Raw genomic sequence first — 72,089 nt, 5'->3', positions numbered from 1 at the left:
AAGTATCTGTGATAATTCAGTGCAATAAATGTGATAAAATTGAATAATTCCTGTGATATGAATGCGAAATGAATATGATGCAACCTTGAGATAGGTTTGACAGCCTTGTTATATAGCTCTGACATCGTTATCAATGGCGAAATGGCCATAAAACCTGGGAATACATATCAGCACCAACGTGATATTGTTGTGACCCACAAATAGACCGTGGATTTGTTCAAATTTAACATTTGAAGCTTAAGTCTGTGCGATCATTTCCAAAGTCGAGTTCCGCCAAATGTACTAGTACAGCTTTTCGTTCAAACCTAAAACATCACAAACGAGTCGTGACACATAAGTAAAGGTAATTTAGTCACGAGTGAGTGAGTATTTTACGCCGCTTTCAGCAATATCCTACCAATATCCCACCAATATCACGACGGGTGACAACCGAAATGTTATCATGTGGGGAATCGAACCTGGGCCTTCGTCGGGACTAGCGAACGCTATAACCACTAGATACTCCCACCGCCCAACCACTCTACATAGTCAAAAGTTCTGTGAAAACTGACTCTGACCAGCACAAGAAGTGTGAGCGGGTCTGGTTTTATGCCACTTTGAACATTATTTCACGGAAAGATGGAAGTAATATAGGTGTTAGACGTGTGTCTCTCGAGAAAGGTTACGGCGTTAGCAGCCCAAAAACAGAATACAGGAAGAGTGCACAGCTGGTAAAACGAACATTGCATTAAACATGATTGTATAAAATGCATAGAATTGTTATGACATATTCACATGACATTCTGATCGTGGTCTAGTTTAACATTATTTAAGTTTCGATACACCTCAATAGTTCAAGCAAAGGTTATTGCATTGGTAACATATATATGGCTGATTTGATTTTTCAGTTGGCCGTTTTGGTTTGGTTCGGGGTTGGTTTTTTGCTCCATCGAGATTCCGAGTTTTATGAATCATCAGCAACAAATTCTGTCAATAAGTTTCTGGAGTTGAGAATCGATGACCTGGTTGATTGCATGGCATCGTATCTAGTAGGCGGGGATCTTCTTTCACAATATGTCACTGGATTGTATGGTCCAGACTAATTTATTTACTGTCCACCTTTATATAGAGGTACGTAATACTGCTAAGTGCGGAGTTAAAGGTCACATGCAACGTAAAACACAACTTTGCAGATTCTGATACCTTTCGGTATGGACATACCGAAACAAATCATCAAAAATGCAAATTCAACTTATAAAGTTGAAAAATAACGCGATGAAAAAAAAGGCGCGAAATCGGAGTTCCAACGATTCACTAATTTTCCCCAGACTTTTCTGGGGAAAACGGGTTTCAACAGCTGGGCTGCGCTCATAGCACGTGTGCAAGTACATAGGTTCGCGCAGCTTGGAAGCGGGTTGTCGGGTGAATACTCGGTGAAGGCTTTGGTGTGAGCTCTTTTTCTAATGTTTTGTTGATATCTCACAGGCGCGAGCTTTTTATATGTTATGACAGTAAATTAACTGTTTATATAATTTCATTTGTCTATTTCACCACACGTTCTTCTTACCGAGACACTTTCTCAGTTCGATACTTAAAAGCAATGTCATTATTTAGCGTTGACAGAATTTCTAACTGTGATATAGATATGTCGTTGTCACAGACAAAACTCAATGTCTTGTTTTATTGACACCTGTGTGTCTGCCTGCCTGTCTGCTAATGACAATATTCAATACACAGCTGCTATCACTGACCAAATGCAATTTGAACTTAACACCAATCAGGCTATACACCATAAACAAAATGCATTGATTTATGGCCCGAGTTCGGTCTCTGTCACATTATGTAATGACACAGACCGGCAGGTGTGATACTTGAACACATGACATGTTATGATGTCTGTTGATTGCAAAATGTTATACACAAAAAATGAGCATGTATTTACAAAACCCAACATCTCTCTATATATATACACACAATTAGCCGTGAAGGCATCTGCAAATGAACCAGCCGTTACACTTGAGTGCACACCCACCCGCTCTGACTGGGTTCGGTATCCCGGCTGCTTCGTTTCTTGGGAAGTAAACCGAAGTACACAATTTTGCACTTTCGATTTGCGATTGTACGCTTATAATTTTGTTTATATATTTTTTCGTAACCAGCAATGTATATTATATGTCATGAATAAGTGATAATTGTCTTTTAATTATGTTTGATTTTTTGGTTGCATGTGACCTTTAAGCAACAAACAAATAATCAACAAATAAAAAACTTAATTTTGTTTTGTTTTGACTTGTTTCTGGTGTGATCGAACAGTGCCCAGATACTTCTCCAATGTAAATGCTCCACGATCGATATACAGAGCTGCAGACTCGATAGCGATGTGCAACTGGTGGCAAGTGATGCAGATCTAGGTTTGTCATTCTCAGTAGTATCTAGAAGATAGTGACAAGTTTCGGACTAAATGCACACGCACCTGTCTGTGAATCATTCATTTCAAAGTTAATGTATACTTCTATGTACTCCCAAACATGTACAAGTTTTCTGAAATGCTCCCATCCTGTAACCTTCTAATGTCAGACATCTGTGCCGCTCTCAGTCGATACTATTGAATAATGCTAAAGAATTCGTAAGCGTCATGTCTTAAAAACTATAGAGTTATCTCAAAGCAGATATCAAGTGGTTGATGTGCGTTATAATTCAGAAAAATCGATAATAGGTGAGCGGTTGTTTACGGAGAGTCTGGTCTTGGGTAGAGATATATGGGATAGTGTATTTCTGACACTCGTGAAATTTACTCATCTTGAAATATTTAAACAGGTGGCTATGTTTTGGCAATATCTCATACTCCTAGTCCTGTATGTATGGTTTCACACGGCTCACACTGTATTTCCGTGATTTCAATGTCAAACTGACAAACTGAGGCAGCCATGACAGTTTACAGTGCCATCTATGTCTGACGAATGCCCACGAATAGAATCTAAATATAGTAACAGAAGCTGCTCACATGATTGGATGGTATTTTTAACTCTGAACCGTCTGTTCATATAGATATTAAATGTCGAGCTACTGATTTGTAGAAGTTTGCAGTGAGATACACGCTATTTCGGAGATATCCGAAATATTTCTGGTAAGTACCGTCTTTACACACTTGTCTATCAGCGACTGAATTTCGAAGCGAATTTAGGGTCTTCTCCATTTAGTTCTCAGATAGACGCTGTGTTTCTACACGCTAGGATGCTATGAGCATAATTGTATCTAGTCTGATGTCATGTTATCTAAGTAACGTTACGGCATAGCAAGACATATATAGCATAACATGCCTGGTCAGCTACTCTTGACCTCGTTAAGTCGGATTCCTCGCTTTCCGGGCAATCATGCTTGGAACGTCTATTATATACAGCATTACCGTGCAACCCAAATTAACGTTTGTGGAGTGGGGTGGGGTGGGATTTAGCCTTGTGGCTAATGCGTTCGCTCGTCACGCCGAAGAACTTGGTTCGATTCCCACATGGGTACATTGTGTGAAGCCCATTTTCTGGTGTCCCCTGCTGCGATCTTGCTGGAATAGTGCTAAAAGCGGCGTAAAACCCAACTCACTCACTTACGTATATGTTTGTACACTTTGAATGTTTCAACTGTCTTGAAGGCATATAATGATTAGGGGCGGGGGTGGCACAGCGGTTTAAGCGTTCATGTGGTGTGTTAAGGCAAGTGTTTGATTCCCCACGTGTGCCATGAGCGTAGCCCATTTCCGTTGTCCCCCAAAATAATGGTGCTTACAAATTGCTAAAAGCGGCTTAAAACTATATTCGTTCATTTATTGGATGTTACTTGTTTTCTCCATGCCTGGATTTTTGTTTGTTCTGACAGTAAAATGAAGAATATCAAACTAGTGGTTGTCGGTGACGGTGGAGTTGGGAAGAGTTGTCTCCTCATTGCATACACCACAGGCTCCTTCCCGTCCGGGTACATCCCGACTGTATTTGACAACTACAGCTGCGACGTCACCGTCGACGGTGAAACTGTCAACTTAGGTCTCTGGGACACAGGCGGGCAGGTAAAACATCATGATCAGTTTCTTTCTTTTATATCTTGGCTCATAATAGGCGTACAATGCTACATTATTGATCCAAACCATAGGCGCCCGACTCTGATATATTTATGATCCAAACTAAATCTGTAAACTGATGCAAACATCAATGCTAGAATTATATCAACAAATTAATAAAACCAATGGTTGGCGGTTGGTGAAATCCTTGGTGTGTGTAGCATACTGGTTAATGCGTTCGCTCGTCACGCCGGAGAACGGGTTCGATTCCCCATATGTATGCAAAGTGTGAAGCCCATTTCCGGTGTCCACCGCCGGGACATTGCTGGAATGTTGCTAAAAGTGGGGTAAGATTAAACCTCACTCAAATAACGGAGTGTTGTTACTTTGATGAAGAGACGGAACGATACTTGACGGTCAAATGTGCTCTGTTTCTTAAATAATCTATACAAAATTTCCATTTGTATTTATATCTCCAGGAAGACTATGACCGGCTCCGCCCCTTGTCCTACCCCCAGACAGATGTGTTCCTCGTGTGTTTTGATATCAAGAACAGAACCTCCTTCGAGAACATCCGTGACAAGTGGTACCCGGAAGTACAGCACTACTGCCCTAACACGCCCAAGATACTCGTGGGCTGCAAGACGGGTGAGCAGGAGTCATCGTAGATCAGCATTGGGAGTTTTGTCATTATAAGTTGACAATTGTGAAACCAGGGTCGTAGCTACCATTACCAAAATAGCCCGGCTTACACCTGATTGTTGCTGAATAGGTTGGGCAAGCCCTCACTACTATCTCAGTATGAAGCTTTGCAACCTATCGGGCTTACACGAAAAAAACTGGCTTGCTACGCGCCTGGAAACTATTCAAAATGTATATGATCGCAGTATTACTTCTTTGAGAGGCATTTTAGAACTTGTAAAGATGAAGGATGTTTCTCATTTGCGGAGATCGATGCCCACGATTTTGATCATTGGATTGTCTGGTCCAGACTCGATTATTTACAGACCGCCTTCATGTAGATACAATCTTGCAAAGTGCGGCGTTAAACTACAAACAAACAAACAAACAGATCAATGTGGGATGAAAACCCAATAGCGGCAGGTCTTACATGTTTACAATTTCCGCGAGCACCTATAAGGTATAAGGTGCTGAGGAGCCTAGACATATAATCGGGGTGAAATTGGATTCGAACCCACAGGATGTAATTCTTCACGGCGAACCGAGGCGCCTTTAGAGACCAAAACAAAGTATTATCAATGTCTTGTAGTATCTATCTAATTCATATAAGCCATTTTCAGATTTGCGTCGAGGTGACGGGGACAAAACCGTGGTATCATTCAACGAAGGAGCAGCACTGGCTGGTACCCACATGACATATATGGAAACAAGTTCTCTTGCCTTGAGGGGGCTGAAGGAGTGTGTGGAGGGGGCCGTAAGTATATACATTATTTTATTTATGTTATACGAATAATAAATAATAAATTACAAACTAAAACCACAAATTCTATATGAATTTCCTCGTCACCTCGTATTAGTTTGGAAAGATTTATTGGAAAGAATATACATACAGTGAGTGATTCAAGAAGCAGTTAATAAACAACTTCAGATATGCGAGAAACAGATTCCAGGGTACGTAGAAGGAAACTAGTGTGACAAATACATGTATATGAATAGATCGCTGAAAAACAGCGATGACACCAGCTGTTCCGGTGTTTATCAGTCGAACAGTTAACAAGTGTTCAGAAGATGTAGACACTATGACAGTAGACCTGCTGCCATGTCTAGTGAGTGAGTGAGTGCGTTTGGTTTCACTCCGCCTTAAGCAATATCACGGCGGGGGACACCAGAAATGGGCTTCACACATTGTGCCCATGTGAGGAATTAAACACGGGTCTTCGGCGTGACGAGCGAACACCTTAACCGCTAGGCTACCACAACGATGTCTCACCTTTCAGCACGTCAGGAAAGCCGCCACCACGTTAACACTCATCGTTCGGTTGCAGTTCTTGGTTACTATGAAATATGTCAATCTTTCAGATCAAATTAGGTCTAAATAAGCCTTCGTTAGTGAAGACGCTTAACATCTTTGGAAGATTCAAGAAACCTATGCCTCTTCCTCCGGTGATGCCTCCGGCTGGTAAGTACGATCTTGTTCACAAACAAACACATGAGTGGCTGGAGTGAGTCAATAAATTTTACGCCGCTTTTACCAGTAGCGGGGACGCCAGAAATGGGCTTCACGCGTTTTACCCATTTGGGAATCGAACCTGGGTGTTCGGCGTGACGACCGATGATTAACAACTAGGCTACCCCCACCGCCCTAAATGGCTTGAAGAATGTCTAGTGATAACAATGCAATGTTTGTGTGTGAAAGAATTAGACGTGGAATGGAGTCTTCTATAATCTCTGTTAATTACCTCCCTTTGCCAGAATGGAATTCATGACCCTTTTTGACAACAATGTTAGACTTTGTTATTATAATTATTTGCATCATTATCTCGTTCAAAACATGAACTGACCGCCTCTGTGGACGAAGTGGTTAGAGCGTCCGCCCGGAGAGCGGAAGGTCGCGGGTTCGATCCCCGACCGCGTCATACCAAAGACGTTAAAATATGGTACTTGTTGGTCCCTGCCTGGCGCTCGGCATTAATGGGTACAACAAGGACTGGTCGGCTCGGAGTCAGTATAATGTGTCTGAGTGGGGTATTCATGCTTCACTGCGGCATGGTATCTCAGTGGGCTAGCACTATAAAACCAGCTTAAGTCTGGGCTAGTACAAGCAGCCGCACATACACATACACACGCATGCACGTCGTCATATGAGCGAAATATTCTCAAGCACGACGTAAAACCCAATTTCGGCTCACCTCACCCAAAACATGAACTATCAGGTCACTGTGGTGTAATGCCAATGTAACCAATGCTCCGGGTATTTTTATATACAGTCACGATGATATATAGAGTTTAACACATAGGAGAACGCAATCAGGGCCATTCTGAGATTCATACCATCATAACCCTGGTACTGAGGCAGCACTACAGAGATTATTGCGCCGCAGATCATCTGCATCCTGTTTTTACAGATGAAATGCATGGATTCGGTCTACCGTTTGAGCACTGATTATTGGGTAATTCTGTCATTTAAAGGCCTGGCTCCGTGGACGGAGATAGAGACGTCCAAGTTTGCTGACCACTGGTACCATCTCCTGGAGGACCCCAAGTTCTCGGACGTCACTTTCCTCCTGGGTGACAGACACCATCTGGACGCCCACAAGATCATGTTGTCCTCAGCCTCAAAGTACTTCGCCCAAATATTAGGGTTGCCATTCACTAGAAAGGTGAGTGAGTTTAATTTTAACCCGCACTCAGCAGTATTCCAGCGATATGGCGGCGGTCTGTAAATAATCGAGTCTGAACAAGACAATCCAGTGATCAACAGCATGAGCATCGACCTACAGAATTGGGATACAATGACATGTGTCAACCAGGTCAGCAAGCCTGACCACCCGATCCCGTTCGTCGCCTCTTACGAGGATACTGAAGATCAATTCTAACCCGGATCTTCACGGGTATCACTAGAAAGTTGAGGAGTTGATGTAATATTGACCTTATATGTTGACATAAGCTGTGTTGCCCTGACCAAATAATTCACCTCTCCATTATTTGGCGTACACAGTGTATTTTGTGTATTCTACAGCATTTTCTTTGTTCGTTCGTTGTTTAACGCCGCACTCAGCAACAGTACAGCTATATGACGACGGTCTGTAAATATCCAGTCTGAATCAGACGATCCAGTGATCAAGAGTAATTGGGATACGATGACATGTGTCAACCAAGTCAGCGAGTCTGATCACCCGATCCCGTTATAGTCGCCTCTTACGACAAGCATGGGTTACTGAAGACCACTTCTAACCCGGATCTTCATGCATGTATGACCCGTGAAGATCCGGGGTAGAATAGGTCTTCAGCAACCCATTCTTGTCATAAAAGGCGACTATGCTTGTCGTAAAAGGCGACTAACGGGATCGGGTGGTCAGGCTCGCTGACTTGGTTGACACATGTCATCGGTTCCCAATTGCGCAGATCGATGCTCATGCTGTTGATCACTGGATTGTCTGGTGCAGACTCGATTATTTACAGACCGCCGCCATATAGCTGGAATATTGCTGAGTGCGGCGTAAAACTAAATTCACTCACTCACTCATGCATGTATTCTATGGTAACAACCAAACCATTAGTAATCTGCAAACTGCTTCACATACAGTCTAGACTCATTGTCGCGTTTGGGAGTACTCCAGCAATAGCATGGCAGGTGACACAGAAAAACATGCTTCCTACATTATTCCCATCTTGATAATTGGGCCCGTTTTTAGCAGACACGAGTGTCCAGAATGAGATATGTTCTTTATTTTTACGCCACTTTAAGCAATATTTCAGCAATATCACGGCGGGGGACACCAGAAATGGGCTTCACACATTGTGCCCATGTGGGGAATCGAACCCAGGTCTTCGGCGTGATGAGTGAAGGCTTAAACCACACGGATACCCCACCGACCCACGACCTCGGCTGTGTGCTTATGTAATATTAAAACAGTTGGCTTTCTCTTGTTCAGGTCAATCAGCTGACAAAGGTCAAGGAGTCAGAGACCATGACCCGGGAAGACCTTAACTCAGGCAAGGTGGAGGGCATAACCTTTGTGTCGGACACAGATTGCAAGACCAAGCCTGGTCACGTGACCATTCAGCTCAGCGTTGACATCACGGCCGCCACATTTACACATGTTCTGGAGTTCGTGTATACTGGTATGCCTAGTTTTTCGCAGCCGTTTTCTGTGTGAATTGGAACCAGTGAGCGAGTGAGCCTTATGGTATCGCCCATCATATTAGTGAAGAACAGGGTTTATTAGTCAAGTTGATCGTGTGTCAGCTTCCCAAACATTAGGTCCGTTTCGAGTCTCTTTAAGAAACCCAGCGGTCATGGACATTAAACTCCTGAAACAAACAAACAATTTTACGCAAACAATAACTACTCTATATTTTTTGGAAAGCGACAGGCGGTCCTTGTTACAGAAACTGCCCCAAACTGCGTGTCACTCGTTTTCCTGAAATCCATGTCGGGAAATATCAGGTGTACATTTACAAGAATTTTTAGGACATATTGGTTTACAGGAACCCCTCGACTGCCGGATGACGTCAGTGAACAACGCCTGGAAGATCTCATCAGGGTGGCCGAAATCTTTAAACTTCCCCAGCTGGTGACGATTTGCCGCAACGTGTTGAACGATGAGGAGATCCTCAACCCCAGCATCGGCACCTTCCTCAACGACGAGACAGCGGCCAAGATGAAGGACTTATACTTTAACCAGCCAGAGACAGCTGACGTGATTTTTGACGTTGGAGGTGAGGATGTTTGGTATTGCCTTAAAGCAGCTTCAGGGAATATATTGAAATATATAATACGTTTTGATTCCATAATTAGGTGAAAATACCGGCGTTCCAAATTCTTTCTACATATGAGTATCAGGAAGCTTATCACTTGAAGCAAAACCTACACACCAGAATATAAAAAAACGTATAACTAGTCTCCAGCAATCCATATTTGTCCATGAGGTCGGATGGTCGCTTCTGACCCAGATCTTCATGGGTCTAAGTAAATGTAATTTTAGCGTTGGTTGTCTTTCCCATAATGGAAACTGAGTGTCTTGAATTCATCTGTTTTAGGCAGCGAGGTGTACGCTCACAAGGTCGTCCTCATGTCTCGGTGTGACGTCATGGCCGCCATGTTTGGAGGCGCTTTCAAAGAAGCTTTTCAGCCTGGAATGTGCAAGGTTTGTCCAATCATGATGGTGTTTCGTTTATTGTGGATCTGCTTATATATACTCACTCTGGTCTAGTAAGTTTGTGCCATTTATGCTATGAAGTATGCACTGTTCAGTTTGACTACGAAATCAAGTGTAACTGTTTTCTTCCAGCTCAAGATTCAAAACACAACCTGTGAGTGTTTCCTGGCGTTACTGGAGTATCTCTACACGGACCATGCACCCATTGAAGGCGGCGATGCGGTCGGGATATTGGTCCTGGCGGATGAATACTGTCAGCCTCGCCTATTAAACCTGTGTGAGTTGTACATCACCAAGGAAGTTGACCAGAGCTGTACCAAGAACATCGAGAAGGCCGATATTGACGTCATCGGGCTCCTTCTCACAGCTCAGGTAGGGATGTAAATTAAACATCTAATGACAATAGTCATATACAACATTCATCTGTGTATAGGGGAGGTGTTGTATACGCTCTCTTAGGCACGCAAGAAACCTGTGACTAGGTTCGAATCCCGTATATGTTTCTAGGTTTGTCTGCTCCATACCGTGCCTACGACCCATGACATTCCTTCCACATGAAACTGGCATCTGTTGTGATAACTCAAATACTGTTAAACGCGGCGTTCAAGTAAACGCACCCACTCATTCACTTGTACATTAAATTTGACGTTTTTCAATGGTAATCCTAATAATCGAGGATAAAGCTGTGATGTTTAAATCTATGCCTCCGTTTAATGCAATATCTTGTTTTACTAACCGATAATGAAATATAGGCATGATATCACACCCTCCAAATCACCTTCTTTCTATTAGTGGTGAATATTTGCATTTCATTCTTGGTTGTCCTGTCATACATTTCTGGCTCTTGTTATTGTAGCTCCACAACGCCTCCCAGCTGTCTAAATGGTGCCTACACTTCATCTCAACCAACTACATAGCGTTCTCAAAAAGACCAGAGTTCGTGATGTTGAAAGGCGACAACAAGGTCCACGTGGAGGAGAATCGATGGCCGCCATCGGCCTACCTCGAGGAAGTGGAGGAGTATGAGAAGAAGGTGACCGATGAAGGAGGAACATGTTCAGTCATGTGAATCAGTTTCATGTCGGAATCTTGCGTAAACAAAAGCTGACGCTATTCATGTACCTAACAAGCAAGACAATTAGGTTTCCGTATTGTTTGTGTGCTTCTCAACTCCAACCACAACTAGAAATATATACCACAAGCATGGGATGGTGAAGGCCAATTCTAACAAGGAGATAGGAAACACTGAAATACGAACAACCTAAGCAAGGGTAGCGTTGGCAGTACTGGGGTTTGGAACTGGTAGACCAGATGCTTTATGCCGAAGTACCCCCGTGAGTCCTGGGCTGGGTGGTATACGTGTACCATTGTAGGTTTAAGGGCACAACATACGTGTTTCTTCCTGACGCTAGGCGAGTACACTCGGAGAGAGAGTATATACTGTGACTTGGCTTCATTGCATCTGTGCTAATGTGCCCACTCAGTGTTCTTCAATGTGATATGAAAGCTATGTACAAAAGTGATATATTTATCTGATGTACTTTAATGTGGGCCTTCCTGACGCATTTGTTGTCATGCCAGTTGTGTTGTGTGTGACAGGCGAAAGAGCATTTACTCCCTCTGTTTATAGCTGGTCATTTATTCATTTTGATGTTTGGGACATGGTTGTGTGTCGTATGAATGTGTGTGTGTGTGTGTGTGTGTGTGTGTGTGTGTGTGTGTGTGTGTGTGTGTGTGTGTGTGTGTCTGTGTCTGTGTCTGTGTGTCTGTCTGTCTGTCTGTCTGTCTGTCTGTCTGTGTGCCTGAGTGATTGTCATGTGTGCTTGTGTGAGTGTATGGGATTTATACTTGTGCGTGTGCATGTGCCTGTGGTCTGTTGTGGGCCAGTGTGGTGTATCTGTGTGAATGTGTTACCCATTACACTTTAGTTCTGTGTGAGCTTGTGTGCATGAAGGTGTGTGTGAGTGTTTGTGATGTGAGTCAGCATAAAGTTATGTGATGTCAGTATATGAGTGAGTGTATCTGTGATGTGAGAGTGTATGTGATGTGAACATCTGTGTGTCATGTGTGTGTGAACTGTGTGTCAGTGTCTGTGATGTGAACATGTGTGAGTGTGCCTGTGACTATGTGTCTGTGATGTGAGCATGTTATGAGTGTCTGTTATGTGTCAGTAACTATGTGATGTGAACATGTGTGAGTGCCTGTGATGTGAGTCAGTATGAGGCTATGTGATGTGAACATGTGTGAGTGTCTGTGATGTGAGTCAGTATAGGGTATGTAATGTGAACATGTGTGAGTGCCTGTGATGTGAGTCAGTATGAGGCTATGTGATGTGAACATGTGTGAGTGTCTGTGATGTGAGTCAGTATGTGATGTGACATGTGTGAGTGTCTGTGATGTGAGTCAGTATAAGGTCATGTGATGTGAAAATATGTGTGAGTGTCTGTGATGTGAGTCAAGTGTGTATGTGATGTGTTTGTGATGTGAACATGTGAGTGCCTGTGATGTAAGTCAGTATAGGGTATGTAATGTGAGTGTCTGTGATGTGAGCATGTGTGAGTGTCTGTGATGTGAACATATGTGAGTGTCTGTGATTCCAGCCAGCATAAGGGTATGTGACCTGAGCCGTCTCAGTTCCCTTTCAGTGTTACTTTTGTGACTTTGGTTCTGGGAACAGAAAATGCCGAGGAGGCTGTGTTTCCTTAGCATTACTGCCTATCGTTTATGATATACAAGACATATATACATGTACATGCTTGCAATAAATCCGATAAACACATTAAATGTTTGTTATTGATAATATGCCGTAATAGTAGTTAAAACGTAAACAAGAACGGTGTAGTTAAGGATCATAGATGACATAATAGGGCAACGTGAACCTGTTATAAAGGAATAATGAACGAAAGTGTTAAACCAGTATTCAATGTGTCCTAGACGACGTAGTGATGACGTGCACGTAAGATATAAGTTCCATTTATCTGGGGTCGGCTACGAATCGACTTGAAGTACCACACTGTTACCATATGGTTCGATTAAAATGGGTTTGAGTGACCGGGCCCTGTGATTGGCTTTGTCATCGCAGCCTCAGTGTTCATCACGATTCACTTGAATCATGATACATTGCCTCGATGCATTCTATATCATGTAATACGCCTTAAAAACAATCAGGTCCGCAGTGAATCATTCAGAAAGTCACATTGTACACATGTGGTGGAGGCCCGTGAAGATCCGGGTTAGAATTGATCTTCAGTAACCCATGCTTGTCGTAAGAGGCGACTAACTGGATCGGGTGGTCAGGCTCGCTGACTTGGTTGACACGTGTCATCGTATCCCAATTGCGCAGATCGATGCTCATGCTGTAGATCACTGGATTGTCTGGTCCAGACTCGATTTTTCACAGACCGCCGCCATATAGCTGGAATATTGCTGAGTGCGGCGTTAAACGACAACAAACCAACCAATCCCCACCACAAAATATTATCTGACCCCCGTTCACTGTACCTGCCCGGCTGTATACAGGCTCGCCGTCGACGATGATTACGGAAGTGAAGCTGTCAAACGTCGTAGCAATGTACTTTTCCGGGAAAGAGGAACCTTTCGATACGGTTACAAGACAAGTCTTCCCAACGCCTTCGTCACCGAAATCATGCCGCTGTGAAAACAAACATTGGTTAATACTAAATATAGCCTGTCAGGGAAGAGAAAATAAAACTTAAAAATTGGATTTGTCCAACACATACCAACTTTGTTCAAACGCAACTTCTGGCTTGTTGAAAACCGTTGCCACCCCAAAACTTAATTACAAATACACCACTATTGATTAAATTTATAATCATTAAGTTTTTGTCTCATTTCTAGTCACCAACAAACCAACCAGGGTATACTTTCTTTTGCATTTCAGATATAATGAGACTTCTCAATCCAAATAAATCGTGTGTTGCTTAATGGCCACAATCAAAACACTTTTAAAAAAAATTACGTTGTGTTTAGGAATATATCCCCAAACACAATTCGTGTACTTTCATGTGTGCGACAGTTTAACTAGTACAAGAAAAAGCGTGAAAAAATAACGTTTCTTTGTGTTAAAATATAATTCTTACCTCTAACTCTATAATTTCGTAATGGTTTTACATAATGTAAAAGAATCTGAGATGAGTAAGAGTCTAGCGTTTTCGTTTCGATATTGAGACGTACATACACTGTAGACATAACACTAACGTAACATGTACCTTGGGCTTAGATCTCTCAGCACCATAGCAAGTAGAGTCAAAGCTGAAATAGCATATCGGGTGGATGTGGCTTTTCAAAAAAGGTGCGTGAGTTAATAATACACGTCAATCGTATTTGCACTTCCTGTTGCTATCTTTAGATGTTCTGTGTCGTCATTCATAAAAAAAACCATGACGCTGTAAACCGTTATGGCCGCCTCCCTTTGGAGCGTTTGACAATACAACCTTACAAATCATTTCGAAGTTGTACAATATTCAGCTTTTAGGCTCGTAGTTTAAAATCTAATCCGGTTTTGCAGTACCATGCAAAATATCGCATTTATGAACATCCGTCTTCTTTTGATGTTTTTATGACTCACTCACAAACACACATAACCAATTTTTGGGGCAAGTCACAATAACCATGAACTATCAGCTACAGTGTAAAGATAACATAATCATATCTGTTTATGTTTTCTCGTGGAAATGTTACTTCTCCATGACTAAAGATGTCACACTTTAATGAAACCAATGTGATTTCAACTTGAATGGCTTTCTTTTGTTAAAGGAGTAACTGTTTAGGCAATGAAAGCTGACTTTATCTCCCCTGACCATTAGTGAATGCAGATTTGGTGGTTTTAATGGTGAAGCAGTAATTACTTTGATTATGTATATATTACGTATATTACTGTGTGCTGGTGATTAGGTGGCTGGCCATGAGGGTGTGGGTTCGAATCCCCGGATGGGACTCAACCCAACAAAAGTACTCAAGACTGTACTTTACTAAGAACGTATAACCCCACATATAACATATGTGACAATGTTTCAGTTATGTACTGGGAGCAGTGGGGTAGCCTAATGGTTAAAGCGTCCGCTCGTCACGCTGAACACCTGGGTTCGATTCTAAACATGGGTACAATGATGGAAGCCCATTTCTGGTGACCCCGCCGTGATATTGCAGGAATATTGCTAAAAGCGGCGTTAAACCATACTGACTTGGTGTCTTGACCACACAATCCAGTGGTTGACATCGTGAACCTCGATCTTCGTAACTGTGACAGTGACATGCATAAACCATGTCAGCGAGACCTGACCATCCGATGCCATTAGTCGCCTTTTTCAACAAGGCGGTGAAGAGCAATTCTATCCTGGGCCTAGATTTTCGAAGCTCTCTTAGCGCTAAGATAGTCGTAAGTTAATGTTAATGTATGGCACTTACGACTATCTTAGCGCTAAGAGAGCTTCGAAAATCTAGGCCCTGGATCTGAGAGAGCACAGTATGTCCAGTGACATTGGACCTAGAACCAGGTTTTAAAATGACCATATTTTCAGTCTTTCTTTGCCTTCCCTAGGTGTATTTACAATTATGTCACGGCCAGTCATCCTGTTGTTGCTGCAATACACTAATGGAATAACAAAACATGTCAACTTAATATTATAGTTTGTTGTTTAATATTCTAGCTATGTGGTGGCGGTCTGTATTTAATGGAGTCTGGACCATACAATCCAATGATCAGCAGCATGAGCACCGATCTGCGCAATTGGTCCGTTGGTGTGTTGCTTATCGCCGCACTCAGCAATATTCCAGCTATATGACGGCGGTCTGTAAATAATCGAGTCTGGACCAGACAATCCAGTGATCAACAGCATGAGCACCGATCTGCGCAATTGGGATGCGAAGACAAGCGTCAACCAAATCAGCGAGCCTGACCACCCGATCCCGTTAGTCGCCTCTTACGACAAGCATGGGTTGCTGAAGACCAATTCTAACCCGGATCTTCAGGGGTTTGTAGATGCAATAACACCTTGATATTACTCGTGTTTATTGCGAGTATATATATACATGCATGCATGTCACTATAGTTATATACAAAGGAAACGCTTTACAAGACATGGTTAACACACAATTTGAGCATCCACGTATACCAGTACCTTAATAGGTATCTAACATCAAAGTGAGTGAGTCTTTAACACGGCAGTCAACAGTATTTTGGTCAGTATCCGGACGTGGACGCGTATATTCTAGGTGGGAGAAATGACTGACCCGCCGCTGTAGGGTAACTACTTTTGAGATAATTATGAAGAGAAGTATGGTTCTGGCATACCCAGAAACAAACTCAGGACGAATTTGGGATTCGAACACAGTAGTAGGTTTCTGACACCCCTTTCTGACAATGATTTCTCCATATCGAATTGCGGCGGGTTGGTTGGTTGTTGTTTTACGCTGCACTCAGCAATATTCCAGCTATATGGCTGGTGCCGCGCCATAGACGACTGTTATTTTCCGCCTGTCTCTTTCACTCCATCAGCGTAGGATATAATAAACAAACGCAGGAGACATACTGGTTCACATAAATCAAGGCAACAATTTGAAGGCTACATTATGGCTTTCGGACCTCATGAATATGTACTGTCCACAAGAAGTTATGGTGCTCTTAACTTATCAACTTGTCGTCAGGTAGTGCCCAATTTTCCATATGTCAACATGTTGAGCAAACATAAGTCATAACGCGGTGCAGGTCAATGTTTTTTCAGCCTCTTCTTCAAAGAGAGGGTATATGCACGTGAAGCACGTGCTTCACGCAAACCAAACTAAGTCCGACACAACAATCGCTGTCCATGATGTCAAGTGATGAAAGTATTTTATATGTGATGCACTCGGCCAGCTCAAGCTTCTCATGACGAATCTGTTTGTGAAGTTGATCACATAACTGAACACGTTCCTCCTAGTTTCGCCACCTTCTTCTCATACTCCTCCACTTCCTCGAGGTAGGACACTGGCGGCCATCGGTTCTCTTCCACGTGGACCTTGTTATCGCCTTTCAACAAAGTGAACTCTGACCTCTCGGAGAAGGCAATGTAGTTGGACGAGATGAAATGTAGGCACCATTTAGACAGCTGGGAGGAGTTGTGAAGCTGCAATATATTATAGATGTCTGCAGTTAATTGACATGAAAACACAAAGTAAAGAAGTTTTACATAACCGGGATATTTACGACATGCCGTAAAAAGGTTGCTGATGCGACGTTGAGCAATGTTCATATACTCGACGTTAGGCGGGAACTCATGCCCTATATTGACTGACAGACCATGATGAATGATTGGGTAGTTTAATGCCACAGCTTATTGTCAGGATGGGAAGCATATCTCAGAAGGGATTCACACATGTGTATTGACGGTGTTGACACACCAAGAAACAAAATAGGACGAACTTAGGATTCGAACCCACACACCACAGATTTGTGAGAAGCCTATGACGTTATTCGGATGGCCACATTCTTCAAATAGTGCGGTAATATTCAAATAAACATTTTTCTTTCACCTTTAGTATTGAAACGACAAGCATAGACACAATCAATTCATCAGAGGTGTTCCTCATCATTGATTTCTTAAATGAGGAAATGAGTGTTGTTTAATGACGCGCTGTTATGATGCTGTTTAGCATCCCTACCTGAGCTGTCAGAAGGAGACCGATGACGTCGATTTCGGACTTCTCGATGTTCTTGGTACAGCTCCGGTCAACTTCCTTGGTGATGTACAACTCACACAGGTTCAAGAGGCGAGGCTGACAGTATTCATCCGCCAGGACCAATATCCCGACCGCATCACCGCCTTCAATGGGGGCATGGTCCGTGTAGAGATACTCCAGTAATGCCAGGAAACACTCACACGTTGTGTTTTGAACCTTGAGCTGGAAGAAAACAATTACAAGTTTTTCTACAATAAAGATAGCCAGTTTCTGTTTCATGCTGATACATTTCAAACACTTAATTACAGATGATAAAGGTTTTCACAGTTTTGAACTTGACCTACATACTTGACATACATACATGACACACATTGTTTTCAAATATAGGTTGATAGCTGACAAAAAAACTTTTAATTTTCTTTGAAGTCAGTGAACTTGAAGAACAGTGTGAGGACAAGAACAGGAGCCAAATACCACTTTCAAAATACCGTAGCTGATCTATACAATTACATAACCATGAATTTATTACCTACAGGAAACATGTATATTTTCCATATATCTATGTCTATATACAATTATACCAGATGAATTCGCAGAGTTCATGTTGTAATGTAGCACTGTACATAATGAAAGGCACTGGTTGGTCAGACGGTACTAATTTCCAGTGGAATGGGAGGAACTCCGGAGAAGACGAACAGTGAGTCAAACTATTTCTCTGGTCACAATGGTTCAGAGACAGTGGGGTTCGACTACGTGTGAATACGTATTACCTCCTCAGCTGATATGTGAGTAATACACAATGTCCGAAACACCTTGCGGGGACATACCTTACACTTTCCGGACTGAAAAGCCTCCATGAAAGCACCTCCAAACATGGCGGCCATAACGTCACACCGGGACATGAGGACAACCTTGTGAGCGTACACTTCAAGCCCTGAAACAGATGACAAGAAACAGTCAGTTTCTGTTGCAGAATAGATTATGAACAGTATCAAGAACAGCATTGAAATAACTAATATGAGGATCGTTCATTGTTTTACTGCCGTCTATTTGCATGTGAACATGATGATGCCATGCCCTGACAGCCAATTACAATGCCTTTAGAGTTATGAAATACATGCATATTATTCAGATCTAATGTTTTATATCCCGTATCCATACCTCCAATATCAAACACGACATCAGCTGACTCTGGCTGGTTAAAGTACAGCTCCTTCATCTTGGCCGCCGTCTCGTCGTTGAGAAAGGTGCCGATGCTGGGGTTGAGAAAGTCTTCGTCGTTCAACACGTTGCGGCAAATCGTCACCAGCTGGGGGAGTTTGAAGATCTTAGCCACCCTGATGAGATCTTCCAGGCGTTGTTCACTGACGTCATCCGGCAGTCGGGGAGTTCCTGTAAACCAGAGCAATGTTTTAAGTGCGCTACATCTTCAGTATCTGACGGAGCCCTGAAGATCAGGGTTATAATTGATCTTCAGTAACCCATGCTTGTCGTACTAGACGACTAACGGGATTGGGTGTCAGCTTCGCTGACTTGGTTGACATATGTCATCGTTTCCCAACTGCGTAGATCGATGTTCATGTTGTTGATCACTGGATTGTCTGGTCCAGATTCGATCATCTACAGACCGCCGCCATATAGCTGGAATATTGTGGAGTGCGGCGTAAAACAACTCACTCACTCATTCAGTATCTGACCCTACTTTGAAGAGAAAGAGTCCCCAGGCCCCAGGGTCCCGATCTACGACCTGTCGTAACTCTATAGTTTATCATAGGCTTACGAATGTGGTAGCGCTACGAACGCTTTGTGGATCGAGACCCAGATCACCAACCTGCCAATAGAGACGACAAAGGTTTGACTGCAGATCCGTGTCCCTTGAGAGTGCCAGGGCCTAGATTTTCGAAGCTCTCTTAGCGCTAAGATAGTCGTAAGTGCCATACATTAACATTAACTTACGACTATCTTAGCCCTAAGAGAGCTTCGAAAATCTAGGCCCTGGAGGTTATGATTTGCCCTAAATACGTGTCTACGTTTGTCCGCGCAATTCTCGTGTCCTTAAGTTTCACCAAAATGGTATTCGTCTATGACAGACATCCCTGCCGTCGTGTTCGATCATGAGGCTGACACGCCGTGACGTAACGGAAATTTTATTGAAAGTGGCGTAAAGCAAAACGATTTTGAGAAGGATCAGGATGTTCAAATGGTGCCACGTGATTGAAGGTCTGTCATCGTATACTAAAGCAACAAATCGTCCCTGGCGATCAGCCTGCAGACACACCGTAACTTAACTGATATTCTGTTGCAGGTGACGTAAAACAAAGTCACTCATAAAACGATTTTGAAACTAGGCGTACCCGTATAGATGAACTCCAGCACGTGTGTAAATATGGAGGCCGTGATATCAGCGCTGAGCTGAATAGTCACGTGACCTGGCTTGGCCTTGCAGTCTGTGTCGGACACAAAGTTGATGCCCTCAATCTTCCCAGAGTTGAGGTCTTCCCGGGTCATGGCCTCCGTCTCCTTGACTTTTGACAGCTGGTTGGTCTGAATAAAAAAAAACGCTTTTTCTTTAATATTTACTTACAAAATACCGTTGGTGCAAAGCATTGCTGGAAGTTCATAACCATGTCACCATCTAGCATTGGGGAGGTCTTTGGGTGTTCATCATCATGCCGATTTCAGGCCGTGAAGATCCGGGTCAGAACTGATGTTCAACATCCCTTGCTCTTCGTTACAGACGCCTACTGGAATCAGGTGTCATGGTCAGACTCGCGTGTCATCCAGTCAGATCGCTTGGATCGATGTTCCTAAGGGACCGTTCATAATTTATGGCCGTGTGTGTGTGTGTGTGTGTTTTGGTGTGATGATGATTTTATGGAGAAGCATGTACAATGTGGATGACCCCCCCTAAAATTTATGTACAAAATAAGTGCGCCCCCACCCCTTGCATGTCATGTACAAAGTCAATGACCCTCCCCTTCCCATAATTTCTAAGCACAATTTTAAACATGTTTTTATGTACACAATTGCTGACCCCTCCCCCCTAGTATGTGTGTACAAAATTGCTGACACCCCCCAGCTCCCAAGAACAATATGGGTGGGGGACGGGGGGGACACCCCCCCCCCCCCTCTCTTAAAATCATCATCACCTCCCTAGCCATATATGAACGGTCCCTAATGTCAATTACAGTCTGACGGAGACCCAGTTCTTTATTTACATTGACTTATAGAACCCTGGACTATCGCTTTGTGCGACGTTAAACAACAAACAAATGTAGTCAAATGATCCTTCCTTTATAGTAATGCAACAGATGTTAGACCAACGAAAGTACGTTATTCAGCATCACAATGACACATTCATACCTTTCTTTAAGTCTGTCTCACAGTCCCTGAACCACATTATTTTCCCTACTGCCAAGCCCTATCTGCAGTGCTAAAACCCTAAATAAAGCAAGTCTAGATTTCCCCAGGTTCAGGAATCTGAATCTCTGGTCTCCCTGGGGCTCCTTTTCAATTTAAATGGGCTTGTTTGTTACTATCAAAATTATATATATTCAGAGACTAAGCGTTAGTCTAACCTTTCTTGTAAATGGCAGCTGTAAGATTTGGGCGAAGAACTTTGAGGCTGAGGACAACATGATCTTGTGGGCGTCCAGATGGTGCCTGTCACCCAGGAGGAAAGTGACGTCCGAGAACTTGGGGTCCTCCAGGAGATGGTACCAGTGGTCAGCAAACTTGGACGTCTCTATCTCCGTCCACGGAGCCAGACCTTTAATAGTAGAATGATGATTGATACGAATAATCCAGTGATTGACGCTACTGATTTTACAGTACAGTGATATCGATCATTATGTGGTGACAAATATGTACTTATTAAACTCGTGAAAGATTTAGTATAAAACGTGATACCAAATCATTAACTCGTTTAATAAAAATGGTATCACAGAGAAGGTCGTATAGTATCCTCTTTGTATCTATGACAACAGTGCTGTTACAATATTGTTATTTTTCATATTTTGTTTTGCGTTATTATAGTCACTGGTCCAAAGGTAATATGAAAACAATATGTAGTTGCATCCCTTAGCTGGACTTGGATACGCTGATAAAGATTTGGAATTTCATATTGGTTCTGATTATGAGATACAAATGTTTCACTTAAGTATTTGAGGTCGACTTCACTGTGGAGCCCCATTGTCAAGATGATAGCACGATGAAACTGAATATGTTTTCAAACGACGCTCATCTCAACTCACTAATCCATTTCTTTTTTTATCTTGGAAGGGAGATAACTAATACGGCGCCGTCCACTAAAATGAAGTGAATTCCACAATATAACACAAACACTGTTTGGACTTGCTAAATACAGAGAGGACATTTCACAGTTACAGTTGATGTTCTATTTGTGTGGGGAGCGTACATACCGGCAGGGGGCATCACTGGTGGGAGAGGCAGGGGTTTCTTGGATTTCCCGAATAGCAGACTCTTCTTCGGTGCCGCAGGCTTATTCAGTCCAGATCTGATCTGAAAAGGGCACATGGTCATTATAGCCCCATCACACCACTAATACCACAAATACCACTTTCATGGTATTGTGTACATAGAGAATACTACACTCGGTCTCATTACATACGAATTATACGAAACGAGTGTCCTTCCTATGGTATCTGACCGAGCAAAAGCGAGGTCAGATAACATAAGAAGGTCACGAGTTTCGTATAATTCGTATGTAATGAGACCGAGTGTGCTATTTTATTTATTACCCACGTCTTACATGCATTAAATTGACAAAATAGCGTATTTTGGTTCATATTTTTGGTTTCAAACCGAAACCGGTTTCATAAAGAGGTTGCGGAAGAGTTTTGTACTGTAGTACAATATTTGCATGACGTCACACTGCAATGACGTCACTGCCTTGGTAACCGACGTCACGATGCATGTCAGTTGCCATCGCCTCGTACAGCCTCGTACAGTAAACTACTCCGTAGCACCGCGTTTCTTGGTTTGCAATTGCTTCATTCGGCTAACATCACTGGTGGAAACATTGCGCTTATGTTTTTCGAACGTATATAATGTCTCAGTTCGACTCACAATTAAACAGCGACACGGCAACGTTCGCAATGTTTACATTCCCACAATGCATTTAAGTTGTAGAATGAATGAATTCACGTGTTTGTTATGAATGAAAAAATAGTTACGTCAGAATGTGACCTAATTGAGAGGTCATCGGTTATCCAATCAAATCGTTAGAATCTCAGGTCAAGTCGTTACGACACAGGTCAACGCGATACGACACTCGTGTGACGTACGAGATCAGTATGCAACTACCCATACGTTGACCACGTGGGTAATAAAAGCAAATATTAAATAAAGTCCGCTTCCATATGCTTAATTCGTATCTGGAGTAGCCTAGTGGTTAAAGCGATCGCTCGTCGCGCCGATAACAAGGGTTCGTTCTCCTTGTGAGTACAAGGTGTGAAGATTATTTCTGGTGTCCCTCGCCGTGTTATAGTTGGAATATTGCTAACGGCGACATAAAGCCAAACTCACTTAATCGGCATCAAGACCCGTGAAGATCCTGGGTAGAATAAGTCTTCAGCAACCCATTCTTGTCATAAAAGGCGACTATGCTTGTCGTAAGAGGCGACTAACGGGATCGGGTGGTCAGGCTCGCTGACTTGGTTGACACATGTCATCGGTTCCCAATTGCGCAGATCGATGCTCATGCTGTTGATCACTGGATTGTCTGGTCCAGATTCGATTATTTACAGACCGCCGCCATATAGCTGGAATATTGCTGAGTGCAGCGTAAAACTAAACTCACTCACTCACTCATAAGAGGCGACTAAGGGATCGGGTGGTTAGGCTCGCTCACTTGGTTAACACATACCATCGTATTCCAATTGCGTAGATCAATGTTCATGATGTTGATCACTGGATTGTCTGATCCAGACTCGTCCATTTACAAATCGCCGCCATGTAGCTGGAATATTGCTGTGTGCGGCGTAAAACAACAGACAACAACCAACAAAAATCGGCATCAGGTATGAAGCGTCAGTAAAAGAACACTTACGGCTCCCTCAAAACATTCCTTCAGTCCGGTCAGGGCCAGAGCACTGGTGTCAAAGTACGTCATCCCAAGCGACTTCGCTAATGCAGTACCTTCTTCCCACGACACCGCTGTCTTATCTCTGGCGCCTCGGCGTAAATCTGCAAAACGGTATATATTGCTACAAGATATCAATATTGTTTGACAAAGACAAACAGAAAATAGAACGTTTACAACGCTTGATACACTTGGTACGAGGGTTGTGTGGCGCTCAGAAACAAACAACCTGATCAGGAGAATCTGGGATTCAAACCCGTTATGATACATTTCTCGCAAGTCTATTGGTCGCAACTCTGTAAAGAGAATTGCGGTGCCTAATTTCAAAGACACACGTGTCCCCCTTTTTAACCCATCTGCTGAGTTTATTTAGAAAACACCCTTAATTTTAATAATGCATCTCCAGGAACTTTTCTCCGAAATCAAGCTAGAACGCTGTGTCATATTAACTGACAAACCATAAATGCAGCGTTAAACCAAATTCACTCACTCATTAAAAGAGACAAATAAACCATGAGAGAAGAACCTATTTTGAGCCTCTCTCAAAAAGTGATATCCGTGAAGATCCGGGTTAGAATTGATCTTCAGTAACCCATGCTTGTCGTAAGAGGCGACTAACGGGATCGGGTGGTCAGGCTCAGTGGCTTGGTTGTCACATGTCATCGGTTCCCAATTGCGCAGATCGATGCTCATGCTGTTGATCACTGAATTGTCTGGTCCAGACTCGATTATTTACAGACCGCCGCCATATAGCTGGAATATTGCCGAGTGTGGCGTAAAACTAAACTCACTCTTAAAAAGTGTAATAATTTCTTGACGATGTTTAGATATTTATTTGAAAACAATATCTGAAAAAATAAATAAATATCAAGTAATAACCGAAAACATGTGAGAACGTATATTGCTAACCTGTTTTACAGCCGACGAGTATCTGGGGCGTGTTAGGGCAGTGGTGGTGTACTTCCGGGTACCACTTGTCTCGTATGTTCTCGAAGGAGCTTCTGTTCTTGACATCAAAACACAGTAAGAACACATCGGTCCCAGGGTAGGACAGGGGTCGGAGCCGGTCATAGTCTTCCTGGGGACAGGAAAAAAACAAATTCTTTATTGCATATCATAGGGGTGGGTGTGTGTGCAGGGGTGCCCCCTTTGTCCTGAAAATGTGAAACTCTCGTGAAAACGGGTGAACATGAACTGTGCAATCCCCACCACCACCATCCCCCTTTCTCGAAAAGAGGTATCGGTCCCTGCGTATTTCCGGAAATAAGATCCGGGTTAGAACTGGACTTCCGCAACCCATTAACGGGATCGAGAGGTCAGACTCAACATTTCATGGCACATGTCATTGTATCGCGTAAATCGATGTTCATGATATCAGTCACCGGATCCTTATTTTTTCGGCGCATGTTTTCGACTACTGGTGCGTATTCCCGGAAGGTCTTATTCCGTGTTTCAGTATTCAACAATCTCTAAAAGACTGACAAGCCAAATCGTTGAAGTCACCGGTTTGTCTGATCTAATGATCTGTGATATATCACATTGTGCCACTGTTCCATACGTACGAATTACGGGTTCCATGTTATTCATTGAGCGACAAACATTTGAGTCCAGACCAGACAATCTTTAAAATGAGGACAAAAAACAAGATTGCTTTACCTGCCCAGCTGTGTCAAAAAAGGCCAGGTTTACAAGTTTGCCGTCGAACACGACGTCGGAGCTGTAGTTGTCAAACACGGTCGGAATATACGATGCCGGGAAGGAGCCTGTATTGTATGCAATGAGGAGACAACTCTTCCCAACACCACCGTCACCGACAACCACAAGCTTCATATAATGCCTTTTACTGTAAAAAAAAAAAAGACCACAAATTTATAATGAAATAGACGGACGGACTGACGGGTGGGCGGGCAGGCAGACAGACAGACAGGCAAACTTACAGGCAGACAGAGACACATTGAGATAGATATAGATATAGCAGGTTATAAGCAGGGGCGGATCCGGGGGGGCCCCTTTCCCCGAAAAAATCCCTGAGGAGCATTTCCCCCTAACCTTGATTTGGACTTCATGATTTATATGCTTCCCCCTTCTCCAAAATCCTGGATCCGTCTCTGATAAGCATATAAGCAATATATATATAAAAGTAAATAAGCAATGATAAAATATATAAAAGATGAGTCCAGATATTTCTTCTTGACAAATCGGCACTTAACGGCCCTGCCCATATCAACAAACTGTCTTTGCACATTAAACTTGTATTAATAATATATTAACTTACGTGGCCATGTCCGAAAGCACCATATATCACACCGATTCAAAGCTGAATTAAGGTAACATGTGAATAAAGTACCTTTATAAACCGGCGATAGAAGTTAAAAATACCAGCCAATCGTTTCGTCGTTTCCAGTTACTAAATTTAGAATCTATTTGCGAAAATTCGTCAAAGGAAGTAGATGGCGCTGTAACCTGTCATGGCCGCCTCCTAGTGTACAGTTTGACATTGAACCGTCAGCGAAGCGACTAACGGCTGCACAGTATTCATTATGGCATCTTTAGTCGTTGAAACCATGCAGGCTGAACTAGGGGGTAGGACACGATATTTGCATAAATTGAATAAAAATCTGTACTATGACTTACACATCTGAATTAACAATATCGTGGCCCAGATCATGCGGGTGTGATTTCCCCGAATCCCCGGTTATATTGTCAGTCATCATCTAAAATGTCAGGAGCTCTTCCACTTTGTCATTCATATGTATGTGACGATAACTGGTGGCAGACATTCACTTTCAATTGTGCGGCGAATGATCACTTGATTGATGAAAGGGTTTTTTGGTTTCACTCCTGTAAAGTAAGTGCGCCATCGGCAAACTGGGTGGAATCATTGTTGTCAGTGAGGTTATCCAGTGAAGGAACCTGAGTATGCTAGGGGCAGTTTATCTCCCGATTCAGTGTATTAGAGTCATGCCTTTACATCACAACCTATTGCCTTACAGCTGCAGAACCCTGGCCAGACAATGCAGCCCTTTTCCAGCCATATCAAGGTAAAGGTTTATCTTGATAAAATTATATATTTATATTACTCAGATTACTTATCTATCATCCAGATGTTTTGTAAAATATTGATTCTAAATGCTATATTGGTACATGAAACACCACTTGAAGTTATACCGATCATCATTAATATTTCATATACAAGACTATGTGCTAATATTATACCATACAGTATCAGTACTAATTCTTAACCATAGTGTTAAATGATATGTCAACCAGGTCGATTTAATGGGAGTTCAAGTGAACAAGGTTTTACTGTAGCAAGGTTCAATTTAAGGAAATTAAACCTACTTGCATCCAGTGCAACCTCAGCTAATGAACTTGTTGCACAGACAAAAACAGGTCATAAAGCTGGTCAATATAAAAATATATATAATGCTTGAGTCATGGTCTTGATGATTTAGAACTGTATAACAAATTTATTTAATGTGCAATAATGTTAAATACAATGGTAGCCCCATTTCTCTTCACCAGAAATGTGTCATCAGTTAGCAGATGATTGTGGTCATCCGTCATCTAAAATATATGTTAAAGTATCATCCTTTGTTAGGATAAGCTACAGTGCACAGGATACTTCTACCTACATTTGTTATATCCATTGACTGGACATGTAATATATCTACACAATTTTAGTCGAGTAATTATGTAAAATAAGCAGCCTCATGCTACTGAAAATAATGTTTGGCCACATCTGCATGGAAACAGAACGAGCTTGATACTGAAACCATAGTAACCATATGTTACTGTCTAGTTGAACAGATCACATTTCCGGACTATGCCCAGTGTTTGAGTGTCAAGACATTTCTCCACATGTGTGGACTCAACTTCAATGTGGAGCTTCGGACTAACGCGGAAGAGATGTCTCCCTCAGGTAACTATCACCCATGTTCATCGTTAAGGCCATCCACATTAGATGGTTACCTTGCCTTGTTTTCAGTGTTAAGGAGGAAAAAAAAGCACTAATCATCTTTGAGTGACTGTTCTGTGTCTGTATTCCAGTGGGCAACTAGTCCCTGAAAAGAACATATTTTACAGAAAAATACTCTCAGTAAAAAATAAAATATATTGAAAGGGAGCACTGAGGTTTTCTTCATTTTCAGAAGCTAAACAAATCTGCAGGGAGATAATTTCTTGGAATTGCACAACATGTACAAAGGGTCTTACCACCCATTACTGCTGAAATTGTGTGTGACAGGAATATTTATTGCCCCCAACACCTCCCTGTCCTACTGTCAGTCATGTAGGCTGTTTTGGGGTAATTAGTATCAAGTGTTGCCAAATCTATTTTGAGAGCAAGCAGGATACCAGCTAAGGGTAGCATTTCTTGATATTCCTATGGCTGGACAACTGGATCTCACAAAAATTCCAAATTTACCGTACTTATATTCTCCAAAACCCAAAGGTTCTGTCTTCACTATATGTGGAAGTTTAATTAATGTCGCATCGAACAGGAGAGAACTTTTTTTTCTATTGGAAGTACAAAGACAGAGCCATGTCTTCTGATTGAAAAATGTTCACTAGAAAATGTGTAGGTGAGGTCACTCGTGTGGACAATACTGCTGTAGAATCTGTAATTAATTTGTACCAATCCTGTGGAACTGAAGCGAAAAAGATGATTTTGAATCGAGGGATTCGCAGAGAAAGTCTTTAATGCAGCAAACAGGAGCGGAAATCTCCTATGAAACAGACACTGCACCTGTCTTTACCTGTATCATGCCACATTGGCCATTTCAATCAATCTTTATTTCTTGTAGTGGAAACCACATGCCCATTCTACATTTACATTTGACTATGAGAGAGTACATATATACAATATACAATGTAGACAATAACATACGTGGCATTAAATAATTGCATTATGTATTCTTACATGAGCAAGTAGCTATTTAAGCTATGTTATATGTTGCAGTGCTCTTGGTTTGTATTAACTAGTCACTGGATATCAGAAATTGTCACTCAACATTGTTACATTTGTTATAGCGATCACCATTATGTTCCGATGTCCAGTAGACTTTCGAGATATTATGGTCTGCAGTTTGAATTCGTTGCTTATGACCTTTGTTCTGTCAGCAACATACCCTTTCTCATGGGATTTACTGAAGTGGTAAACATGGTAAATGTTGAAGATCGCCTTTCTTTTGGACCTCCCTTCCTCAATCATTCACTCACTGTTATATTCACCAGGTAAAGTTCCCTTCATCCGTGTTGGAGCCTTCCTTGTGTCAGAGCTTGATCCCATCGTAGCCTTCGTCAACACAAGGGTTGGTAGTGCAGTATTTTCTCACATCTTGATGTAAATAGTAATAAAAATTATACATGAACAAATATTAACTTTTAAAACTTTTTCAGGCTACATTCCTGAACCTTTCACAAGGACAAAAATGATAATGTGCAATGGATGTATCCAATTTTGAATATCTTTCAGCATATCTAGAATATTGCTAAGTGTATTATTCCTCAACAAACAAAGATCATAAACTATTTCATGAACATGATGTAAGTAAAATATATCACATGAATTTTTTATGTGTAAGTTGAAAAACAATTTAATGATCAACGATTACAAGGAGAAAATATTTTCAAATTAAACATTTTAACATTTTAGGGATTCCAGTTAAGCGGACATCTTGACGAGCAGGAGAAGTCTGAGATGCGGGCCTACATGGCTCTTGTTGACAACCTACTGGTAAATGCAGAGGTGAGTACAAGCATGTGCCCATGGAGATTCTGGGAAAAATAGGTCTCCAGTTCTTTGTGGCTTTTGAAAGAGTTGACCGACAGGCATATTGTTTAGACGTGTGTGGTAGGTGTTAATCATTGCTCATGCTATCAACCCCTAGGATATCTTTTCCAGCACACATGCAGTACTGTTCAGTATTGAATTATTAACAAGCTGTGAATGGAGAGTAAATGCTCATCAGTACAAACAGGATTGTACTGATGTAACTGATTGTATTCTAACTTTTTCAGTTACACCTTGCCTGGTGTGATCAACAAGTATCAGAAGAGGTAGGTGTATCCTTAGCTCTTATAAGTCAATCCATATCTGATTTATCATATAACTGACAGTATGGATAAAAAAATGTGAACTATATTTTTGGTATCATGATCCAATCCATGTACAAATAAGAGGAGCTACTTCAAGTTCCAAACTTTGATCCAATGCCTTTGTTCTCAATAAATATTTGTTTAATAAAATATGAGTATTTGGAAAGAGGTTCCTAATACGTCACCATGCTACTGTACACAAACCTGGTTACAAGTCATCTTTCACTATATGATAAATTCAGCAGTCCACTCAAACTTTCTTTTCATACACATCTAAAGCAAGTTCATTGAGGGAAAGTACATTTTAAAAGCCACTTATTGTTGAAGTCACTCAAGGTTATTGACAGATTTTTACCCACATCAACTTCAATATCGTACATATCAGCTGTTATGAATATAATAGGTATCAAGCTTGCCAAAGGCTAAGGTAATACAGTTTTTGTAATATTCCAAAGTGCTTCTTGTCATGTCTGAAGAGGGGTGGTGGGGTAGCCTAGTGGTTAAAGTGTTGGCTTGTCACGCCGAAGACCCGGGTTCGATTCCCCACATGGGCACACTGTGTGAAGCTCATTTCTGGTGTCTCCCCCCCCCCGTGATATTGCTGGAATATTGCTGAAAGCGGCGTAAAACCATACTCACTCACTCATGTCTGAAGATCAATCCACTCTGGTGAATTCAGAAGTTTTCCACTATGTAAGGTGAAAAAGATAACTTCCTTTGGACAATACTGGTATGCCAATTGCTTAGTTACCATGGTTACCACAAGAAAAAAAACCGATACATCGAGTGTGTATTTAGCTGTTGACCACAGTTTTGATTGGTCAAGGCTTGAGTGGATGATCACGGTGATACAGTTGTACAGTACAGTGTTAAGGCCAGACCAATCTTATTTCTTGTTTTATTGATTTTTGCCTTTAGAAAACCTAAAGGCAGGAGGGGAAAAAAAAGAAAGAAATATAAATAAATAAATACTAAAAGTATTTTACTTTTGGCAATTTATGAAGTGTATATGGGGCATAACACAATCTAAAAAAATTTTTTTTGTAAATTTACATGTTTGACCAATAAAACATCAGGATTTTATTTTTTGAGCGGGAAAAATTAACTTTTTTTTTTTTCTTATTCTTGAAAAAATACGAAAGGCGGATCCGTAAAACAAGAAATAAAATTGGTCTGGCCTAATCTTCACTAACTCGTATACTGACATCTAGGTGAGCAAGCCGCGGTATGGATGTATGCATCCCTGGCCACTCAATCGTGTGCTGCCATTCAAGAAACAGAGAGAGGTCCGGGCTCGACTCAGCAGCCTGGGATGGGGCAAGAAGACGGTGGACGAGGTGATAAACAGCCCATTATATCCAAGTTGTAATTTCTAGTCTGTGGGCTCGATACTTGGGGTAAAACAATACAGGGTCACAATTCAATACATATAATACAAAGGTGATGATACGATACGATATATGTATGGCAATACACATATTCACAGCATGTTCGAAGGGAAAAGCTACATGTATTTGTAGACACATGATGGTCATGTCTATTTTTGTAGTATACCGGTAGTTGAAACAATAATTCAATTCATTTTTTAAATTCAACTACCAAATGATAGGATGGGGAGTGTCATTAAATGAGAAGTAGATACGATAGGAAGTCTGTTGTCTTGTATCGAATAACTTATCGTGTGTTGCATCACTGCATGAAAACTCAGTGTGCCTGTGCATCATTTCAACCTTGGTAACTTTACAGGTTGTGATATTTTTTAATTCTGGCTATTGCAAAGAATGGTGACCCCATCTCCTTGCTTGCTCTCTGACCATTATCGTGCTGGATCATATTTGGTCTTTGTGATGTTGTGTTCAGATTTACAGAGCATGCCTGCTTGTAGCTATGCCTTCAGCAGCTCTATCTGTGGGGGATTCTAGGGGCATATGCTTGTCATAAGAGGAAGTTAAGGGGTTTGGTGGTCAGGTGCAGTGGCTTGGTTGATATATCCCAGTTGGGTATACATTGATGTCAATCAATGGAGTGTCTGCTCCAGATGGGATTATTTACTGCTGGAATATCATAGCTTTCGGCCGGAAAGTATGCCAATTGAATTTCAGAGGGACAAATTCCGCGAGTCAGACTATTCAGTTGTTCAACTTCCAAGTGTAATCCCAAATTTAACCGCTTTGACATTTGACCACGATTTGGTGCCTGACTCTAATGTGGCTAATTGTGTAATCAGAATTAGCATTACTAAGAAAAATCCCTAATTAATACCATTCATTTGGTTCAATACATGATAAGCATTTGAAGACCATTCTTGGTTCAATACATGATAACTTGACACGCATGGGAAACAATGGTAACATGAAGCACTGTCATTTCAGTGGACCACAATTTGCATTCAAGATTGGAATTGGTTCCAAGCCATCCATGCTTGTTGCAGATACAGATGATGTTCAGACTGTCATTCCTCTGTCAGTACTATGTTATTTCCCCTGAGAAGATCTGGATTATAATTGGTCTGATTGGCTGGTCATGTTATTATTCTGTTTGTTCTGTCTGCAGGTGTGTGACGACGTGAGAACCTGCTGTCAAGAGCTGTCTGAAAGACTGGATAAAAAGGCTTACTTCTTTGGAGACAAGTAATCATCTATTATTTGTATAACCCTAGGGATCACTCACTCAATGTTCTCTTGAAATATAAATTTAGGGACCGTTCATAATTTATGGTTAGGGGGATGAAGATGGTTTTTATAGAGAATCATGTACAATGTGAATGATACCCCTTAACCTTATGTACAAAGTAAGTGACCCAGCTGCATGTCATGTACAAAATCAATAAGCTGTTTTTCCTGTAAATTTTCAAAGGCAAAGGGAGTTTCGAACATAACTTGTTCTGTGATGTGGGGATGATTGCCCCCCTTACCTCATGCATGTGTATAGTAAATATAAAACCCTTATAAAATGAGAAAAAATATGAGATCTCCCACACGCATTAGAACAATAAACAATAAAAGCATTGAAGACTAAGAAGATTTATTAGGATAAGGAGTGATGATCATAAACAAAAAATTAATTTATGATTTTATTTCCAGCTTGTTTTTCTCACTTTTTGATGATGTTTTTTCCAATTGTAATTTGCTTGTGTTTGTTTACAGACCAACAGAGCTGGACGCGCAAGTGTTCGGTCACCTGTTTACTATCCTGACCACAGCACTTCCTGTTAGAAGATTTGCTGAAGTTATCGAAGAATACAAGAATCTAACAGCATTCTGTCAGCGGATAGATGAAAGGGTCTTCAAGAAAGCAGGACACAAGTTTTGATGATACAGTCTTCCCCTGTCTACCTGCAGCCATTGGTCATTGTGTGAAACTAGATCCATGCCCCCTGGGCCCCCTGGACATTGGTGGGGACGTGACTGTGATGTTTGTGTAGGCATAGTATGTGAAGGATAGACGCTAGAGGTGTAATGATACGGTGAGGCCGCGATACGATACATATCCTGATAAAATGGGCACGATACTTTTTTATCCCTATAATGCGGGTGCAATACAATTGCATCCCAATAAGAAGGGTGCAATACGATTGTATCCCGATAATGTGGGTGCAATATGATTGTATCCCAATAATGTGGGTGCAATACAATTGTATCCGAATAATGTCGGTGCAATATGATTGTATCCCGAAAATGTGGGTGCAATATGATTGTATCCTGATATGGGTGCAATACAATTGTATCCCAATAACATGGTGCAGTACAATTGTATCCCAATAACATGGTGCAGTACAATTGTATCCCAATAACACAGTGCAATACAATTGTATCCCAATAACATGGTGCAGTACAATTGTATCCCAATAATATGGGTGCAGTACGATTGTATTCCTATTAAATAAGTGTGATACAATTCGCATTATGATACAGTACTTTTATTTCATGAGTTTATATTCTCCTCCTTTTTGCTGGTGAATCACATCCCTGTATGACTTGTTCTCACACTGTAGAGCCCCTCAGAGGCGGTGGGGTAGCCTGGTGGTTAAGGCGTTGGCTCGTCATGCTGAAGACCCAAGTTCGATTCCCCACATGGGTACAAAAAAAACTACAATGTGTGAAGCCAATTTCTGGTGTCCCCCGCCATGATATTGCTGGAATATTGCTAAAAGCAGGGTAAAACCCAACTATCTCACTCACTCAGATCACAGATATCGTATGGGAGACACAAATGGCATTGTCGATTCTGCTAGCTATAGCCAATCAACTCTTACCAGCATATACTGTCTTTGAACAGCTTCTGTTATTATCAACAAGTTTTACATGAGTATAACTTTTGTTTAACAAATCGTATGCAATAGAGGTGTTGTAAATCAATGTATTGTATCTTGGGCCTTGTATCGGGATACAATGATACCTTGCCGTATCATTACACCACTAATAGAGTCATATCTGAAGGTCTGGTGCACAGTGTGTTTTTCAGGGTTTTAGGCTTATGAACTGACAACAACATTCCCAATTTCAGAATAAATTGAGAATATTTGGGTTATTTGTACTCTAAACAACAGAACAATCAACCTGTGACTAGTCAAATGAACAGACAACAGGGAACAAGCAGCCAGTGTAGAGCACAATTTCCACCCTTATGTACTTATTGAAATGATTTCATATTATAAAACAAAAATATTATGTTGCATGGTTCCAAATGGGAAGCTCTAAAATTACCAAAACATATCTTCACACATGATTCCATCTATTCACACAGCCTTAGTTGCTAAAGTTGTAGAGAATCTACAGTCAGAACCAAAATACTGTGCACATAGGATGATCCACAGTGGGATCCAGCTTAACAATCAGAAATTCATAGAAAATAACACAATTACTGAATAACATTTCCTTATCAATGGATACATTTTGGAAAAGATGTCTGATGAGATATTACAAACAGAGTCTCAAGTTTCAGGTTTTGGTAATACAAGATCAGAGACCATATATCCGTATATTGTCTCTGATAAGATTAAGACTTTGCATGACAATATATCACGAGGAGACAACTCTTTGAGTACCGATGTAGGCTTATCTCCCTTTGTTTAAAAAATCCTGTTTATGGATATCAAATGGTCTATCCTTTAGTAAGTAAAATGCATTCCTTTCCCAATGTAATATGGCCAGATGGACATGGTTTGTAAATGTTGTGTGTTTGATATGTGTGTCAGTAGCTGAAAGGGGAATGGTTATATCTGAAAATAAACAATTTGCATTTTATTGTCATGTGATTATTTTTTCAGTAAAATTGTAAGTTTTGTCAAGACTCCTCTACCAGCTTAACCCTTTCATTATTTGATAAATATTTTAAAAAATCAACAATATTTAACTCTAATAAACACTATTTTGTTCGATTCAGAAATATTTCAGGACCATACTGTCAAAACAAAATGTGTACCAGTAAATATTTCATCAAAATGAATTTATTTATTTATCCCTTTTGTGAAGCAACAGGAACTCTCGTAAAGACATTATTTTAATCTGAATATATATAAAATAGAAAATATAACTGAAAGTGAAAAAAATCATTATGATTTTCTTCAGAAGCATGGCAAAGTAACAAGAATCTTCTGCAGTTCAGCAAAGGAGCCTAATTTAGACATGTTCGGAAGTCAAGAAAATAATGTTGAGTTTGATTCCCAAGAGGGCTGCATATGACAGTAATACATCCAATACATGCACACACATTGTTATTTTCCTTTCCAGTGAGCAAAAAGATGCATGTTTTCAGTGTCTGGACTTCTTTAGTGAGTGAGCGAGTTAGTTCAGTTATAAGCTGCTATCAGCAATATTCCAGATGTATGGCGGCGGTCTGTAAATAATCGAGTCTTGACCAGACAATCCAGTGATCAACCACATAAGCATCGATCTAAGCAAATGGGATATGATGACATGTGACAACCAAATCAGCGAGCCTGACCACCCGATCCGTTAGTCGCCTCTTACGACAAGCATGGGTTACTGAAGATCAATTCTAACATGGATCTTCATGGGTCAGACTTCTTTACAATCAATTATGCTTTTGCCTTGTAAGGTGTGTATCACCAACATTTTACAATACAGTTATTTAATCTTCCTGTGTATACTTCTGTAATGTGTGGATGTGTGTGTTGACACTTCAGGAATCCTGATGCTGAACATTATCAGTTGTCCACTTATTCACGAGGGGGACAGGGGCTGATGTACCCTCTATTGAAGGGTGAGGGGAACATAAACAAACATATCAGACAATTAGCCAATACTAGATTTTCAGATGACATAGAATCTAGCACATGACAAGAAAAACAAATTTAGAGTTATCTCCCTTTCATCATTTTGCATTCACAAAACATCAGTAATTTCTGTACATCATTCGTGATTCAATTATTCGAGATGAAGAATTACTAACACGAAGTACCAAATGAATTCCCACAGTTCAACATTCCCAGCAGGTAACATAGAAAATGTTACTCACTTGTAAGCAGGGTACATTGAAAATAATAGCAGGCGCTCAGAAAACGACACGTGTGTGAGTTAAGATATGTGAATATGTACCTGTACGATCCAAACAACCAATGCTAACAATAAAAGGAATTGGCAAGGGAATCTGGTGTGTTCTTTTCTAATCTTACTACTTACATACCAATTATCGAGATAATTGCAAAATAATTATTCCATGTCTCACAGATACTCGTATAACAATGCATCGATACTTTGCACAGCGGAAAGTTGTTCATAAATTTTCATCTTGATTCAACAGGAAAACTCTTTTAATATATGTCTTTATTTCCATCACCGAGAGAGACAATACTCCTATTTTGACACAAAAGCTAAGTGACAAGTACATTTTGAGTTAACATTAAGATCTACAACAAAATATAAATATAGATAACACAAAAAGACAACATCAGAGAACAACCAACAACCTGCAGAAAGAGACCCTACAAAATGCAAACCAGCAGCAGGAACCATATGAATGGACCACTGACTGCCAGTAATGGAAAAATTAGCTTAGAGGAAAGGCACAAATGAGTAAATAATGCCTACAGCAAAACACATATGCTGATAGAAAGAAATAAGGTAACAAGAATATCTGCAGCCATCATCACTGATAGAAATAAATAAGGGAACACCTGACTGCACAGGAATATCTGCAGCAATTAATATACTTGAATATACTGGTAGTAAGAATTAAGGGAACACCTGAGCGAACAGGAATATCTGCAACAGTTAATATACTTGAATATACTGGTAGCAAGGATTCAGGGAACACCTGAGCGAACAGGAATATCTGCAACAATTAATATACTTGAATATACTGGTAGCAAGGATTCAGGGAACACCTGAGTGAACAGGAATATCTGCAACAATTAATATACTTGAATATACTGGTAGCAAGGTTTTAGGGAACACCTGAGCGAACAGGAATATCTGCAACAATTAATATACTTGAATATACTGGTAGCAAGGATTAAGGGAACACCTGAGCGAAAAGGAATATCTGCAACAATTAATATACTTCAATATACTGGTAGTAAGAATTAAGGGAACACCTGATTTAACAGGAATATCTGCAACAATTAATATCTTGAAATATACTGGTAGCAAGGATTCAAGTAAGAATTAACAGGAACACCTGGAGCAGGGAACAGCGAACAGGAATATCTGCAACAATTAATATACTTGAACATACTGGTAGCAAGGATTAAGGGAACACCTGAGCGAAAAGGAATATCTGCAACAATTAATATACTTCAATATACTGGTAGCAAGGATTAAGGGAACACCTGAGCGAACAGGAATATCTGCAACAATTAATATACTTGAATATACTGGTAGCAAGGATTCAGGGAACACCTGAGCGAACAGGAATATCTGCAACAATTAATATACTTGAATATACTGGTAGTAAGAATTAAGGGAACACCTGAGCGAACAGGAATATCTGCAACAATTAATATACTTGAATATACTGGTAGCAAGGATTCAAGGAACACCTGAGCGAACAGGAATATCTGCAACAATTAATATACTTCAATATACTGGTAGCAAGGATTCAGGGAACACCTGAGCGAACAGGAATATCTGCAACAATTAATATACTTCAATATACTGGTAGTAAGAATTCAGGGAACACCTGAGCGAACAGGAATATCTGCAACAAACAATGTACTTGAATATACTGGTAGCAAGAATTAAGGGAACACCTGAGTGAAGAAGAAGATCTGCAGCAATTAAAATGACCCAATCTGCAATATAAAATAGTTTACCTGTTTATCTGAAACTCCTCATTCATTTTTTTAATCCCCTACTTGATTGCAGGCACAGTGCTCTGAAACTGATTTTATCATCCTGAAATCAGAATGACTTCAGTGGAAACATAAGCATACAGAACCATGACTACACTGATAGAAGGAAATGCTATCAAAGGCTCTGCTCTTTGTATCTTAATCTTATATCATTACTTTAAACTTGAAACAAAGACTGTTTCAATGGACAAAACAGAATTTTAAAGTAATCGTAGAATGTAAGCTACCATGGCTGTTAGGAACCCTAAAGCTGACTAAATTTGTTTTAGTTGAATTGTTTGTCATTACATTTTGTCATCGTATCCCAATTGCGTAGATCAATGCTCATGATGTTGATCACTGGATTGTCTGGTCCAGACTCGATTATTTACAGACAGCCGCCATATAGCTGGAATATTGCTGAGTCTGGCGTAAAACTAAACTCACTCACTCATTACATTTGATGGCTGAAAATGTCTGTTGTTTTACGCTGGACTCAACTATAATCTTTCAGCTATATGGCAGTAATCTGTAAACAATCAAGTTTGGACCACACAATTCAGTGATTGACATCATGAGCATCAATTATTGCAGTTGGGGTATGATGACATGCAACAGCCTGACCACCCAATCACACTCCACATATAGTACAGCAATCATGGGTGGCTGAGGACCAATTTTAACCCACATTTTCCTGGATGCATGAAGGTGGCTCTTGTACATAAGAGGATTTATTTATTTATTAATGTTCCATATCCTCAGTTTGACCTGACATTATTGTATCATTAAAAACACACAAGTTGGAAATATGTTGATGTATTATTGCACTTTGTTTACAGATAAGATCTAAAATTGAAGAATAATTTACACGAGACCTCTGTATGAATCAGCTACAAACATCATCAAAACATGACAATATTCTGATTAAATGTATATCACTGCTAGCCCAACCACAGCTACTATTACCACTGGTCAAACTGCTCAGTCTGTGAGGATGACCGTACATGATTACATAGCCCGATAGGCAGGAAACAGCAATTGTTTCGGGACCAGACCATAATTTGAGGTGTCCTTAATTCGTCCAATCCACCAGCCTTGTTTGTCATAATCTCGGCTGACGATGTGAATAATGTCGGCCACCTTGAAGGACAATTCGTCTTCAGAGTCGGCCTTATTTGCCCACTTCCCGTAATACATATTCTCAAAATCCTCGTCCGGGTTGACAACGATCCTGATCGGTAGGCGAGGCGGGGGCTGTTGTTTGTCAACAGGCTTGGTCTGGGAGACTGCTTGTTTGGGGACAGCGGGTATCTGGGGTATAGGTTGTTTTGGGACAGCGGGTATCTGGGGTATAGGTTGTTTGGGAATGGCTGGCGGAGGCATGGATGGAAGCTGTGGCGTTCTGGCATCATCGTACATCCCTGTTGTATCCTTGTCGAGTGCCTCATACCTCTCGCCGCCTGGGGTGACGGCCGCTGCTATGTCGTCGTATTGTTGGTTGTAGTAGTTGGAGAAGCCATCGCTGAAGATTTCATAGGTGTCTTCTGAAAGTAGGTGCAATTCTATTAGTGTCATGATACCAGAATACACAATGGACATGTGATATTGGTAGCATTTATCAAACAGATATCCTGTAAATACTGAAATATATAGAGAATACTACACGAGGTCTCATTACATACGAATTATACGAAACGAGTGTCCTTCCTATGGTATCTGACCGAACGAAAGCAATCGAAGGAGAAAATAAGGGAAGATGCATTAATATAAATCCTACATAATATACACGTAACATGTTCCTGAAAAGCTGTATCAGGGTCTAAATCCACATTTTCAGAGTGGCTTCTTTAAATCAGAGAACAAGTACCACGGTTCGAAAAAATATGATTACATCATCAGTTTAGGCCTGGGTATGGTGTCTTCAGTTACCTGCACTTTCATACATCCAGGAAGGACATGTAAAACGAGCAGCTTTTTACCATATTTATGCACAGTACTATTCAAAACCATCGTGGTAAAATAAGCCTCAGAGCGGGGTAAATTAAGTAGATCTGTTCAATTGAAAACATATTTGTTTAGGAGATAAATAGAAAAGAAGAAAGGTTATTATCATTTATCTATTGATTGCTTTTTTTCCATCCCTTCTAGTTCTTTTATTAAATTTCTAGTTAATCATCAGCTCTTTATGAAGGCAGATATTATTGAAATTAATCATATCAACATTCTTCACGGTTTTTCTCTGTTTCGGTTGGTTCACTCTCTAACTCAGTCTCTCAGTTGTACAGCACTTCTGACCTCCTCCCTCACTATACAGCCATTCCAATTTACTTCCTCCCAACTTTACATTCATTCTATGCTCCCTCCCCCATTTTACAGCTGTTCCCTTATTTATTTCCATCAGTATGCATCAGGAAGAAACATAGGTCATAAAAACTAACACAGCATAAGATAGAGTATTTCAATTCCTTTATCATGGTATATATTTCAACATGTACAAACTTTGTAAAGTTTTCACTTTATTTTTTTAAATTATTCTTACTACAGATTTAAAATTACCTAACTAGTTTTATAATCCTCTCAGCATGCATTATGACAAAAGTAACATACTTACCACCAAGAAGAGAACTACCGAGGAACAGAGGCCGAGAAGGCCTTTAAAATTACCAATACTTGTAGGCAGAAAGATTTGACAAGATTCTTACAACATATAATGTAGCTTACTGTAAACATGTCGAGCAAGCAGAGGGCATTGATGGATAATTTGAGAAAGTAGGATTTTCCTTCACACTCTTTTGAGTAATATACATGATAGAAATTCTATTCAAGGTATTAATACAGGAATATTTGTAGCATATTCTTCAAATATTCCACATGTCAGCAATAAAATACATCACAAGAACTTCTCCTGCGTTATCGATACCAGTAGATGTTACCAAAGATATTCTATAGGATAGAAAGATGACCCTTGATCTGCTATGTGAAAAAACAGATAATACTTACCGATTGTAATCATAATCAAATCATAACAAAAATTATATATACATACCAATGAAGTCACAGTTTCGAAGATTAGAAAACACATGTCTGAATTAAAAGCATAAGCATTAAAATGAAGCATTGGTACATGTATATATATGCTAATATACTGAAGGATGAGAGCATCCTTTGTTAGTATTTAGGTACATGTGAGTAGGCTTTGACAGTACAGGTGGATCCAAGTACATGTGGATCCAGTTAGAGATCCATGAGTATGTGACTTTCTATGTAGAAATCTTTACATAAATAATACTCTGGAGGTAAGGTGAGGTGGCAAAGGGTTAACACTGCACTCAAGATTAATAGCACCAACACTGCAATGTTCATTATCTGGATACACGACCAGTTTAATAACATAACTGCTAAAGACTGTCACTGTATTACTTGTGGGTTATGTCATATTGGGAGTATGTGTACACATGAAAATCTACCAGAATGCTCTTGTGAAACATTTCCATTTTGAAATATTTCTCACACTGATTGTTTCACATTTTGTGTTTCACATTTTGTGTTTCACATTTTGTGTTTCACATTTTGTGTTTCACATTCTGTGTTTATATAATCCAGGTTGCTCACCTCTGTAAACATCAGAATATGGACTGCTCTGGCTAGTCTACATACTAATGGAACTTACAGTACATAAACATCACTTCATTTTTCCACTGACCATAATCCAATATCATCTAAGCAAAGCCTTAAGCTGGGTTCTTGAATACAGCATCACTCTACTTTGTGTGCTACAGAAAACTAGGGTAGGCTACGGTATAGACTAACACTTAGTCTCGGAATATATATTTTGGCAGTAACAAACAAACCCATTTAAATTGAATAGGAGCCCCAGTGAGATTGAAGATTCCTGAACCTGAGGAAATCTAGACTTGCTTCATTTAGGGCTTTAGAATTACAGAGAGGGCCAGGCTGTAGGGAAAATGATGTGGTTCAGGGACTAGGTACGATAGGGCAAGAAGTGAGATGGGTCTGTTTGACTGACTGACTGACTGAGTTTGGTTTTACGCTGCTTTTAGCAATATTCCAGCAACATCACGGCGGGGAACACCAGAAATGGGCTTCACACATTGTACCCATGTGGGGATTCGAACCCGGGTCTTCGGCGTGACGAGCCAACGCTTTAACCACTAGGCTACCCCACCGCCCCATGGGTCTGTTTGAGGTAGTGGGTATGTTTGCATGTATTTGTGGGAAGAGGTGTATGTGAAGGGTGGGGTAACTTTAGAAACTGGGCAGTTTAGGAGTCCAGTGGTTAAAGAGTTGATTCACTTGACTGAAGACCCAGGTTCTATTCACCTCATGGGAACAATGAGTGAAGCATTCTTAGTGCGCCTTGTTGCTGGGATACTGACAAACATCAAAGATTTACAACATTAAACCAAAAATCTCAAACGTGACTGAAATTAATATATTTTTTGTACTGGACTTGGCTATAATGAACAATATCAATTTACTCAACATCGGAGTCCATGGTCTCTCTTTCATTTTTTCTCCTTACAACTATCCTACTCACAAAAAGTTAAGGACAACCTATTCTGAAATATTACTGGAGTTAATCTGCCAAAGCATGACAGATTAACTACTCTGGGCGCTGTTGTTCAAAACAACCTTAGCGCTAAGGCTACCTTAAGTCAGTGTTAAAGTATGGGAGTTACGGTCACCTTAGCGCTAAGATCGCTTTGTACAATGGCACCCTGATATTAAAGAATTTCATGTTCGCTAACTTCCTGTGACTAGTGCACTATAATCTAACGTAGCAATAATCATCAGCAGTCAGAACCTACCGTTTCTATATATATTATTCTGATTCAAGAATATTGAAACTGAACACTATTCTCTACAAAAATTGATTTCATCTGAACCTGGCTGTGAACTGTGTAACATATTTGTTGAACAACCTGCCCAAAGTTGTACTTGTATCTAACAGCGAGATGAGATAACCATGAAAGTTTTTTAAATACAACAAAAAATAACATGGTAAATAAAACAACACAACATTGTAATGATGACTGCATTTTATTGAAAAGCATGCAGACGTATGACATATTCCAGTAAACACAACATGTTTTAAGTAGTTCCTATATCACTTAATTCACAAGTCAACAAAGCCATTGAATAGCCATCTTGCTTCAGTGTTTCACGGTTTAGATTCCATCATGCACAACATTACAGAAGTAGTAAAATGCTTCTTCGGGACCAGATAACACACACATATACAATCTGGTATTCAATAATTACAGTAAAAGAACTGAACTAACCAATAAACGTACTACATCATTCCTGGTAATGTGATAAATATTCAAAGAATCACAGTAATTGTCCATTGCCCTGTGGCACATATACAATATGAACAGCTGTTTATTTTGCTCCATCATGTAGAACCAACATAGATCAAGATACTAATGAAGTCTGAACCCGCCAAACCCTTTATGGCATATTATATATGTATATATGGGATTGGAGAGTTTAGAGGGGATTCAAGGCTCAGCAATGTGAGGCATGGGAATAAAATATAATTGGAATTGGAACACTGATTCAATTGTGTGTAAAAAGTTCCTTTATATATATTATTATTTTACCTTATCCTGACTCATACTCATAGTAAGTCAGGATAAGTACTAGGGGTGTCATGATACACCAATCTCACGATACGATACGTATCACGATTTTAAGGTCACGATACGATACGTATCGCGATACATAATTTTCGTGCCTTTTCATAGCATTACCTTACAGGCAACGTACGCGCTGACGCGCTCGCTGATTGGTCCATCAAAATAGTCTAGCCAATCACAAAAGCTGTTAGTTTCCAACCTATTTTTTAAGTAAAGCTAGCTACATCTATTTATCGGAGCGGTCTCGTATCATTTTACTATCAACACTTTGAAGGAGATGGATATAGCATAAAAATTTGAATCGATAAAGTTTTAAAATAGGAATCGATACACGCAAGCATGTATCGCGTATCGTATTGTCAGTAAAAATGTATCGATGCATCGATACATTCACGTATCGCAACACCCCTAATAAGTACAATTAATATTTGTATCAAAAATTACATTTTTCAGTACCTTTTCTATATCTTTTCAATTTTAATTTCACAAATCACTCTCTATCACACTCTTCGTGACAAATGAACATGTTTGCAATCTGTGACTGACATTCTTTTATTTTAGAGTGAATTCATTCGTGTGTTTTGTGGATTTGTGTTAAGCAGTATTTGAGATTCATGGTTAGTAAATGAGGCTCAAATAGAAACTCAAATGGTATTCAGGATTCACCATATATTGGCACCCCATTTAACTAGCATGACTAGCTTTTTGTAATGCTGTACATCATAGAGTTGGAGAAGATTCCAAACATGTTTTTTTCAATGATTCGCAATCTTTGTAAACAAGATCACAGCACAAGCATAGAAAGCACTTTTTTCTCCACTCCTAGCACCAGGTCAATGCAATGACGCATATCAAAACTAAACAACTGCTTATCAAGTAATTGATATAGAAATACGGAAATAATCATAAAAAAATGTCATGCATAGATCTTTGCTAAGGCACATCATAGGCCTTACATTTTTGTTTTGCCTGTTTACATATCTGCCGGACTTAAAAATATAAAGTTAAGAAGAACAACAATCAGAATGACTGCCAAACAACAGCAAAGACATTTTTTCAAATAAAAATATTTTCCAAAGAATTCTGAAGACAAACCATCATTACAAGCCAAATTTTAGATACATATGATTTATAAGGCCCCATAAGAGACAATAGTCAAAATCAAATTTAAAAATGACTTATTTTAACCTACCAACCAAATTTATCACAATGAAAATCCACAAAAAGAAAAAAACACGAAAAAAAAGTCTGTCCTAATCTTTAAAACCTATAACATTAAATGGAAGGCATGAACAAACAGACAAAGAAAGTAACAAACAAACAAACACTGAAGCTTGCATAGAAAATACACTGAAGGCCACGGTTGGCATACTATCTAAGGCAACACCAATTTTATTTCTTGTTTTAAGGATTTTTGTCCTCAGAAAACCTAAAGGCAGGAGGGAAAAAAAATATAAATAAAATCACCAGTCAAAGTAATATTCCTTCTAAATACTCAAAGTATTTTACTTTTAGCAATTTATGAAGTGTATATGGGGCAAAAATATCTAAAAACATTTTTCTTGTAAGTTTATATTTTTGGCCAATAAAACATTAGGATTATATTTTTTGAGCGGGGAAAATTAGTTTTATTTTTTTCTTAATCTTGAAAAATATGACATGCAGATCCGTAAAACAAGAAATAAAATTGGTGTGGCCTAACCTTAACATATACATGATATAAGTACAACTACTTCTATATCTAAGTGTTTACGCTGATATGAGCTTTGTGGAGATGCATTCTACTTTAATACAAGACCTGTCAGAATCAGCATCATGATAAAATATGGCAGTAACCAGGGTAAAGATGGCAGGCATTTCGGTAACACTTTATAAACATTTCAACACAGACCGACGACAAAGGGTAGAGCTGAATTGGAATAATTCATCAATTTTCATAGCTTCCTAAGACTTGACCACCTCACTGGAATGACCAAAGAGTGTCAGATTGACTATTTCTTGACTTTTTTCTCTTATAATAAAACATATACTGGACAAAATAAGTTAGGGATATTGATATTTTTATGATTTATATTCTATCAGTGTGTCAATGAGTAAATAGATCATTATTCATAATTTCAAAATTTACATATGTCCCTATTTTTGTTTTGTTTTAAACATATTTTATTCAAAAATGAAATTGATTGGGCACAAGCTATCCAACTTAGGAATGCCCTCTCCCTATTTTTGTCAAGTATATTTAGTTAAATAAATGTGAAAATAAGATGGGCTATTACTTAGAGAAGAGATGATGGAAAGTTGGACTTTAAAGCATGAGTCGTGGTGAATATGAGGGGTGTAACGATACAGTTAGGTAACGATATGATACATCTCAATAATATGGGGGTGATACGATTCGTATCCTGATACAGCAGTTATATTTCATAAGTTCTGATTGTCTCCCTTTCTACAGGGAAATCACAACGCTGAATCGTTTGTTTCTAAATCTTAGACAGCAAAGATGTGTATTGAACGGGAAGAAATATAAGCTTAGGGGCATTGTTAGATTCTGCTATTTATAGCCCACCAGGAAATTTTATGAGAGAATCTGCATAAACTGGTTCTTGAACAATTTCTGATATTTTTCACATATTTACGTCAATATAACCTTTAATGTAATGAATCGTATGTACTGATGTAAATCGATGTATTGTATTGTGAGCCTTGTATTGAGATGCAATGCTGTATTGCCGTATCGTTACACTATTACAGTCTGTTTGGGTTCAAATGAGAACGATGAATGATTAAATAACTCGAAATAGGGATAGGTGCACAAAACATAAATAAGACACATGGTCCTAAAACCTCTGTACCCAACAGGATCTAAAATCTGACGTTTTATGATCAATCACAGAAAAAGTTGTTTAAGAAACTATCATGTAACATTGTTCTGTTTTCACGCTTCACACCAAAGGGTGACAAACGGCTGGTGGAACAGCCCGGCCGTTTCCTGACTAGTAGGGGGCCGTGCTGAGATGCACCTGAAATGCGTGCCTTTTGTCACCTCTCAGTGTGAAGAATGAAAATAGAACAATGTTACATGATAGTTTCTTAAACAACTATTTCCGCGATCAATCATTAAATGTCAGATTTCAGATCCTATTGGGTACAGAGGTTTCAGGACCATGTGTCTTATTTATGTTTTGTGCACTTATCCCTGTTTCGAATTATTTAATCATTCATCGTTCTCATTTGAACCCAAACGGACTGGAATCATATGATGACATATTGATACGAAGAAAGATGGCATACATGGTAACTAGAACCACACTGTTTTTTTACTTTAGTTCATCATGTCTGATAGTTAAAAATAGAAAAATGGCCAAAATGTTTTGTTTACATCAGACTTTAATATCAGTAGGTGTCATTCAGTATCATGCCTGTTGTATCATGTCCTCTCCTGATACATATCGAATCATGATACTTTAAGTATCGTCCTGCCCCAGATACCATTTGAAAAAAAATCAGTTGAAATCCATCACACTAAAATTACATAATGCAACGTGAATAAAACAAATGATTTTGACATTAACTGATGAAAATCCACAATGGAAACTTATCATGTCCATAGTTACTGAATGTCATCAGCACCTACAAGGATGAGGAGTACAAAATGTTAAATACTTCTTACTGTAAATTATATTAAAAAATCAAGCATCCACGTTATTACCACATACAATGCCAAACATAAGAATAAAATGTGAATTTCAGTTTGGTTAAAGCAAATTGATAAAAAAGATTATTTAAAAACTAATTTCCATTTTAGAGAAGAGGACATGTAACACTTGAGAAATCATCAGAAACAATGGCTGCATTACCCTAAAATATTGCTTATTGAGCAGAAAGTAACTTTAGAAACTTTAAATTTAATTAATTTTGTGATTTTATATTTCATATTTTTATTTAAGGTTTAAAGTCATCCTAACATGAATCAAAACCTATCCATAATTTTACGAAAACATAATCATCACAGAATATTTTGAGAATGAAAAACGAGTAAAATTAGTTTAATGTATACAAAAAATTTGTACATCTTGAATACCTTGTCAATACAGCTGTATAATAACTGACTGAAAGGTGAAATAACAAAACAAAATCAATGTTAAGCAGGGCTCCAGATAATTTTTCAACATCAGGAGTATGTACTCCTTATTTTTTCAATACAGGGGTACTGGAATACCTTAGAGTACATCTAGAGTACTGAACGGAATTTAATGGAGTATCAGTAATCTTGTGTTTCGTTTCATATATGCACCACAACATTGCTACTCTTGTGTAAACAGGTCAATAAACAATAAAACAATACTTTTTCAGATAAGTACGTCTGTAAATGATTCTAAGACCGTACAGCATTGCTGTAGTGCGTATCTGCTACGTTTTCTAAATTATTTCCTAACGCATCATGCATATTTTATATCTGCACATATGCCAATACGACCATTATCTGGAGCCCTGGTTAAGAAATCATGAACATTTTGATTCCACAGTGTTATTCATATGGCTCGATAAGCTCGGATGAGATAATGTTTTGGAACAAGGCCATACTTTTCATCTATCCGGCCCACCCACCAGTCCTTGTTGTCAAACTCTCGGTTAATAACGTGAATCATTTCCCCATGTTTGAAGGACAGCTCCTCATCTGAATCGGCTTTCCAGTCCCATTTTCCGTAATACATGTTCTCGTAATCTTCCAGCGGATTGAGAGACAACTCCAGCTTGGGTCTGGGGATGGGCTTAGTGGGTCGTGGTGGGGGTAGGTCTGGCAGGGCTGGTGGTGGGGGTAGGTCTGGCAGGGCGGGAAGGGGCTGATCCTGTTTGGATGGTGGCAGAGGTGGTGGTGGTAGATCTGGGAGAGGCATTGAAGGCTTGTTCATGGATCGCATTGGTGGCGGAACTGGAGGTGGTTTTTCTGTAGGCTTTTCTGGAGTTGTTGATGGTTTTTCAACATTTGCCACATCATCATAAACCTCGTCCATTTCACCAATAATTTCGTCTTGTTTTGCAGCCGACTCAGCATCATCATAGACCTCTTGATCGTCATTACCATTAGGTTGTGGAACATCGATGGTAGTGGACATTGATTTCACCTGCTCGGCTACCTCCTCCATATCCTCATAAATATCGTCTGAAAAGCAGTTTAGAGGTATGCAATTACCCCAAAAACCAACTGAGCTGTATCCATTGACGCATGCATGACAGACATTTTAAATATTTGAAGTGCATTTTTTTAATGTAACATACACCAATCCTCTTGTTTCTGCTGAATTAAGACTATTTCAACAAAGGTAGGTTGCAACATTTCGTAATAGGTCAGGAGTGAGTGAGTGTGTTGGGTTCAATGCCGCTTTCAACAGTATTCCAGTTACATCAGACCATGTCAGTTTAATGTGGAACAAAGTCCAAAGTGATGCAGGTTGCTCAGGTATTTACCAAACCAGTATCTGTATGGGGTTGATACATCAAGAAACAAACCCAGATTTGAAACCATGAACACAGGTGCCTGATGTACCAAAGGGACACAACTCATTGTGACGCCTAAAACAACTGGCCCACCCGTACCCAAACTAAGGAAGGACTATTTACCATTTTACTATTAGGAAGATGGCAACTCTGTGCCACATAGGTTTACAGACCAAATACTAAAAAATATGCATTTTATACACTGGTATTAGAAAGTTTCCAAACCAATTCACCAAAATGTAATCTCTTAACATTAACTTATCTACCCCTATTATGGTAAATTATGTTTATAATGAATTCAAAGAGACAATTAATTATAATACGTTAAAACCATAGTTCATTACATACATTTCGACAAAAATAGACAGCAAGTGACTGTGACATAAAAAACAAAGTCTATTATATCGGAGAGTTTTTTAAAAGCATGTTCATTATAAACATTGTTTACTGTATTTAGACAGATAAACAGGGGACATGCTGTGACCTCTGTATGGAACTGATGTAAATGTTTCTGTGTTGTCCGCTGTATTAAGCTGTTAAGCTGTATTTTGAAAGCCTTTTCCTGTAAATTGTTTCCAACTGTGCTTTTTATCTACATGTGGGTTTGCTATGGTTATCCTATCCCCTAATCTATTCTCTGTTTAACTTCACTATTACCGCATCTCACGACTGAAGGCTACGGATCAACCTGCTGGAAAAGTCTGCCAACTGGGCTGTGTAATTTACATAACACTTAACTACCTCTGATAGCTGCACCCATAATTTATTACCTGAAAACATGGATAGCTAATTCATTAAAGTAAAATAAAATAAATTTAGAATAGAATCTACCAATACCCTCCTGAATTACTTACCTCTAATATTGAACAATAACAACAACTTCTTTTACCGTTATCAACAGTACAAGAATCTGTATTGAAGTGTCGCACTCACGAAATAACAGTACATGCTATCCATAAAGTGTGTTCAATATTGTACGTAAAAACATAAAAATGGCGATTTTCCCAAACCCATTGTGTCTTTCATTTCTTATCTGGAATCATTATTGAAAGTCATCTTTACATAAAATTACATATACATATTTGGAGGTGTTTAACCTAATTAAGAAAGAGATTGTTAAAATGATTTTTAAAATACTTTACGATTTGTAGCAAGTCATATGTAGAAATGTTCTGTAAATCATACAACCTACAATGGCAGACTTTCCCTATGGGACGATTCGTAGCCCCTGTAGTGACGTACAGGAAAACCACATCAAATAAATGGATTTGGGGACACAGCAACAGCAGTCATATGTGGGGATGTGATGAACGGGAAAACAAGGTATTGTGGTCTGTATGTTAGATATTGCTACATGGACACAGACAAGAATGATAGATGCTACTCTAGATTATTTCTGTTGACTTTGCTACACATTGTTTGACTACTTGTCAAAAATCTATTCGGTGCAAAATCTAGAACACTACACAGGTTGTGCTGTAATGAAGACTATTTAGTTTAAGGAATGTTTTCCTAATGTCATTTCTTGACCTACAAAAAGTTATACATATTAATACTTAATGATAGATCATATTATCACAAGTATGTACATTTACTGTTTTTACAACATAATGTGTGAATTACAATACAAGACAATTAAAAAGAAGTGTCTCTTAAGTCATAATTACTCAATCTTTAATCATAATCATTTAACATAATAAATCTGATATAATCAATATCTTCAAACTGAAAATATTTTCAATTATTTTATATAATAACAGACATTTCGTTAAAGTATCATAACACAGAACATTGAATTAGTATTTTCAGTTCTTTTACAAAAAGTATCACACATTTTCTTATCAGATCATAATTCATCATTATTCCCAAAAATTATTAATGATAATTGATAAAAATAATAGATACATTTACTGTAAATTGTATCAAGCATTATTTCATAAATCTTATCCATCAATCATACTAAAACATATTCTTGTAATACTACATGTGTCCCAAGAAGGCTACATGTTAATGAAGCAAGCGTTATTAGCAGCTTACCAAACTCGCCCTCTATCGGTATGTCACCTGTTGGTTCTCCACCACTCTCGATGATCGAACGCCACACCTGAAACTCCTCCTTCGACTCTGCGAGAAACTGGAAAAATCGAAACAGAATATGAATGCAAGAGGTGTAAATGTGACAATTTTAAATTCATCTGAAGAAGGGGATGATGTATATTTTTTTAGACAAAAATTTATCTGTTGAAAATAGCGGAAAAACATTATTCTATGAAATCAAGAGAAGCATGTCAATCTTATCTTTTAGAATCATTTGAAACATAATGGTATAAAATCACATGAATCATTTTAAGATAATACTATGAAATCCTGTGAAACATTTTACTGATAATTCTATGAAATCCTGTGAAACATTTCACAAGCCTACATACTGTCCACTCATCTTGGATGCTGTGTATTTGATACTAGACACACTCAGGTAATCACTACATCTGACCTGGTATGACCGTTTTCCTGGCGCCACCATCTCAAAGCTCAACTCCTTCTTGGCAGCCTCCTTGACGTGTTGTGGTGCTTCACGGAACTCATAGCCTGCAAGTAAGGAATGCAGTATAATAATCCACACCAACTCTTGTACCATATGTACCATGTAAACAGGTTTGGCCATAAGGTTGAGGTAAGATAACAGAGGGTTTAACGTCAGATTCTTGCTCTCACATAGCAATGTATGTGTGCATGTGCACATGTGTGTCTCTTTGCTAGTACTTATAAATGATACGTGGGTTAATTGTGATAGCCCATTGCAATACCAATGCATAGTTTAACACACCTTACTCAAACACAGTATACTGGCTCAGAGAAGACCAGTCCTTGTTTTAGGGACCGTTCATAATTTATGGCAAGGGGGATGACGATGATTTCAATGCAAAAGCATGTGCAATGTGAATGACCCCCCCAAAAAAAAAAAAAAAACGTACAAAGTAAGTGACCCCTACTTGCATATCATGTACAAAATCAATGACACCCCCTCCCCTTCCCATAATTTTTATGTACACTGAATTGCTGACCCCCCAAGTACATGTGTACAAAACGGATGATTCCCCTACCTCCCCAGAACAAAATGGGTGACCCCGCCCTTAAAAATCACCTTTTCTACATGCTGTTTTCATATACTCACGTAACCTTGATTCGTAGATATAAGTGAAGTGCGATGAAAATCATATTTTAAATGCACGATTCCATTTTGTATACTCACTGAGAATTTTATTCATTGATTCAGCAAATTGAAAATGCCTAATATTCCACTCGTGAATGAAACATTTGTCTACCGAAGCCATTTGCAATCACCCATTCGGGTGCATGCAAAATGTGACGTCAGCTTGTTTCATGGATTACGTAGTCGGTTACTTTTTATCATCTGATCATTATGTACGACAACCCATTGCAAAAAGTATAGACATCTAGGAAAGCAGACAACGAGATGTGAGAACGTTGGTGCTAACAGTATCTTCTATACTTGACATTTTGTAAAAATAAAATTTGGTATCAGTAGCGATCTTGGGCTATTTATCTTAAGTGCTGGACAATTAGATTTAGTGTATTTACGTGTAATGCAGAGATTCGGAACATTGAACAGTGAGGCGTGACACTGTGTGTACATTAAAAGTACCGCTTCGTGATATCACACAAGACTTATATTACGAGATAGCATGATAATTACCGCGATCCACGAATCAAGGTTATCCAACACTTTAGGTTACAGTTCTGCATAAATATCATATTGCAATAAAGAATTCCAAAAGGTAATGACAAAACCATTCACCTTTAGCTCCCTCTGTATGTTATAGAAATTCATACCATAGACTATCAATCAAGCGGAAACCGTGAATTCCTAATCCAAGTTCAAAGTTACTGTGTAATTGAACAACACATTTTATGCCCCTTTCCTTCTGGATGACCTTGACCTTTAATGTCATCCAATCACATGTCAGAAAATAAACCTGGAGGTACATCATATATATAGTCAATGTGTGGTGAGTTAATAATGAAGTATACAACTTTATGGATAACAACTTCGGTGTAAGAATCTACACTGAAACATAGATCTTAATGCAATAAACAAAAAGTTGTTATTCATAAAGTCATATATAGTCTCTAACGGTCAAATTTGAATAACATGTCTTTAAGCAGTCTTGACACACTGCACAGGGTAATTAAACAGCTAATGTATGATAGAGGTTCTGGGTACTCAATTGGTTGTATATGCTAGATATTTATATGCATGGAATGAGATTTAAATGCTCTGTCAGAAGCATTCATAAGATTACCTTCGAGAAAAAAGGCTCCAGACTGTTTTGCATCCTTGCTCTTCTCATAGTAGTAGAAGGTCTTGTTCTGGATGACACAGAATCTCTTCTGATAGGCACTTTGTAGAAGTGTGGCTGGAACAATGAATGAGTGAGTGAGTGAGTTAATGGGCAGTCATATCCTTGCATATGTAGGAGGAAAGCCAGAAGCAGCATTTGAAATACCTGCCTGCCCGACCGCCCGGGATTATTTATTTTTAACATGGACTGCCAGATTCTCAAATTCACCTGCCCGACGGTCGGGTTAAAATTTAGACATGTATACAGAGCTACAGATAACGTTTGGGTCACTGAGTTATGTACTCGCATGTTTTCATCTCGATTGGGTATCCTAAGTTTCCTTTGAGTAACCAAATAAATTGTACCCACCTCACTCACACTCAATTGGGTATTGTGAAATTTTCCATTAATTTTAAATATATAATAAAGTTTAAATGTTAGTGTTTGTTATTTATATTTGATATATAATATGTGAAATGATAAGAAAGACTGCAAGTTGTCAAGTTCATGTCCTGCAACAGAACCTCTCAATATACCTCCGTTATTTTATCTATCCACAGGTACGCAAGCTAAGATTTGACATTTTTGTGTGTACGCATGTTAGATCACATTTATTGAGTATATACAAAAATTCAAGCGTACTTGTACACAATAGACTTAATAGGAATTGAGGTGAGGTGAAATTGGGTTTAACGTCGTGCTTGAGAATATTTCGCTCATATGACGACGTGCATGCGTGTGTATGTGTATGTGCGGCTGCTTGTACTAGCCCTGACTTAAGCTGGTTTTATAGTGCTAGCCCACTGAGATACCATGCAGCAGTGAAGCATGAATACCCCACTCAGACACATTATACTGACTCCGAGCCGACCAGTCCTTGTTGTACCCCTTAATGCCGAGTGCCAGGCAGGGACCAACAAGTACCATATTTTAACGTCTTTTGGTATGACGCGGTCGGGGATCGAACCCGCGACCTTCCGCACTCCGGGCGGACGCTCTAACCACGCAGGCGGTCTTAATAGGAATTGAGTTTTCACATAAATATTTGCGTAATTTACGCAGATACGCGGTTTATCTTTACCTCTGTGTATATATGAAGATATTCATCATATTTCAGGATAGTAAAACATGATGAACTGATAACATGAATTCAAGCATTAAACAAATCTGAAATAAACAGTTAATTCTTTTCTTGCATTGGTATTATTTTTTTCATATTTTGCAAGTTTTAATTTAATCATACTAAGTAAATTAGTATTCCTTTTTGGGCAGGTAAGTTTTGGTCAGGGCTGGCAAGTTTTACATCTAACCAGCCCTGTGGTCTGGCTGAAATTTTTAGGAGTTTCATACCCTGCCAGAAGTGGTGCAGGTCTTATTTACCACTTTGGTGAATGTCACAAGCACAGGGATAATGCCACAAAGTAATGCTTACAATGGGGGGAAAATTTTGGGGTCCTACCTACAATTATTAGATCCTAGAACTGCTTAAGTTTGCAGCTCATCACTGATTGAGTGAGTGAGTTGCCTGGCTTTTACGCCGCTTTTAGCAATATTCCAGCAATATCATGGCGGGAAACACCAGAAATGGGCTTCAAACATTGTACCCATGTGGGGATTTGAACCCGGACCTTCGGCATGATGAGCGAACACTTCAACAACTGGGCTACCCCACAGGCACTCTTCGCTGAGAAATGTGTTGGCATGATCTGTCCAAACACCACTTGACTCCTAGACTCTGACCAGCAGGTCAGGGGAATGGAGACTCTGTTTACATATCAAGGCCTCACACATTATACCAATGTGGGAATAAAACCCATGACCTCAACAGGATGATAAACACTTTAATCGCTAGGCTACCTCACCGCCCCTGTTTGTAAGGAATGTGTTTCAAGAAAGCCATTGTGATTCTCCATCAGAATATAGGTACCCTGCAACCTGTGCTTGACTAAATAGATCAGGTGGTCAGGCTAAATGACTTGACTGACAACATGTCATCACATAAAAATTACCTAGATTGATGCTCATGACGTTAATCACTGGATTGCTTGATACAGATCTATTATTTACAGACCAGGCCTAGATTCTCAAAGCTTTTTCAGTGCTAAGATAATCGTAAGTGCCATACATTAACATTAACTTACGATTATCTTAGCGCTAAGAGAGCTTCTAAAATCTAGCCCCAGCGTCACAGAGCTATGATACTGCTGACCGTAAACAGAAAAGCATGTGATTCAAGCGTACTCACTTTTTTTCCTCTTCTTTTCCAAGAAACCCATTTTGACAGGATTTGTTAAATCTTTCACAGCAACTTCAGGCACATCTGTTTAAAAATGTTTATATATTTAATTCATTATACAAAGTAAGATCAAAACTATTTTAAATCACATGATTAATGAAAACATGCTCATTCATGATCTTAAAACATTCTATGTTCAGAGAAAGTTGTACTCATGGAGAGTTTTTTCAGGCTAGGGAACTACATGATATGTGTATATTGTAATGACATGATTTAATAGAGGGTACCCTTGACGTAAAGAAATGTGTGAAATTCTGAAGATCCATAAAAAATTCTCATCCCAATGTACTAACACCTTTAACACAAATAATATGGGTTCATTTAGTATAAAAACAACATGATTTTTACAATGATAACTTACAAATGCAAATTTAATCACTACTATCACCATCATTTATATAATGCCTGACATTGAACCCAACAGGTTCTTGTTCTATGCTGACCCTCAAATAATTGTGATGCAACAAAAACCTTTCACTCACTAACAATATGTTGACCATATTTCCATGGAATATATTATACATATTTGGAAACATGTCATTCAGGAAGAGATTAATATGGAGGTTTTTATGATATTTTATCATAATATGTATCCGATCAAATAAAGATGTAGAAAATGATATTACGCAATGGATTAATAAAGAGATGTAATGATCACTGCCAGTCTGCTGACAACATTGTTGGGAGGGTGTAACAATTCACAAAAAGTAGCATTTTAATATTCTTTATCCTAATGAGTAACATATCTACAGATCATGTACTGATACAGAACTGTATTAACTGTATACATTAACACAAAGTAACATGTAAAATTGTAAAATATAAATTATGAAACATAATTTTCTGCGGACATGTACACAAGGCCTACAAGCCAATTTGTTTCAGCCCTAGTGTTGTTGAAAACTGAGACTCTTGTATACGACTTATTAAGCATACATATGACTCATTTAGTCTTTAGCTCTCCAGGACAGATGGTCTGTGCCATGTACAGAAATATTAATTATTTATATCCATATGTCTCATGTATACAATAAGGCATCGGTTACCATGGTGACCAGGTAGTTCTTCCCAAGCTATTTAGTCTAGTCTGAGGCAATATTTCAGCCATATCGTTTTAGTCTAAGAAGCATGTTACAAGATGCAACATATTTGGTCAGTAATGGGTTATGTACAGCATTAGAAACCTTGAACTGGTCATTGTTGTAACAGCTATGACATTTTAATACCCAGGTACAATAACAATGCCATTTAAGGTCTGTCAAGGAATACGCACGCAGCGAAATGTGCCAGAATTTTTCAGCATCTACTACCATGTACCTCCATACTAATTTGTAGAAACAGCAACATATTTTTCAGCATTCAACAAAGGAAGGATTGTCTTCACAGGCACACATAACAAACAATGTTGTCATTCCTGTTTATTTTTGAAAACTTATGTCAACACAGATAAGCCTTCACTTTCCTTGTGAAGCGAGACTTGTATGGTGGCACAAGGTACACAGTGGGTAATCTGTATGCCTTGTACCAAAATGGATACTTAGGTAAAATAGTACCTAAAGGTCGTACCAATACCTACTATAGTCAGGCAATGACCTGTTCAGTAGTAGAAATTGACACTAGTTGTGTAACACTGATGGTCATGATGAACCAGAGTTCTAAACATACTGAACAAAATAACTTAATGATCATGAAATATTTTTATGAACTGTACACAGTTAAAGAAACTCTGCCTTCGCTACAATAAATCATCCTACAATATATTCAAGATCCCTAACTTTTTTTGTTCAGTATTTTTCCAGTCCATTATGAGGACTATCTAAAAACTAAATATTTTCCATATATCAATACATATACATATTTCATACCATCATATATGTAAGGACTCGTGATTGTTGTGATATACAGTTTCTACCACTGAGAGCAGCTTAGTAACACATCACAACAAAATAAGCTTCAGTTTAGGAAAAAAGCATTTCATGCATGATTATTATTAAAAGCAAGTGTAACCATGGTAACCACATCTGAAAAAGATTATATGTTAATTGTCTAACTTTTACTTACTGTGAGCCAAATTATGGTTAAAAAACAAGGAATTGCTCAAGATTTTGTAAAGACAAGATGTAAACATAAGTAGTAATTAAACTTACTTAAAGACCCAACTGATGGAAACTTTAGTATTGAACTAAAACTTTTAAAACTAGATGAGAAATTAAAGGATCATTAAACTGTTAATTAAAGACTCAACTGATTGAAACTATTTTCCTGATTATGATATGAGAAATTAACATGGAGTATATAAAGAATTATAAACACTATTCTTTTCCCCAAACAACTAAATCACAAATTCTACCTTCAAGACCAGGCAAATCCCAAGTTTTTGTCCGTTTCTGTAAATAGTTGCTGGAATGGATGGATTGGTATACATCGCTGATTAACTTCATCATAGCTAGACGTTTCATTACCCATACAAAAACAAGCACCTCATCCAAGCCGTCAGCTTGATGTGCAAAGCCTAAACTAATTACTGTCCATAACAGGAGGAAAGGACCACTAGGGGGTCCTTGCTTCCTATACAATAAGAGGATTATATGTGTAAAACCTGGCTAATTACTTGTCAAATATGTGGGAGGAAGCAACAGGTTTGACCCCAGCCTACGGTCGCTTGTGCCAGCTTTAAGTCAAACAGTGTAGTTCAGATGGTGACAGACTTACTTGAAGGAGAGTCCATTACTAGTGAGTATGAAAGTGGGTTTGATTTACACACTGTTAGGCCACAGACATATCATAATTTTATGCATTTCCAATTATGATAAATGGTTCATGGTTCAGTTATACTGTCCAGAACCTCAATGGACAATGGATTATTTTCTACATAACCTTTTCTCATTTAGGCTATTTATGTCAAATATGAATTTATACATCACTTAGTCATTTTTATTATATTTAATATTTTGTACAATTTAAACAATTCTTATCCATATTTCAGAGCTTGAACTTGAGCAGCAAAATGTAGCCCATGATAATTTAATCATTTCATGTCAATCCTATTTTCTAAGAAGCATTAATTTTTCCTATAATGTTTCAAACATAAATTGTATGAGGGAGTGTTCACCTTTAGATGAATGGGATTCAGCCCTAGGAGCAAACCTGGGATTCAGGGGAGCAAACCTGACTGCCCTTCAGCTCTCAAGATAGACAATCTGTCCAGGTGATCTTTCACAAGTAAGAAAGGTCAGTACCTTGAGACTACAAAATTGGGTGAGACAGTTTGTTTGATTATGCCAGTTTGATATGAAAAACATCATGGCTGATATATTAAGACCTCCACTATTGCAATAGTCAGATGAAATAGATACAGTTACTTTCTTTTTCTCAAACAGAACCTGGACTGATGGTGGTTGGATTTTCAAAGATGTTTTACATACTTTTATGGTCAGGTAACAACACATGAGGGTACAAATCCTACAATTAACATGTCGATTTTGTTACGAAAATAGTAATGGACGTATGATCCATGAGCTAGTTAATCCTACAAAAACATAACTTCAAAATTCCAGTCTACTTTTCAAGATTAGACAGTGCACATTTATGATCAGTTAAGTCCTTCGCCTCAGAAACATGATGTGAGTAAGAACCTTAGTTAAATTATCAGAGACAAAATTAATTTCCCTCTTGGTCCAAATATTCATTTAACAGGTGCTTGCTATGAACAGTAAATTCTTTAACTGCTACATGACTAACTGTCCCCAAGTCCCATCCTTAAAATGAGATTTAACAATTGTCTGTCCTAAATCCTCTCACTGGTAAGTACAAAAATATGTTTAATATTACAAATACATTTGTCACATTTTACAGCAAACAGAACAGCAAAGAGCATAAGGGTTTAACATCTTCTCAAAATTATTGATGAATCACAATTGTCCACTGAACAGTTGCAAGTAAAAGTTTCAACTTTTATGTTATTCAACGGTGATGTTGGAGGAGAGAGTAGAATGATGTAGGTCTTCAACCTTTATGACTTTATGAATCCCATCAACATTGGTAAGGAGCAGAAAAACAGGAAACATAATCAGGCAAATTTTATACTTAAACCTATAACCAGACTTGTCTGGCCTGTCATAGGGCTGCATGACTGCATTAAATAACCAGTGGCCATGTGAGTGTCCAAATGTCTCTATGGTCCACCTTACTGGACACATATTTTACAATCTGACTTTGTAGAGAGAACTGGTGCAGTTACACTTGGCAACTGAAAGCCTTCAGGAAGTCTAGACTTACAGGAAGATGCAAAAGGGATTTTAATCACAGGCATACTTTTACATAAACTAATGTTATTCAATATGTCATACTTTTATCTCACATTACATTATCCATCACTAACCATAACAGTTCCTGCATCCTGAGCTCTAACATAACATCAATTTATTACTTGACACACACTCAGAGCCTAGGTAGACCCTCTGGCTGAATTTAGAGAATAATTTTGAATATAAGGCCACCAAATACTTGCATTCCTTGCTTAGCAAATACTTAGGTTATTAACTGAGGAAGTGTGTTTGATGTTCTCTTGTCCATTTAATGGATAGGTTTACTTTTTACCAACCTCAGTTTTGTTCCAGTTCTCTAGAGTATAACTAATTTGCCACCTTTCAAGACCTTACCTTATCTGTTCATAGTATGCCCTAATTACGAGATTTATTATCTCCATTCTACCATAACCGCATCATTAAGATTTTAAAAAGATACATACTGTGTTGGAAAATCAGAGGTATATAACCACTTTGAATGACTTTAATTAACCAATCACAATCCAATATTTACTTAAGTCATGGTAGAATACTATTTAACCGCATGTTGTCATGTTGGATAAGACTGACCACTGTGGGTATCATCTGCATACATTTGATGTACAGTACAATTCTTCAGTATATGATTAACAAGAAAGTTGGGGTACAACACAAATAGTACTGGGGCCAAGACAGGACCCTGCAGTACCCCACAACATACAATAACTTACTGGCATCTTCCAGTTAAACAGGTTAAATAGCATCCTATATTATATTGTAGATGTACAATGTTTGAGATTGTAATGTTTATAAAGGCTTAAAAAATGAACAGTGAGTATTGGCATAAGAATCATAGACACTGGTTGGTAGTTTTCATCATTTATGCATAAACTTGGCATCACACTTGTTATGCAATTTATATTAGACTATGCATAGACTTATTCATTCAGCCAAACTATCCAAAAATAATCCCAACCTCTCACCAAACAGTTGTAGCTGAAACTATTGTGTTACTCCTTTTTAGACTGTTTTCTGTCAGCTGAAAAAAAGCTTTAGCTTTCCGTCTAAACCTTTACTGCCTTATCCTAATGTCCATTATCTGGAATCATCTGAGTTTGATTGAGATGCTCAGGAATCATAAAATAATGTTAATATAACCAGATGGATCACGTTTGATGATGTATTACCTATTCTCTACCCATGTTAGTGTGACACTATAGTTAGTACATAAGTTAAGTTACTATTAGCCTAACAACACACTTAGTACAGTAAGCAATGTTACCATGGTTACTTTGATGTTATGTGAACAGTACATAGGTAATGAATAAAGCCGTCATAAAATCTTGAGCTTAGGATAGTTGTCTGTGACAGCAATAGTAATAAGAGTTACCTTCCCATCTCACTTCAAGGACATTTAACTTCTAAATGTTTAAATAGGTGACAGTTTCTAGAAGGGCTAGCTGTACCTATGAAAGAGTGAGATGAAGGCTATTCGAGGCCTTTTGTGACATGATTTAGATCTGATCTACTTGCCCAGTTTGAACAGAATTCCTGTCTGAAAACACTGACTAGTTGCCAGCGTTAACAGGGCATTCCATATTTAAGAAAGAATAACATGCAACATTCAAGACATATATCAGTGACATTATTCTGGACATTCATGTGTGCGCTGACATTTGTTACAGGGACTTTAATTCACTGCTGCTGCCAAATATTTGAACAACTGTAAACCCGTGAAAATTCCACTAGAATTGGTCTTCAGCAAACAATGCTTGTAGTAAGAGGCGACCAACGGGATTGGGTGGTCAGGCATGCTGATTCTTGGATATCATTGTATTCCAGTTGTGTATATCGATGCTCAAGATGTCAGTCACTGGATTGCAGACTCGACTATTTACAGGTCGCCTTCATAAGCTGGAATATTGCTGAGTGCGGCGTTATAACAAGGAAACACACACACAATTCTACTGCCTTGTGTGACTATGAACTTGATCATACATGTTTTAAAACATATCTTAATTATTCAGTGATTGTGTGGTTAGTTACTGATACTACAATCAATAGGTTTCTGATTGAGTGAAGCCTTATATACTGAGGGAAAAAATAAGGGATTACATGAAAGCACAAGTGTTCCTGATGTTTTTCCAGGTTTCTTCAAAAGCTGTGCGATACAAAGTTTGTGAAGAAACCTTGGACAAAAAGAAAGCAACACTTGTGCTTTCATGTGATCCTTTATTTTATTCCCTCAGTATATTTCAGCTCTGGAATCACCTGTTATCGGAACTGGGAACTGAGGAAGGGAGGTAACTCTCATGACTGGCAGAATCTGACTGACTGTTACCCAAGCACAAGTCTTATGAATCCTTACTTGCTGCCTGTTAAAATATTCACTAACTTCAACCGTATGCACAGTCACATAACATCACATATTAGCATGAGCAGTTCACACACACTAACTACATGATTGTTTTCAAATAACAAAACACTTCCAAACCTGATGCTTGAAAAAAAAGAAGAAAAAAACAGAATCAAAACATGCAAGACACACTTCAAATTATAGAAACATGCACATATGACATTTCCAACCATTAAACATCATCCATAGTTTATATGAAAAACTAATGTAACAGATCTTTAAACCATTGCTAATTTACATACAGTAAGTAATAGACATGTAACGATACAGTGGGACAGTGATACAGTGATATACATATCCTGTTACTCAGGGTGCGATACAATTCTGTACTGATACAGTTCTTTTGTTTAATAACTTGGCATTCCTTCTTTTAGTTGGAGAATCTCAACCCAGAACCAAGTGTTAAAGGCACACTATCACGCCACACTTCTCTAAAAATCAATATTGCATTTCTCTCATTAATACTAACTATCAGCCCCCAGCACAGCTACCATATAATTTATTCCTAATAAAATATGTATCAAGATTACAATATGAAATTAAAAAAGTTCAAATGAATTAATGAAATGTTGTATTAAATCGACTCTCGCACCCTCTACCGACTGAGCTTTATTTCAAGCGATCACCATAGAGTTACGTCACTTGGAAAGCTCTTTACGAATATCCTATAAGGAAACATGTGATTAAGGCCAGTTCGGCAAACACAGACAACACCGCGTGCGACAGGATTCGATGTACGGAGCAATTGTTTACATTCCATATGTGGCAAGTGTTATCTGTTTAGAAGCTATTGCTATTCAATTATCAATTTCAGGCAAGTCGTAAGGGATAATAAGTCTTTTATTGTATCAATAAGAAGCTAAAGTGAACGATATGCCCCAATATATATAATATGGGCCAAAATAATTTTGAAAAAGTGTGACATTGTGCCTTTAATAATCTTCAGGAATCGAAGATGGGATATTGTAGAGAAGAAACAAATACGTAATGGTCATTGTTATTATTCATGTATATTCACTGTATCACGTCCCAGGGGTCATAAATCCATGAATCAAATGTATCAGGATGCAATACTGTATCGCTGTATCGTGACACTACTAATACGTGAGTTGTTTTAACACCACTTCTTACATATTGAATAGTATTTTCATTACATTGTCATGTATCTGGGCATGGTGGCTTTGAAATGAATAAGAATAAGCAGGTCCTTCATGTTCACAACCTTGTGAGTCAATGCGCATGCGTCGATAAACAGAGAATTATATTCAGGCATTCTATAACAATCATAGGATCTTGGTGCACAGAAGGGGGGTGCACAGGTCAGACATGGGGTGCACAGTTCATTTTAACCCGTTTCATGAGAGTTTCAACGGTCATTGAAAACAACTTTCAGGACAAAAGGGGGAGGAGTGCACACCCCTGCACCACAACTCTGGATCCACCTATGGGTTATGCACATCCATTAAACACGAATGGGATGATGAAAAAATATACCCTGCTTCAGAATCAACAATAAGTAGATAGTTCCTGTTTTAATGTAAGTATCATATCTTACAGTACAGTACACAACACTTCAGGACCCTTAGTTTCATAGGGAAAGGTTAATCCTGTTGTAATTAACTCTTGCCCTCAAGACCTATCAAGGTACGTGTTTACTATGTGACATAAAACAGACAATTTCATCTTTATGATTTTAATTATCATGACATGACACAACAAATAATTGTTTGTTTGCCAAAACGTGTACTGGCAAGAAATTAAACTATATTCTACTGACACAGTTTCGGTGTGTCAGTTTAACAAATGACACTAATTAATAATTTCATGTATGAAAATTTGTACTCCTCTATCACAACAAAGTGGCTTCATTTCTTTGACAAAAAAGAAGATACATATATATGCCATTAGTGGTAATACCCACTGGATGTAAATGTCATCACACAAGATACGGATTTCGAATGTGCTGGCATGAAGCTTTGGCTCATTATTAACAACAAATAGATTTGGCTGGTTGTACATGCAGAGACGTAAAGTATCTGATTTTAACGAGATTGCTGTAAGTCAGTGCAACGTCTGAGCTGAGACTAGAACATATTATTGGTGTTCTCCAGGCCTTTGAAATTTCCACTTTTTATTTTATGATAACATTCAATATCATTCATCATTAAAAAAATGTAAAAGTAAATTATAATATTTACTGCGAATCCAAATATATGAAGTATACATATTTTTAATTTCAGTAATATCATATCAGTAATATTATATTAGCTGTAACATGACACCTGACTACAATAGCTGACCTCTGACACCAACATGGTGCAGGTTTATACTTACTCTCAGTGTATGCATAGTCGTCATCATCTGCCGCGCCCCCACTCTGGAAGCTCACTTTCCCTGCTGATCCGTCAGACTCTGCAACCAGGAAGAGGGTCAGTTTACCAACATGATGAATGTCAGCTGGACTACTCACACACAGGTCATCAGTACCTAACAAACACTATATCAATAATATTAATAATAAAGCTATTTATATACCGCTCCACGACATACAGGCATGCTGTAAGCGCATACAACAAAACCATGATAACTGACAGCATTGTCCCTAGCTGGCTGTGAGGCACTAGAAAGTCAGTATATAGTCATATGACTTATCCCACCGGGTACCCATTTTCTGCTTTTTGTGTCAAGTAGTGTTGGCTTCCAATGCTTTGAATATAACAACATCAACCCTCATGACATGAAACAGTTTGAAATACCTTTTTAATTCCAACTACTAGTATTATCGATAAATTATGACTACATCACCATTGTCTTTTCCTTGCACGATTGTGTTAAAAATACATAAAAAACATTTGGGGCAGCACACAAAGAGATAAAATTTAAGTCACTTAATAACAAAAAACATAATGAAAAATATTGTTTAAGAAAGGATTTCATTTGTGTAAAAATACCCAGCAAAATAATTTAAGTACCTAAAGAAAATTATCAATATACAATGTGAATGATTACCTGCAAGTTGACACTCAACATGCTAAATGGCTCCAAACATCTGAACTGGCTGACTGAGTTTGGTTTTACGCCGCTTTTAGAAATATTCCAGCAACATCACGGCGGGGGACACCAGAAATGGGCTTCACACATTGTACATATGTGGGGATTCAAACCCAGGTCTTCGGCGTGATGAGCCAACGTTTTAACCACTAGGCTACCCCACCACCCCCCAAACATCTGAAGCCTTGTGCTGGGAAATCTTACCATCTCTGTCATTTGTTGTTGTTGGGGCAAGAGCTGGGTAGTCCTCCCTCAACTTCTTCAGCAACTCTGTCACCTTGTCCCTGTTACTTTGCAACTTCTTCGACAACTTTTCATTTTTCAGAGCTTCCAGAAATTTGTCAAATTCTGCATCAAGAAAGAAATTAAACCACATTTATTATTATATCAAAAATATAAGAACAGTCTCTGATCACTATATTTATGCAACAAACACCATTTGATTTTGAAAATATTTTTATCATTAAAGTTTAAGGTGTTTCAAGAGTGTGACAGATTATATAATATCATGCAGCATATAATAATATGATATCAGGTACTCGATGTCGTCGAACAAACATTATTGACTCAGAAGACCAATAACGAATTGTTCAGCAATGAGAAAATGCTTATCAATTATCATTACTGATCAGCTAGAGGTTTCCTGAGATTTCTCACAGTGACTTTCACCGGTGATGATCAGATGTTGATAATTACATATTCTCAATAAAACATAAAGATTATACTCGCTCTGCTCTTATATATTTTATTGCCAGCATTATCTGTTTACTTTGCGGTACCCATTCTGAGCCTTCAACAAATTGTTTACAACTTTCGTCTCAGTACAGGACATTCTTTCGCGAGTTAGTTACTTCAGGGAGACTCTATAAGGCCCTGTTGTGGAGTATCCCTGGTTACTTGGTGAGATCGAGTGAAAGATGGAGATTTTCCTCACCTGATAAACTATTGCGAATGCTCTCGTGAAACTGCGCCATCTTTTACAATATACGCTCTCCGAAAACTTCAAAACTACCAATAAAGGTTTGACAGCTCATATCCCTCAAAGTTCGTAATTCTCTTCCGGGTCCAGCTTTTGACTTCCTGCTTGAGATAAGGTCAGGGGTCATATCATATACGCCATTTCATTGGCTGGCTGACGAAACGTTTGGCTGTGCCGTTCTCCTCCCTTGCCATGCCGTCTTACGTAACGTATCACCCGGGATGTATTCAACATATACACTTGACATGTGCTCGAAATTATATATGTTTTAAGTGGTGATTGAAAAATGACACCTTTGAATCAAATGGAAGTGTTTGTGCTATGCTTCCTCCCCCCAAAAATGCAATTAAATCTAGCTGTATTTGGTAATTATCCCCCCGCAACAACGAAGTTGTTTTTTTTGTTGTTGTTGGGGTTGGGGGTTGGGGTTGGGGGTTGGGGATTTCTTCTCAATTAAACTCAACATCAGCCCACCCATCACACCCAAGCAATTTAGTTAAAATATAAATACATAAAATATAAATACATAAATACGAGTGTGACGTCATGCAAATATTGTACTACAGTACACAACTCTTCCGCAACCTCTTTATGAAACCGGTTTCGGTTTGAAACCAAAAACATAACAAAAATACGCTATTTTGTCAATTTAATGCATGTAAGACGTGGGTAATAAATAGAGAATACTACACTCGGTCTCATTACATACGAATTATTGGAAACTCGTGACCTTCCTATGTTATCTGACCTCGCTTTTGCTCGGTCAGATACCATAGGAAGGACACTCGTTTCGTATAATTCGTATGTAATGAGACCTCGTGTAGTATTCTCTATATATGCCTTGCATGCTTGGGACCAATTTTACCCCTGTTTCCCAAAGGGGAGGGTAGTGATATTGCCAGCTAATGTTGCGAAAACGAATTGGAATCGTCACTTTGTGTTTATTTGTTTTAAACTTAAGATGAATTTTTTCTGTTATCGGAAAATGTAGAACTGATTATAAAGTGAAACTACATGGTATGTCGAAAGAGTAAGATGATATAAATAGTTAAAGACTACTCCGTGATCTAAATAAAAATGACATTGTCGTTCATGGCTGCGCTTCTTGTGAATACATCAACTTTTTAGGGTCAGACGATGATATAACAAGAATATTTGACCATCTTCATAAGTTAACAAAAATATTTAATCTTTTTTTAATTTTTCAAATGGCACTCTTCTTAGAATGGACATATCTACTATCTATGTACTACATATGTACCTCCCGTGGAGATCTGAGGCAGAATTGGCCTTTTGGCAACTTGTGCTTTTCGAAAGAGGCGACTAACGGAATCGGATGGTCAGACTTGCTGACTTGTTTGACGCTTGTATCCCAAATGGTTATATCCCAAAACTTCCACATCCCAATACTACCACACATTGTTTAAACAACAACTCCTCATCACCCCTTTTTAGGTAATAGGAAAGCCCAGGAAGTGCACTGAACTGAAACAACAGATAATGATACATCGCCTGACTTAGAGTAGAGCTTTTAGTAGAGAAGAGAGCAATTAGTTAATAAATCTGAAATATATATAATATAAATTCGTGCATATTTCATATAGGCAAAATATGTTAAGTAATTTGTTTTCTTGTTTTACCTTGAAATGTTGTTGATTCATAGTATTCTGAATATACAAAACATAAATTCTGCGAGCTTAACGTATATCTAATGTACATGTATATCAAAATATATTACAAAATAACATGGCTAATGAGTTTTGAATTTTTTTTATATTTATTGCTTAAAAGGGGCCAACAAGCCAAATAATTCCTTTCAATTCAATTCTAAATATAAAGTAATATGTAGCAAAAAATTCAAAATGAGAATGTGAATTGTATTAAGCTTACTTGAAGCTCTACTACAAACATACTTGCACTACCAAATCCAGGCATAAACACAAAAATAAATTTTAATGAAATCAGGAAATTGATAATGTTATGATATGGACATTGGCATTAATTGGGTATCCTCCCAAAACTTCCACATCCCAAAAATTCCACAGCTTATAAAAACAACATTTCTGGTTGGTTGACTGCAGGCACTATAGCATACTGATTACCCCAGTCTGTAATGGTTTAACCCATTAACCAGCAGTGAATACATATATTTTATATTTTATTAAGGCAGGGTTATTAACAAAAATACATATCTTTCCTAGTTACATATAACAGTCTATGTAGAACATTTATATAGAACCTATGTCCTATAGTGTCCAATTGCAAGATTTCACATTTGACAGTCATAACCCTGTCACTCTGTACTGTTCTGAAGAGTCTGGCGTAGAAGAACACGGCTGTGCTAGGACAGCTATAGTGGTGACATTATATGCTGAGTATATATACCGCCACAGTGTCACTGCCGTAACATGTAGTCTTTTGCCTATTACATATTCTTTAAACATTCTAAAATATCTGACTGAAAAATTTCATTAAATCATCTATTAAAGTAAACATATAAAACTGGTTACTATTAAAAATGTCACTACCGTTATTGTGTCACTACCATAACAATTAATGGGTTATATCCCCAAACTTCCACATCCCAATACTACCACACATTGTTTAAACAACAACTTCTCATCACCCCTTTTTAGGTAATAGGATAGCCCAGGAAGTGCACTGAACAATATGTAACTAGGAAAGATATGTATTTTTTGTTAATAACCCTGCCTTAATAAAATATATAATATATGTATTCACTGCTGATTAATGGGTTAAACCATTACAGACTGGGGTAATCAGTATGCTATAGCGTGTGCAATCAACCAGAAATTTTGTGGTTAAAGCTGTGGAAGTTTTGGGATGTGGAAGTTTTGGGAGGATACCATCCCAAATGGTGGAACTTTGCTCATGATGTCAGTCACTGGATTGTCTGGTCCAGACTCGATTATTTACAGACCGCCGTCATATAGCTGGAATTATGCAGCGTTAAACAACAGACCAACAAACAAAACATGCGCAACTAAAGCATCAGGAAGTGGCACATTCTGTGTGCGAAGACGTTCACTGCCTCCGTGAACCCAACACGGTATTGTGGCATAAACCAAGGATTATAATCTGACAAAATCCTGGCGCCGAAGACCACCTGGTGTTCACGCTTAATTTCAAATACCGATGGGATATATTTTCGATTATTTCAGTATTATCATTAAGAGTATGTTAGTTTAGTTTGAGTGAGTTTAGTTTTACGCCGCACTCGTTAAGAGTATTTACATGATTTGGCATATAAACTGAACGTTCATTAAACTTACCCAGAAGTGAGATTTCAGGTAACATCTCTCTTTAGCAAAAAAAGAACTTCAGAGTAAATCTTTAAATATTCCATTGCTGAAACGTACTTTTGAAGTAAACGGGTATTGTTTAGTGCCGATATCAGCCATATCATCGGTTATGGGCATTGTATCCATTTGGAGAATCGATCCCATGTTTACGGAATGACAGCTTGGCTACCCCACAGGGGCGTGTCACGCTTAGAAACAGCGTTAGAAAGACATATAGGTATATAGACCCTACCCTAGTACTATATACCTTTTATATAGTACTAGGGTAGAGTCTATATACCTATATGTCTTTCTAACGCTGTTTCTAAGCATGACACGCCCCTGTTGGCTACCCATCACCTTTCGTAAGATCTTCTTGGCGTAAATTCTGTGTTTATTGTTATAAACGTTTTAACCGTTCCTCGTTGTTGCCTCTGAAAATGAATGTTGAAGGGTATGACGTGTCTGATTACCTATCGTTACCTATATCGACATGGGTTAGCTCATGCTATCAACCATTGGTTTGACAGGCCAAGAATTGATTTTTTTACATGTTTCAGGATTTCAGGAGCGTCATGCCACACTTGCTGTGTTTGATCAAGGTTACAACACTCAAGGCCTCAGTAAAGCTTTCAAGACGTTTTATGTTAGACATCTGGAGGAAATGTCCAAATTTGAAGCATCGGTGACAAAAATGATGTCCGATGCAATTCCCTATTTTGACTTATACCATGCCTTCCCGAATTATTTCAGGTGAACAAATGACTAGCCTTTGCATATGTTTATGACGGGTGCCACCGGGTTGGGCAGGATACGCTCACCTTTTGGTGAACACCTGGGCCTAGATTTTCGAAGCTCTCTTAGCGCTAAGACAGTCGTAAGTGTTATACATTAACATTAACTTACGACTATCTTAGAGCTAAGAGAGCTTCGAAAATGTATGGCCCTGGTATCACCACTATTACATAGTGATTCATAAACACATGCTCTCTCATGATGACAACCACTGGATTGTCTGGTTCAGACCCGATTTGTTTACAAACAACATCGCACAGCTGTAATATTGCTGAAACAAATATCTGTTCATGATAAAGTACCAACTGTACAATCGACTCTGCTTTTGGCAGAGATTTCTTATGAATGTGGAAAGGGTTTTGTCGCTTACATGACATATACTGGCTGTATATATCATTAGTGACAGTGTAAAATTATTTTCTCCCCGGGTTCATGCTGGAAACATAGGTACTGTAAATCCCCATGATCCAGAGTAAGGTGGTCTGTAGCCTGGTTTGAAATGATAGGACTGGATCTGTTGTATATCGGTGTTCCTAATTTTGATCAGGGTAGTTTTATGTTAATATTGTGATAAACCTTAGGATTTTACTACCGTTTATTGAGACATTGTAAAATAAACACCTTATTCCATCGCTGCAAACTTTCAAGTCAATCACTGGTTTATGACAGCGAAAGTCATGGAAACCATTAGGGTGAATATCATTGATTTAACATTAGTATCTAAGGCAGGGAACACCAGGAATGAGCCGTTCACTTAAAAACTCATGCATGACCTTAACCACTGCATAGGCGAATCCTGAGGTGCAGGGGCGTGCGCACGCACACGCACACGCACACGCACATGCACCCACACACTAACACACGCCTATTCCTGAAAGTTCATTTAAACATAGGCGAGACAATTTGGTCTCTTCTTCTTGTAGGTCACGGAAAGAGGCGAGTATTTATGAATGAGTTTATATTTTTATTGCTTCTTTAAGGCCAGACTATGCACACCTGTACCTGTAACAGCTCTAGATGGCTTAGTTAAAAAAAAAAAATGGAACGTTACTATAAATGTGAATGGGAAAATATTTTGTTTTGTGTAACCTACAATACTAGTATACGCTTCTGTGCAGTATATACCGTAATGAAGAGCTATGTCCCTTTGTTGTCCCATTGCGCATATGCTAACTGTCCCTCCTTTGAAGATGTCTTGTTTATTTCAGGGCACAAACCTATGACTGGTATTAGCTTTGATATGGGGCGTTTGCACATATATTTTGTCAAGCCAGAACGTTATCATTAAGCTTAATATGTTCAATAATATTATCATTAATCATGTATTTTCAGTGTGTCGGTAAAATGTGAAGTTTCATAGCACTGTAAAATCACCAAAAAATATAATAAATAATATTTG

At 38.8% G+C, this 72,089-nt stretch overlaps 5 protein-coding genes across 11 annotated transcripts in view; 3 read left to right on the top strand and 2 right to left on the bottom strand.

Annotated features, from left to right (window-relative positions):
- The window catches only part of LOC124291584 (rho-related protein racA-like), a 10,309-nt gene extending 10,265 nt beyond the window's left edge, over positions 1-44 (top strand). For all 3 annotated transcript variants that reach the window (XM_046728613.1, XM_046728624.1, XM_046728616.1), the window contains exon 11: positions 1-44. This exon is cut by the window's left edge and continues 907 nt beyond it. The gene's annotated coding sequence lies outside the window, so the exon portion shown is untranslated.
- A 2,184-nt stretch (positions 45-2,228) lies between these two features.
- On the top strand, positions 2,229-11,225 carry LOC124291600 (rho-related protein racA-like). 2 transcript variants are annotated; one of them, XM_046728639.1, is made up of 11 exons: positions 2,229-3,106; positions 3,850-4,036; positions 4,507-4,675; positions 5,329-5,462; positions 6,068-6,167; positions 7,178-7,368; positions 8,644-8,833; positions 9,200-9,430; positions 9,752-9,858; positions 10,003-10,242; positions 10,727-11,225. In XM_046728639.1, the coding sequence occupies exons 2-11, from the start codon at positions 3,854-3,856 to the stop codon at positions 10,937-10,939; spliced, it is 1,758 nt and encodes a 585-aa protein (XP_046584595.1). In that variant the 5' UTR covers positions 2,229-3,106; positions 3,850-3,853; the 3' UTR covers positions 10,940-11,225. The 2 variants fall into 2 exon arrangements, with proteins under 2 accessions (XP_046584595.1, XP_046584605.1); XM_046728649.1 differs by lacking the exon at positions 2,229-3,106 and having other exon boundaries at positions 3,603-4,036.
- A 4,659-nt stretch (positions 11,226-15,884) lies between these two features.
- LOC124291577 (rho-related protein racA-like) lies at positions 15,885-25,995 on the bottom strand. The gene is made up of 11 exons (XM_046728599.1): positions 25,926-25,995; positions 25,307-25,493; positions 24,560-24,728; positions 23,618-23,754; positions 21,969-22,068; positions 21,126-21,316; positions 19,902-20,091; positions 18,709-18,939; positions 18,375-18,481; positions 17,530-17,769; positions 15,885-16,994 (listed from the first exon to the last, which is right to left on the bottom strand). The coding sequence occupies exons 1-11, from the start codon at positions 25,946-25,948 to the stop codon at positions 16,782-16,784; spliced, it is 1,788 nt and encodes a 595-aa protein (XP_046584555.1). The 5' UTR covers positions 25,949-25,995; the 3' UTR covers positions 15,885-16,781.
- Positions 25,996-26,099: 104 nt separating this feature from the next.
- Positions 26,100-34,995, top strand: LOC124291608 (metaxin-2-like). The gene is made up of 9 exons (XM_046728660.1): positions 26,100-26,233; positions 26,644-26,691; positions 27,453-27,572; positions 28,886-28,962; positions 29,307-29,399; positions 29,672-29,710; positions 30,961-31,086; positions 32,303-32,379; positions 32,896-34,995. Exons 1-9 carry the CDS (start codon positions 26,191-26,193, stop codon positions 33,059-33,061), a joined length of 789 nt encoding a protein of 262 aa, XP_046584616.1. The 5' UTR covers positions 26,100-26,190; the 3' UTR covers positions 33,062-34,995.
- Positions 34,996-36,522: 1,527 nt separating this feature from the next.
- On the bottom strand, positions 36,523-66,700 carry LOC124291555 (src kinase-associated phosphoprotein 2-B-like). 4 transcript variants are annotated; one of them, XR_006902242.1, is made up of 12 exons: positions 66,549-66,699; positions 65,819-65,962; positions 64,898-64,975; positions 62,642-62,647; positions 55,811-55,885; positions 53,527-53,640; positions 51,696-51,790; positions 51,266-51,335; positions 37,962-39,586; positions 37,612-37,891; positions 37,028-37,097; positions 36,523-36,957 (listed from the first exon to the last, which is right to left on the bottom strand). XR_006902242.1 is itself a non-coding variant. In XM_046728573.1 (9 exons), the coding sequence occupies exons 1-9, from the start codon at positions 66,586-66,588 to the stop codon at positions 48,235-48,237; spliced, it is 1,281 nt and encodes a 426-aa protein (XP_046584529.1). In that variant the 5' UTR covers positions 66,589-66,700; the 3' UTR covers positions 47,727-48,234. The 4 variants fall into 4 exon arrangements, 2 of the variants coding, with proteins under 2 accessions (XP_046584529.1, XP_046584538.1); XR_006902241.1 differs by having other exon boundaries at positions 36,523-37,097; XM_046728573.1 differs by lacking the exons at positions 36,523-36,957; positions 37,028-37,097; positions 37,612-37,891; positions 37,962-39,586 and adding an exon at positions 47,727-48,866 and having other exon boundaries at positions 51,239-51,335; positions 66,549-66,700.
- Positions 66,701-72,089: the final 5,389 nt, after the last annotated feature.

This window comes from Haliotis rubra, unplaced genomic scaffold, assembly GCF_003918875.1.
Source record: "Haliotis rubra isolate DU_JTF1 unplaced genomic scaffold, ASM391887v1 Scf113, whole genome shotgun sequence".
Taxonomy (NCBI): Eukaryota; Metazoa; Mollusca; class Gastropoda; order Lepetellida; family Haliotidae; genus Haliotis; species Haliotis rubra.
Note: the sequence above shows the minus strand (reverse complement) of the source record. Positions and strands in the feature narration are given on the sequence as shown.

What these genes read in the sequence shown, in the direction of transcription:
- LOC124291600 (XM_046728639.1), top strand. Translation starts at nt 3,854, where the DNA reads ATGAAGAATATCAAACTAGTGGTTGTCGGTGACGGTGGAGTTGGGAAG. An exon ending in TCTGGGACACAGGCGGGCAG is followed by an intron (nt 4,037 to 4,506) that starts GTAAAACATCAT and finishes TTATATCTCCAG; the next exon opens with GAAGACTATGACCGGCTCCG. An exon ending in AGGAGTGTGTGGAGGGGGCC is followed by an intron (nt 5,463 to 6,067) that starts GTAAGTATATAC and finishes TCAATCTTTCAG; the next exon opens with ATCAAATTAGGTCTAAATAA.
- LOC124291577 (XM_046728599.1), bottom strand. Translation starts at nt 25,948, where the DNA reads ATGGTGCTTTCGGACATGGCCAC. An exon ending in AGGAATGTTTTGAGGGAGCC is followed by an intron (nt 22,069 to 23,617) that starts GTAAGTGTTCTT and finishes TGCCCTTTTCAG; the next exon opens with ATCAGATCTGGACTGAATAA. An exon ending in AGCTGCCATTTACAAGAAAG is followed by an intron (nt 20,092 to 21,125) that starts GTTAGACTAACG and finishes TTTTTTATTCAG; the next exon opens with ACCAACCAGCTGTCAAAAGT.
- LOC124291608 (XM_046728660.1), top strand. Translation starts at nt 26,191, where the DNA reads ATGGCATCTTTAGTCGTTGAAACCATGCAGGCTGAACTAGGGG. An exon ending in TAGCCTTCGTCAACACAAGG is followed by an intron (nt 28,963 to 29,306) that starts GTTGGTAGTGCA and finishes TTAACATTTTAG; the next exon opens with GGATTCCAGTTAAGCGGACA. An exon ending in ACCTACTGGTAAATGCAGAG is followed by an intron (nt 29,400 to 29,671) that starts GTGAGTACAAGC and finishes TAACTTTTTCAG; the next exon opens with TTACACCTTGCCTGGTGTGA.
- LOC124291555 (XM_046728573.1), bottom strand. Translation starts at nt 66,588, where the DNA reads ATGGCGCAGTTTCACGAGAGCATTCGCAATAGTTTATCAG. An exon ending in AACAACAAATGACAGAGATG is followed by an intron (nt 64,976 to 65,818) that starts GTAAGATTTCCC and finishes TCCTGGTTGCAG; the next exon opens with AGTCTGACGGATCAGCAGGG. An exon ending in CAGGAAAACGGTCATACCAG is followed by an intron (nt 51,336 to 51,695) that starts GTCAGATGTAGT and finishes CGATTTTTCCAG; the next exon opens with TTTCTCGCAGAGTCGAAGGA.